The sequence below is a fragment of the Tiliqua scincoides genome, chromosome 3 (genome assembly GCF_035046505.1).
Source record: "Tiliqua scincoides isolate rTilSci1 chromosome 3, rTilSci1.hap2, whole genome shotgun sequence".
Classification (NCBI taxonomy): Eukaryota; Metazoa; Chordata; class Lepidosauria; order Squamata; family Scincidae; genus Tiliqua; species Tiliqua scincoides.
This window is the reverse complement of record NC_089823.1, coordinates 211919319-211990504: the sequence shown is the minus strand read 5'-3', so window position 1 is coordinate 211990504 and position 71186 is coordinate 211919319. Positions and strand designations below refer to the sequence as shown.

Here is a 71186-nt window from a genome sequence, read left to right as displayed (position 1 = left end):
TCTGCTATCAAACAAATCACTTTCACTTTCTCTTTCAATTATCTATACATCACATCGCATCACATCAACAATCAATCCTCTAGTCACTCATCAACAATAACAGAAAAAAAATTATAAAGTCAAATAAAACCTTATGCTTGCAATATTATTTAAGGCCACTAGATGGCCTCAGCGTATTATCTTCCTTGCTTCAATTACAGACACAAATTCAATTCTTGCAATGTCTTTTTAAATCCAGTAGATGTCACTAGATGTCACTGGTGCTCTGTTCTTGTTTTGTTTATATTTCTCTTATCTTGTTTATAATTGTAGCCTTGGCAACGCCATTCCTCAATCAGCAGAAATGTCAGCTCTTTCACTCGGCTCTTTCAGGCAATCCAGCCGCTCTTTCAGGCAATTCCAAACAGCAGCATCAAACCAAGGCAATAAACGCTCCAATGCACAAACTTTCCAAAGACAGTTAATTTGTAATTCACCAAAATTCAAAGTTGTAAAGTTGTAGTTATATTTTCATATATCCATAACAAGCTTGGTATATCTCTTCTATGATTTCTCCTCACACCAATATATAGTTGGGGGGGAAACCTTCCCCCCTCCTCCTCTTCTCATGGCAAAAAAACAAATCAAGCAATCAGTTACTCAGTCCCCGCCAGGCATACACAAACGGAATAACACTTACTTAAGTCTTTCAACGTCTTTCCCTGCTGGGGCCTTCGGCTTGAGTTCAGCATGAATTCTTCATCATTGCTGCCAAGACAGCAGAATCTCCTGGGAAAGCCCCCTGGTCAGGCCTTATCTCCTCAGGAATCGTGCCATCACATGGAGGAGTTTGACTCTCCTGACAAACAATCCTTGGGTCTCCTCAGATCTGCAGTTTTTGGGGAAAAAACAGAGTGCCTTTCAAGAACTCTAGAAAGTCGTGTCTGCTAGGATGCTGGCTGGTCCCTCCCTCCCCCTTCTGTGGTTCCTGAACTAGAACCAATGGGTTGAGACTACAGGAACTCAGGTTTAGGTTAGACATGAGGACAAGTTTTCTAATGGTAAAAGCCATCCAACACTGGAGCAGTCTGCCTTGTGCAGTTGTGAGCTCTCCCTCATTGGAGGTTGTCAGGCAGAGGCTGGTTGGTACCTGCCAGGAATGCAGTAGCTGTTGCCTGCACTGAGCAGGGGATCAGGCTAGATTACCTCCCAGTTCCCTTCCAATTCTATTTATGATCTGGATTTATAAGCTACTTCACACGGAAGTAGAAGTTCTTCTGATACCCTGGTCCAAGACTTTGAAATGTTAAAAGTTTAACCAACACCCTGTCTTATGGCTGGTAACAAATCTTAAACCAGTGAAGAACTTTCACTATTGGAAGAATGGATCTCTTTAGAAATGGTTCTCTTGTTGTCTCCATCTGCAGAATACTAAGCTTTGAATCTGAATAATTTGTGGATAGGAATTTAAAGGAGTAAATAATACAAGTTTCATCCTATGTTCTGGAGGCATGCCATTAAAATCAGTGGAAGCTTTTTGAGCCATTAGTTTGAGGGTCACAGCCCAATGTTATAAATAAGTGGAATTCCAGACAAACAATCATGGGAAGTTAGAAGCTAAGGGAGAAGAAAATTTCATCATTCATCATAATTTTTGCTAACTGGGTAAGAGGCACTTTTTCAAGTGGGTACTCTTGTTTAGCAGGGGGAGAGTAACTGGTCCTCTTCATCCCAGCAATGTCTTTTCTAGTGGCTGTCTGCCGGTGTTCTTTTGGATCTTTCTAGATTGTGAGCCCTTTTGGGGCAGGGAGCCATTAGTTATTTGATTTTCTCTGTAAAATACTTTGTAAACTTTTCATTGAAAGCAGTAAATAATAATAATAATAATAATAATAATAATAATAATAATAATAATAATAATAATAATAATAATAATAATAAGGGAGACAGGGCAATTAATTTTGGCTGCCCAAGACCAGGCACTAAGGACAAATGTATACAGAGCAAAAATTGAGAAAACATCTATGGACAGCAGATGTCGCTTGTGTAAAGATACTGATGAAACTGTGGACCACCTGGTCAGCTGTTGCAAGAAGATCGTGCAGACTGACTACAAAGAAAGACATGACGAAGTTGCGACAAGAATTCACTGGAACTTGTGTAAAGTTCCTGCATATATATATAAACTGCATGCAAGTAACAACTGCTGAAACCACAAAACTGAAAAAGTGATAGAGAATGAAGAAGTCAAAGTGCTCTGGGATTTTAGAATATAAACCGACAAACATCTGCCACAAAACACACCAGACATAACCATCACTGACAAGAAGGATAAGAAAGTCTGGATAGTAGACATTGCCGTATCTGGTAACAATAGAAGATAAAGAAATGGAGAAAATAACCAAGTATAAAGATCTACAAATATACCCCAGATACTCGCCTATAAGTTGACCCCACAGATAAGTCGAGGGCAGGTCTTGAGCCGGCGATCATGGAATTTTCTATGACCCTCAGATAAGTAGGGAGTTAAATTTAGAGGGGTGTCTGACTATAGTTTTGTCTGATTTTACCTCAGGCCAGATCCTGAAAAATAACCTACCACTAATTGTTACCTAAGAACTGTAGCCTCTAATTTATTTAAAACATAGTAAAAGATCATAAGATACATTTTTATTCTTTTTAAATTCTGGTCTTCACCACCTTTTTGTAAACACTATCAGAGTAAGTGCACTGTAAACAACATACCAGTAATCAGTGGTTCCCAACCTGGTATTCATGTACTCCCAGGGACACTCAAAAGGACCTTTAGGGGTACTTGAAAAAGAATGGAATAATGGTAGAAAAAGGCAGGTCATGCTCCAGAATACCTTGCAAGGACCAGCAAGGCAGGAAGGGAGGTAGCTAGTTGGCTTTGAAAGCCCCACCAACAGCTAGTTTTTGGTCATCAATTCATGTATGAACCAGTGATTGAAAACCAGCACAGTAAAAAAAGCTGAAACATCATATAGAAAGTGATCAATCACCCAGAATTTCTCAGCACACTTCTGGTGCAAAACAGTGCAAAGGCAGAGTCTTCTGTTCCTCAAACAGATAAAAAGAGAAAACACTGTGATGAATACATGAAGTCTGGGTTTTAATAGAGAGGAGATGAGGGCTTGTATTATTACAAACATTTTGCTAATATGAAGGGTACAATTCATTATTGCCAAGGGATATGCAAGTGAAAAAGGTTGGGAACCACTGCAGGAGAACCATGAATCAAATCCACCTTTAAAGTGTCTGGTGTGTTAAGCCAGAAGCTCTGCATACAACATACAACCCATAACACATAACAGAGAGTGTGCAATTCAGTTCACAGCAGAGAGATGCAGCTGCATATATTTACAACCCTTTTTACTCAGAAGTAGACCCACTGCTTTCCATGGGTGTTATTCTTAAGTAATGCTGCATTGAATTGTAGCCTGGGAATTGTTGCTTCAAATGGAAAGGGGATCCCATCCTGGTGTTGAGAAGAAAAAAAAAGACCTCTGCCAAATGCAAAGCCTTTGCAAAAGGAAATCACGTTGCAGCAGCAAAAGGGAACGGAGGGGAATAAAAGGTTAACTTTGGCTGGAACATCCCAGGAAACTGTTCAGAGTTGAAAGACTCTGCCTTCTGATTGACCCTCTGATTGAGATAAGGCGAAGTGAGAATTGGAGCTTGATTACTTGGCAAAAATTTCAGGTACTATACCTGAGTATCTACGGTAACTTGAAAGACTGTGGCACAAAGTAAGAGTAATCCCAATAGTCATGGGGCCTTGGGTGCTATCCTGAAATACCTGGAAAAGCATTTGCACATCATCAGGATGAGCACAAGCACTAGTAGTCAATTACAAAAGCTGCCTTACTAGAAATAGCCTATATAGTACGGCAATATTTGTAATGTAACAACATAAAAACAAAAAATAGCTGCCTATTCCAGGCCCTTAGGAGGGATTCAATAGGTGGATCTCTATAAAATCAAGTCAAAAACAATATGACTGTGCTAAATTGAATAATAATAAATGTTAGTTCCATTTGAACAGCATGGGGTAAGAAATGTTCCCTACTCAGATCTCTACAGCCATGGAAAAGACAATGTTGTTAAATATTTTTACTAGCCTGGGGAAGCATTCGCTTCTAAAAATATGAGAGTTTAAATAGTCTGTAGCCACCGTAAATGGGAATGAGGTGGGGTCAGATGTATTTTGTGATGTCTTTTCATTCTTTCAGTCAGAGCACCTACACCTATACCACATGCTCCTGGATATGGTGGACCTGTATTTCCAACACCGTATGCTGGAAGATCAGTTTTTCCAGGTTAGAAGGGTTACTATTTGACAAAATGAATGCATAAATATTGCAGGGGTGCCTATATTCTGCTCATGCAACAGCATCAGCAGTTGTATTTTTGTGGGTCACCTTGCACCTTTGGGACTTGAGGGCACAGTACTGCCATGACTCTGGTTCCACCTGGAGGATCATATCCAGAAGGTGGTATTGGAGACTACTGCTTTTACTTATGGCTTTAAGCCTATGCAATACCTCAAAGCACTGTCTTGTCACCTGTGCTCTTCAAAATCGAAATAAAGTTTGAGAATGTGGGTCATTGATCCAGAGATGAGACCCAGCTCTATGCCTCTTGTTTACATCAATTATTCCCAGGGTGGCAATTAAATCCTAACGAAGGACCTGGAGGATTTCTGGTCTGGATGTTGGGGTACAAGCAAACTAATCCAGTCAAACTGGAAATGCTTTGGATTGGAAAGCTTTCTGGTTTAGGTGATGATGTGCAAAGAGTTCTAGGGCTGGAGTGCCACTTCAGAAAAACCTCGTTCTCTAATGGGCATCCACCTAACTTCCAACTCTGTGTGTGTGTGTGTGTGTCAGAGAGAGAGAGAGAGAGAGAGAGAGAGAGAGAGAGAGAGAGAGAGTGCATTTGCATGCACCCAGAAAATGGGAGCAGAAACTCATGTCCTTCTGATGATCCATTCTCATACATTTATATACAATGTCAACCCTTTAAAACTTACTTGAAATCAGTGAAGATCTCTAAGTACTAGAGCAATGAGACCACCATATAAATTTTCTCTTATATTCTCTCTATTTTTCCATATGAAACTTTTATATTGCAGTAAGGGAAAATTGGCTTAAATATAGCATAAGGTTTGCAGTATAGTGTCTTCCTCGCCACCACAATTCTATGAATGCACTGGGTTAGAATCTAGTACAGAATTCTGCTTCCTAGCATGAGACTCTTGGCAGCGGAGGGGGAGAATATGAAAAAAGAAGCGACCACATACACTTCAGATTGTAGCACAGCGTACATGCTTTCTCTTATTTCTTACTCTGTCCAAGAGATAATGCACACAGTGACCCAGAAAGCAATTGTCAGTGGTTTGAAACTGGTTCTGTTGTTTTTGATTACAATCTGTCCTCAATAAATCAAAGCAGGCTTTGTCATTTGAATTTGTTTTCTCAAGGTGCTTCAAGACAAGCTGCCTTTCATCATGGAGGCTATCCCACTCGTTATGGTGTTCCACCAACTCGAGGTCATCCTCCACCCCATGGTGTAATGTGGATGCCAGCACCACCTGCAATTCCTAACTGTCCTCCTGGATTAGAATATTTAACTCAGGTATCTATATTTATTTTCTCAAATTTTTATCAGTTTTTCTCATATATGATAAATAGGATAATATAAAAACGACACCGTTAAGCCAGCAGTTCCCAAACTCATCAGAACCATGGCACCCTTCTCACTCATGGGGCACCATACGTCCTCTTCTTCCCAGCTTCCTGGACTGAGATTGAGTGAGATTTCATCTATTCTAGTGTTATCTCGGCCCTGCAAGCCAAGAAGGAGAGGATATGGCTACCCTGCGAGTGTGCCATCACGCCCCTGGGCACGATGGGACGCATTTTGGAAAACACTGTCTTAGTGAGTTTGTGAAATCCTATCCTTCCTTGTGTTGTCCTATCCTTCCTGTGAGGACATAGATTCAAGTGTATACAGGAGTAGAGGATGATGATGATGATAAAGAATATTTATCCATTTTCAGCAAAAAGTTTACCCTCAGCGCAATCGCAATCCTAATTTGCACTGGAACAGGCAGGCTAGCCGGCATGTGCTGTATCCAGTGCAAGTTTGGGGCCAACTGTGCCACCTGAAGAGTTAGGACCCACTCCACACTGCCTGGGAAAGGGACTAAGATCCAGCCAAACTGCTGGGTCCTGGCCCCACCTCCTGCTCCCTGCCCACTCACAGGCCCGCCCACTGCTCACCCTCTCCTCACCCTGAAATGCCTCCTCCCCACCCTCCGCCCACGCCCCAGACCTCTGCGCCAGCCGAGTTGAGGCAGCGCAGATTCACCTTCTGCCGCTGCCGTGGAGGTTGGATCTGATCTCTGTGGGCTGGCGCTCCTCCATGCGCTGCCATGGCTTTCTCCTGAAGAGGCACAAAAATGCTTTAGAGCATGTTTGCCACCCTCCCAGGCCAGTGTAAGTCCAACGAACGCTTAGGATTGCACTCCAAGTGTGGTTTACATAGCAGAACAATAAAAAGTGTACCCTCTCCCAAAGGGACTCACAAACTAAAACACAAAGACACAAGAGAGTCACCTGCAAAGCAACCACCAGAAAAGACACTATGTTGGAATAAATAGAGGCAACTGTTGTTTCTTAATGTTTAAATTTATTATCATGGGTTCTCTAGGGACACGGGTACAAGCCGATCCACATGCACATGGTGGATTCACTCTGCCGGATTGGTGTCATAGAAAAGGAGAGGGGACAGAAAGGAGCTGAAGTCCAAACTAGAGCATAAAAATGAGGACAAGTTTATTGAGTAAACACTTAGCACTGAGGCTGAGTTCTCCAAAAGGTTTGATAGACAACTGAGAGTGGATCCAAATGAGTGTTTGGACTCCCAACCAAGCAGGCATTCTGGGAAAAAAGCAAAGTGAAAGTTACAACACCTGAAGTCAATTCTGGCTACAGTGGGTACATAGAGGTCCTTTTACACTTTGACCCATGGGGTTAGATTTACTGCCACCAGGGATGCATTTAAGGCCCTACTGCAAGACTTTTCTCAAGCATGTCGGTCATCCTTTAATCTAGGCACTGCAGCCTGTCAGTGAAGAGGATGCCAATTTATCTGGCTGCTTCCTGCTCCTCTGATGTACACACAACACATTCCAAACACTGGTAACATTTGACCCAAGCCATCTATTGGAGAGGAAGGAGACAAATGGATCTTATTTCATGTCTTTGATTGAGTTAACTAATTTTATTAGAAAGAGGGGGATTTTTTACAAAATATAAATAGAAAAGGCTATTGGAAAAAAGAACAAAGCATATAGTAGGGAAAATACAGAGATGTGATCAGAAGCAGCAAAAAATAAATCCAAAGCAGTTTTGACTGCATGGTTCCTTCAAACTGAGGGAAGATGGAATCTCTCATCTCCAATTACTGGAGGGGCAAAATAGTTTATGAAAGATCACTTTGTCCCAAGGAAACCCTCATTCACCCTTCCTGCTGGGGGAATCTCAGTAGATAGTCCATTCTCACTGGCTAGCCTTGTGGTCAGAAAGCCAAGCTCATTTCCTGGCCTTACCTGAGTCCAGGCCACGTAAGGCAGATGTGAACAGATCCCAGTGTCTTTCTGGCCCATTGTTCATGATGTCTTTCTGGCCCATTGTTCCAAATGAACTGCAACTAAGGCCCAAATCCTAACCCAATTTCCAGAACTGGCATAGCTGTTCCAATGGGGCGTGTGCTGCATCCTGCAATTGGGTGACACTCACGGAAGCCTCCTCAAAATAATGGAATGTTTGTTTCCTTACCCTGGAGCTGCATTGCCCTTATGTCAGTGCTGGAAAGTGGGTTAGAATTATGCCTTAAGGTCCCAATCCTATCCAAATTTCCAGCACTGGGGCAGCCGCAATGCAGCCTCAAGGTAAGGGAACAAATGTTCCCGTATCTTGAGGAGGCCTCCAAGACTGCCTCCCCAAAACAGGAAGCAGTGCATACCCTACAGCAGCATCGGCATTGGAAAATTGGATAGGTTTGGGCCCTTAGTCTTGTGAATAAGAGCAGTACAGCATTAAATTCTGTGCAATGACTTTTGATTACATACCAACTTCAATATTTTATTTTTGTTTAAATCCTATACAGATTGATCAGATAATTGTTCATCAGCAGATTGAGGTTCTGGAATGTACGTATCTTCTCAGATTATTCAGATTTTTAAAGCATTACACATGTGCATCTTCTGAAATGCAATGAGTAATATCATAAATCTGTAGTCATTTATTACTCTTCAGGATTGCATTGGTGGTTATATTGAATACCATAGTACTGACAATTGTTTTTACCACATACAGAAATAACTACTAAAGACTATTGCTTTAATGCCCACCTTAAGAAGAAAGAATACATTCACACCAATGCCTTTGTCATTGTCTTTCCAACCTGTTTCTGGAAAACATGCTCTTCTTTAAGTTGACCTTGTCTTCTGAATTATTTTTATATATATTTCTTCTCAGTGCTGTCAGTCTTTGCTTCAAACATGTTGCAGGTTTCCTTTTGCAGGGTGAAATTGAGTGCTGCCTACCCAAACTTTGATCAGTCCTGATCTGCACACTGACATTTTCACAAGATCACGCACAGCCTATGTACATCTGTACTCCACACAGTTGAATGCACTAAGATTGGAGGCAAAGTCAAAGAGTTCCTTCCTTTTCCTTCTCCCCTTTCCCCAACTTCTTGGGTGGAGAGAAGTTTTCTGAACAGCTCTTGTGTCTTTGAAATGATTTTTTTTAGCCTATTGGCCACCTCTGTGCCTAACTAGACACAACAGTAAATGTGCCTCTGTGGCCAACCAGGGCTTCCATGCATCTATTCACTCCCTCCTCTCCCCTTCCTGCATAATTTCTAGTACAGCATCCTTTATGTGATGACACAATTATGTTCTGTACTTTTCTTACCTCATAGCATTGGAATTAGGAAGGAGTCATAGCTTAGTGGTTGAACCTTTACAGCAGTGATTTTCAACCTTTTTCATTTCATGGCACACTGACAAGGTACTAAAATTGTCAAGGCACACTGTCAGGTTTTGATAATTGATAAGGCACACCATGCTGTAGGTAGGGGGCTTACATCCCCCATGACCCTACTAATAAATAACCCTCTCCCAAACTCCTGCAGCATACCTGCGGACCATTCACAGCACACCAGTGTGCCACGGCACCAGCCGCGGACCTCCGCAGCCCCACGCCCGGGGCAAAATCCATGATGATGCCCACCCATGGGCTATCACCATCCCCCCCCACAGAAATCCACCCCCCTACTCACCAGAGGCTCACGGAGCCTCGCGTGACTTCCTCTCATGTCAGGGAAATCTCTGTGAGGTTCCCCGATGCTATAAACTGTGCTTCCAGCAAACCAGAAGCACAGTTTCCGCCTCAGTCGGGAGCCTCAGAGAGGCTTCCACAGGGTCCTAGCGGCCAGCTTCTCAGACATCTGCCACAGGGAAGTCCATGGTAGGTACGCAACTGCATGGCACAGTGGTTGAAAATGGCAGCTTTAGAGCAAATAAACAGTTCTGTTTTCATATTCTGTTCCAGTAATATTCGGATTTGAAACTAACAACAAATACGAAATAAAAAATGCTATGGGGCAAAGAGTGTACTTTGCAGCAGAGGACAATGATTGCTGCACACTAAACTGTTGCGGGACACTTCGACCATTCAGGATAAAGATCTTTGACAACATGGGGCTGCAAGTCATGGAGCTCCAAAGACCTTGCAGATGTGACTGTTGCTGCTGTCCTTGCTGTTTGCAAGAGGTAAATCCCTTGTTGCTCCTTGTGTTTCAATTTATTGCTTTGCCTGCTCTCAACTGCCTTTTCTAATCATCAAGACATGGATATCTGAGATGTAATTTGATTGGCATTTGGTTCATTAACCAGCAAGACCTAGTTGATCTTTGCTGAGTGTTCTTGCGCAGACACGTTTTTGCACTCTGCCTTTTTTTTTTTAATCCTTCTTATTGTTCTCTTTGCCAAAGTAGCTGATCATGCACCATTTCCTGCCACCAGGATGCCAAACACAACTACTTATACACAGGGCTGGTGTCAGAAGTCAACTGAATGAGAATCCGTATTTCCCTGGAAGCTCAACCAGCCAATCCCTTGACTGGCAACAGACAGAAAAGGCACAGGTTGCTCAACCAAATTGTGCCATGAGTGCCTTCTAACACCCTCCCCTTCTGCAGATGGGGTTCCATAGAGGCCCCTTAGAAAATTCAGAGGCCACTGGGAAAGCCCATTCATGAATACAGAAAGAGGAGGCTGCTGGGTGGACCTCCCTCAGTGGTGGCACAGGGGAACAACATCCTGTATTTGCCCTGCTCTCCTTTTTTTCACCAGTCCTTTGGGGTATTGAGGTAGAATTTTCTGCTCACATTGCTGAATTCCTCACAGCAAACTATATGTGCAGCTAAGTGCTTCAGTGTGTAGCTGCAAGCTTAAACGTCCCATCCTATGGGCCCTTTACAACAGTGGGATGAGCTTCCTGCTGTCATAAAAGGCTCACTGATGGCACAAAGATCACACCATTTCTGGGCCAAGAAGAGCCAGCACTGTGGAATTTGGGCTGCGCTGCCCAGGTAAGTTGACAAAGGCGTGTGTTCTGGGTGGGGAGGTGAAGGAGAGGTGAGTTTTAGGGTGGGGAGGTGGAGGGTAGGGGAGGTTTGAAGGAGGGAGGAGTGGACCCCATTGGCAGTGACTTGTGCCATCTTTCCCATTCCCTGAATGAACCTTCCTCTGCTTGTACTTAAGCCAGCAAAATGGTCCTGATGCTGGGGCAGGGGATAGGACTCAGCTGTAACTCCATTTAGATGTGGCTATTTGGGTAAAGGCCTCAATGCAGAGGTGCAGGATATTTACCATTGCATTGATTCCCCATTGCAAATTGCATCTCCATTTGATTAGCTCTAAATGTGTCATTTGCTACAACAGCACTGTTAAGATTAAATGGCATCTTCAGAGAGGCAAGTTTTAAGAGAAAACAGCATAGAGATAAAGCAGTAAATATCCTTGCCCTCTGCACTGTGATCCTAATCCAAATTGTGGTGGTTTCTTGGCTGCTACACACAAATACATGTTGGGCCCACTCCTAATATTGGCAGAACATGTGTTCTGCCAGCACAAATGCTGGCAGCGTAAGTCATGTGCCACCTGGCGCGTACAGCAAGGCCGCTAACACATGCTTATGTGCCCGGGCCGGCAGAGAGGGCTCCCACAGCCAGCGCTGGTAAATTGGCAGCAGGGGCAGGTGGTGGGAGGAATGGGGTGGGAATGGGTGGAGCAAGGGAATGGGTGGAGCAAGGAAGGGGTGAATGGGGGGCAGAATGGAAGAGGGGGGATTCAGGAGGCAGGATCCTATTGCCATTTCTGTTCCCTTTATCTTACTGTCCTCAGTTCTGTGCCAGAAAAATGGGTAATGCAGACCTTTCCACAAGGAGGCTTCCTGGAGCACCCCCCCCCTCCACTGCAGGACGCAGTGCTTGCTCTGTTGGTGCAGCTGTATCAGCAGGGGGTGCTTTAGTTAGGATTGGGCTGTTTGTCTGCATGCATATGTTAATGTGTAACTCATGCGTAAGTTCATCCTCAATCATTCAGTTCCTTGACTTAAAAAAAGCCTGTGTCCAAAATAAACATTTGATGCCTTGCATATCGGCATCTTTTGCTTATTTGCAACTTTGCTTAAAAGACCAAAGGACAACCTTTGGTTCCGCTTCTCCTGTGTGAGAAAGCTTTTCTCTTTCAGCTGGAAGTTCATGCCCCCCCAGGAAATCCAATTGGATATGTTCAACAGCTGTGGGACCCCTGCTTGCCTGAATTTGTTGTTCAAAATGAAGCTAGGCAAGATGTACTGAAAATTATTGGGCCGTGTATAGTATGCAGCTGTTTTGGGGATGTTAATTTTGAGGTGAGTTAACACTTAGTACATATATTCCACTCTATATCACATAGGTCATAGTTAGAGGTACAGGTGTAAACCACTTAACGACACGGGTATGTTCTCCAATCACAGTTGTTATGCAATTAGGTCATTAAGTAAACATTCGGTCCAATCTATTGCCTTTGTTGTGTAAACAGACACACCCTGCCAGACACTAGCTGGCTGCACAGGCAACTGGAGATAGATTGCCTCTTCTAAGAGCCTCTCTGTTGTGTAAACAGACACTCTGATGCAGGCTATGGGAGATGTGATTGCCTCATTAAGAGCATCTCTATTGTGCTTTGACCACCGTCATACATGTAGTCCGTTGTTAAGCGAATGGTTAAGTGGTGCACGCCTGTATTTGAAAATGGTAAATGTGAAATAATGCAATATAATACAAAATGTGCAACCAAAAAAAAAGAGATTTTTACGAATAAAATAAAATAACCCCAGTGTTACCTCTCTCAGGGCTGCTTCAGCATCTCATGGTCCTACTTTTTTCACAAATATTGCAGTGCAGAGGCCTCTCCTGAGCCTCTGAAGGTTGGCAATACCCAGCAAGACATCACAGTTCATTTATCATATTGGTGCAGTGCCCATTTTCACAACTAGATAGCTTCAGCTTGCATTTTTTCTCAAGGATTTTTCTCAAGAATTGCACCAATATCCACCTCAGGCAAGGAAATCATGGCTTTCAAAAGGCACTGTTCCTTCTGGGCATTGCAAGCAAGCACATAAGTTGAGGTTGTGTGATGAAAAGTTGCTCCTACCACTTTGTGCTAAAAGAATTATGGGCTGGCCAGGTAAAAACATCTATTGATCAATGCTGTGGATCCCTCTATGAGATAGAGGGTATTTCATACCCCTATGAAATCTATAACCCACATGCTCCCTGAGAAGACTTGACCTGAGACAACTATTGGTAGTGCCAGTGTGACCAGCACCTGTCCTGAGTCAAACAATGGACCAGAAAGGATCCACCAGCACCCCACTGGGTTTTATTAGCACCTGTCCATTGCTCAAGTCCATCCACCTGACCAGACTGGAGGAGGGGTGCTCCCAGGACTGAACTATGGTTTCAAATTCATTTGACTGCCCAAAAGTAAAAGAAGAGTCTCAATCCTCCAGCCATAAAAGGGGGGGGGGATTTGTGGGGTATGAGCATGTTTTGTTCTAGCAGTTACAGGGTTAACTATGAAGTTGATCCCTTCCCCTAGTAGTCCCCAAACTTACCAGGGTCATGGTGCCCCTGCAAACTCTTCTTCCTAGTGCAGCCATGGGTCACCATCTTGGATCTGAAGAAATCACACAAGATCCAAGATGGTACTGCCCAAATCTCACATAATCACATGAGATCCAAGATAGTGACACCCAAATCTCATGAGATTTTGTGAGATCAAAGGTGGTGGTACCTGGGAGAACAAGTAGGGCATTAGGGACATCCTGTAGTGCCTTTGTGAGCATGCTTCTTTGAAGACCAATATGGTGCAAAGATGGATATAAATGGTGCAACTAAATATCAGATCCCATCCAGATTATATAAAATTATATATATATTAGCTTATTGGCAATTGCTAGTGTGAATTATTGAATTTTTTAAAATAACATTCCCAGTTATAAGAATTTCATTTTAAAACTAGGTGCTGTCACTAGACGAGCGGCAAGTAGTTGGAAGAATTGGAAAACACTGGACAGGCTTGCTGAAGGAGTTCTTTACAGATGTTGACAACTTCGGAATCCAGTTCCCAATGGATCTTGATGTGAAAATGAAAGCCGTCATGCTAGGGGCCTGCTTCCTTATTGTAAGTTTAATGGTCCCATGGCGCTATCTCATGCATGATACCTGAACAGAAGCAATTGATCATTAAATTAAAGGTATCGATCTTCATATAAACATAAAACACAGTGTGCTTGCTCCTCAGCCCCAGAGCATCAGTGAGGCGGTGCAATGTGAAGCCATCCAAGATGGTGGCCACTATCTTGCAAGAAGCATGAAGCACAGTGCGCTTGCCCCTCAGCTCCTTGTGGGATGCACTGGAGCAGAAGCATAGCAAGCGTGTGGTGGTGGGGCAGGGTGCCCCGGGTTCCACCCTTGAGCATCACGTGAGATGGTGCCATGTGAGGCCATCCAAGATGGAACAAACATCTCGGAAGAAGCCACTTGGCACAGCTTGGAGCAGCACTTCTTTACTTCTCCACGCACTCCTTTCTGGCCCCTCTTGGCACCCTCCTCTGGCCACACCATGCCAGAATTGGGCAGAAAGGGGTACATGAAGAAGCAGCGGTCTCACTGGGCCAAACAGATTTTTCCTCCCCCTTTGTCTTCCCAAGAGCAGCTGCAAATCTCTGAGCACAGCACTGAAACAGGAGCAATGGCGTCACAAGGGTTCATGTCACCTGGTGCGGGATGCCAGTGCGTCACCCCCGTGCAGTGGGCGGGGCAACACCCCAGGTGGTGGGCAAGGTGATGTACCATCACTCCGACCCCACTGGTTTTTTGGCTGTACGATTAGATAGAACAAAGATAGAACACATTCTGCATGAAATTACACATTGATTGATATATAACATGATGGTATTATTCTTCCAAATTATGATTTTAGTGATTTTGGTCACTAGTGGTGTCACCCCCCCCCCCAAGGGTGTCACTAACATCTTATTACAGCAGTTCTCAAATTTTTAGCACTGGGACCCACTTTTTAGAATGACAATCTGTTCAAGACCTACCAGAAGTGATGTCATGGTGGAAGTGACATCATCAGGCAAATTAAAATAAGTATAAATAATTAAAGTAAAACAAATAATTAAATAAGCAGAAGCCAGCCCTGGTCCACCAAGTGAATTTCCTCTGTAGCCTGCCTGCAATAACACCCCCCCCCCCTCCAAAACCAGTAAGGTTTTCAGCCCTACCCAGTGCGCAGTTCAGTTTTAAGAACTACTGTCTAAACCAGATCACTGTCAGGATCCACCTGGCTTTGCAAGTCTCAAAAATGTTCACCTTTTCAGCTGAAGCCTCTATTTTGATCCTTTTTAGTGAGGGGGAAGGCTGCATTCTGGAGCACTTGTTTAGCTCCAGGTGCATAGGATCAGGACCATTCTGGTAGCCTTGTACTCTTCTTCACCTGATCTTCCACACCAGCCAAGGCATGTTTGCTTACTTGTGAGTAAAAGCAACTACAGTATGAGGCTTGGTTTTGCTTTCCATAGGGCTCGATACATTCATCTGCTTGGAGGGAGGGACTTTCTTCTCAGGTGTTTTTGGGGGCTGCATTCATTGGATCAGACCATTCTGGAGTTGTTGGATTCCTCTCAGCCTGCCCTTTCCGATGGACTAAGGCAAGTTTGCCTACTCATGAGTAAACGTGCAATACAGCTCACTTTCACTTTCCATAGGGATCCATGCATTTTTTGTTCTCCAGTGTTTTGGCCATAACTTTTTATAGAAAGGTGATATTTTACTCTGGTTTCTTGCATTGCATTCCACCCGAAATTCTGCATCCAACGGTATATAATATGATGCAGTTACCCCTAACCACCGTGATTTTAGCGTGTCACCCCCAAGTGCACGTCACCTGGTGTGGTCCGCACCCCCCACAGCCTTCTAGTGACGCCACTGAACAGGAGGCAGCAGTGGGGGGGGGGGAAGGACTGTGGGATTTCACTACCACGCCTTTCTGTCTTCTCCTTTAGGAGCCTGGCCTCCATAGGAGAAACAGGAATGGAACAGCTATGAAATCTCAAAGACCCACCACCCCATCTGCTTCAGCAGTTTTTTGCTGTGCTCACAGCTCACAACCTGGAAATAATTGGCAGTGACATCATCAAGTCACTGCCAATTAATTCTGGATTTGCGCACTCATGATGTGACACAAGAAGTCACCGCCCCAGGTCGGGATTGGTACGTTGCTGATGGGGCAGATGCTGCTGCACTGGAGTCCAGGGACAACCCATCCACCATTAGGCAAGGCGATGCAAGGTGGCAGGGTAGCAGATTGCCATTCAAGTCTGCCATTGCCACCACCTCCCTCCAGCCTTCTGCAGATGCAACCTAAACTGATCTGCTCTGCCAAATAAATCCAAAGGAAACTGGTTGAGGCACTTCTATACCTTGCTCCAGGTGCAATTGCTTCAAACATGGAAGTGTAGGACTTCTTGTTCTATTTATAGGGGTCATACAAATAAAGCCATTTCATTAGTATGGTTCCTTTTCATCAAATCAGAAGACCTGCATTTCTGCAACTGAAGAAATCAGGCAAGGAGTGCAGGAAGAGGCTAGTTTTCTAACTGTGCATAGGTGTCGGTCCTAAGATGGCATTGGGTGAAATTCAGGGCTGCACCACTGTTGGCCCTGCCTGACTTTTGCACTCTTTCCGAGCAAAGGGATCTTTTCCTCCTTAACCCATGTGGAGCCCAAGCCTGCCCTACTTGGATCTGTGCCAGCTATTTAGTTGATTGTTTTGGATGGTAGAAAAAATGAGGCAGTTATGCAAAATCCCCAGCTGATAGCTCTGAAGCACAGGAGAGGATTGCTGGCACGTCTTAGAATTAAGAAGTGGAAACTTTGGCATGAGTCATTGTTTTCACTGATGCAGATTAAACTCATCTGTTGTATGGCAGTGTTGGGCCACAGCTAACTCTGCCACATTCCCATTTGGCAATGGCAATGGTACATTTGCATTGAGCCCATGAGAACTGTTGAGGGAATTCATTTGATTAATTACACTGAATTAAATGAAACTCTTAAGATGATGGAATGTTTATAGATGCTGGACTATACTATTTGCAATGCTGCAATTTAAGGGTGCAGTGCAAGTAGGAGATTTGTGGTATGTTTGGCATTTCCTAGAACCAAAACATATTTGCCTACTTGCCAGTAGATGTATATAGTGGCTCAGTTTCCCTTTCCATAATGCTCAGTATGTTTTCCTTGTTAGCTGTCAGCATGTCAGCTTCATGACCCATCACCTATCAAGTTGTGACACACTGGTGGGTCCTGAACCACAGTTTGGAAAACACTTATTTTATAGACCTAATGGTGAACTTTCCATACAGGCACAAATGTGCCCGGCAAGCATTCTGCCATGGTAATGAATAAAATAACTTTCTCCATTCTTGTCTTCTACTTGGATTTCTCCAAATCAAATGTTTTTCCCCCTTTCAAGTAGAAATAGCAAGTGTATGCAAAAATGCTCTTTGTTTGTCAGGGTGTCTTCAAATGCACACCTGTTAGTCAGAACTAGGCTGTTGTCTCTTCAACTTTTATTGTCCTGAATAACAATAACAAAATGCAGACTGTCATTCTTAAATCTGTTTAGTCTGACATAAGGCAATTTAAAATATCCCTAATGTATTTCAGGCCAGACTTCATTTTTCTTCTCCCAGAGTAGTCATAAAGTGTAAAATACATTAAAATCAGAATTTTATATTGCAAAACAAACTCAGTAATTCTGAATGTGTATTAAATACTTATAGAGACATGACTTATACAGTTGTTTGAACTACAGCAACCATATAGCTATACTGTATTTAAGAATATCCCTTTCCCGTAATCTGTAATCTGAATCTCTTCTTTGAGTAGCCAATAATATTGGGAAGCCAATAACAGTATAAAACATGTAGCTGAATACTGGCATTTCCACATGAATGTTTTGGGCTTGGTTACAGCAAAAGCAAGCTAACTTTATTCCATACAAATTTTATGAAATTTGGAGGTCTGTGTGTGATATCTTAAGGCGGGGGTCTCCAAATTCTGGTCCAGATGCGGCCCGCAGCAAGCCTCTGTCCAGCCTGCAGCCAGCCTCTTGTCCCCTCTGGCCCACTCAACTGAACACAACTGGAGCTGTGCTCTGGTTGTGTCTGGAGGGTGTTCTGAGAGCCAGAGAGGTTGAATGAATGAGCCCATTTGTTCATTTATTCACTCATCTAAGTTCCATCTCTAATTTATTTATTTAAATTTTATATTTACATTTTTTTCCAGCCCTCAACACTGCACCAGATATTTGATGCAGCCCTCTGGCCAAAAAGTTGGGAGACCCCTGCTTTAAGGAAATAGTACTACAGACAGTATTGATTCCTTTTTTGGATATGTCATTTTCAAGTCATCCTGCTCTTTTTCTCCTGATGAAGAGCTTATTGCTCAAAATGCACTGGAATTTTCAGGGTGTTTAAGAAAGCTCTCCTGAACCTCGAGAGTTTTTGTGTTTGATTTGCAGGGCTCTCCCTATTTCCTGATCTGCTGCAGAGCAGTGAACAAGATAAACACAAGAATTTGAGAATCATTCAGATTCTGGTATAATTGAGAATTATCAGGGATATTCTCATAGTGATATCAAAAATAATGATAGCTATTTAAAAATCCAAAGTAGCATCAATATCTTAATCCTTGACCGCCTTGCCTAACTCTCTCTAGTTATTGCAATAGTATCTTAATACTGTGAGGTATTATCTGAACTGATACCCTTCTTGTTTTTGTAGGTAAGTCAAACTGTGCATTGGCTTCCCATTCATCTTGTAAACATGATGCTATTGAGGAAGGGGGATGCACTTAGAAGTAGTTAGTGAATTGCCCAACAGAAACTTTGTAATTTATTTGAAACCTTCAGATTCTGTTTGCCTCCCAACCTGGAGCTGTGCTTTTTAAAACACTCTAGGATTGGAACAGTTTTCAACAATCATCGCTTGATAACTTTGCGGTCTAAATAGCTAAAGCATTTGGGAAAACATCTGTGCTGTAGTGCACCAAAAGGAATTAATTATAGCTATTATAGCTATAGTGCCTGAGTTCAGAATTTTTCTAGCAGTGACTTATTGTATTGCTTCTTAAATAACAGGCTTGTCTTGCTTAGGGTGTGTGTTGTTCATGTATGATAATACTACTAGCAATTTGTTTCCTAGTTTTGTGTGTGTACTGCCATTTTTAAAAGGATTCTAAAGTTATTACATTGTAGACTAGACTCTCCCCTTGTCTAAAGTTATTCTATTATGATTTGGATCTTTAAAAATACATTGATTTAAAAGCATCATGTTGTCCTTGAAAACTTTTATAGGAGTTCTTCATTTAGAAACAACATGCTAATTTTCTGCTCTAAGAAAAGTTTACTGACACCTAGAAACAAACAAGAAATCCTCTTAATTTTTCTAATGTAAATAGCCAATTATACAAAAACTTGAATATGAGTTCTTGAATACAAGCAAAATAAAAATCCTTTAAATCAAGTTTAGCACAACAGAATGTTATGTTTAATGGTTTCCACATTTCACTGTAAAGTTTTCTGTATACGTTTATAGTAAAAACAAATGCAATATGTTTGATGCTAAGTTCATTGCAGTGAGATAAACGTGGTTCACTGACATTGACCAGTCATAGTTCTTGACACTTTCGGTTTGGTGGTTGCTATTAAATTGCCTTCTTTAGACTTACTTGACAGTTCTATCAATAACAATGGGAAAAAAATCTGAAATATGTTGTAGTTTGCAATTTGTCTAATTTGTCTTTTCTTTCTGTTTAGGATTACATGTTTTTTGAAAGCACAGGACAACAAACTGCGGATTTTGGGGTGTGGGACTTTTAGGAATACCAGGAAAACTCCTGTTCTTGCTTGGCTAAAACTGACTGTGACATCTGCTTGAAGGAGAGGTTTTTGTGACTTATTTTTGTAACCAATAATGTTATGGCTTGTTACCAGCCCTGCTATTTTAAATGCATGTAGCATGTGCACACAGGGATGTGTACGGATTCAGTGTATTGGCCAATGGCACGTCTATGTACTTTGGCAGTGAAAGGGTGTATTGGAATTGCAGAAGATATTACCGAGGAGATAGGGTGTGGTGTCCACAGTGCCCCTTGCTCTGAGTAAATGCAGGATTAAAGCCCAGGTGGTAGCTAGAGATGTGCTGCACAGCTGCAGCCACTAGAGCATCCTCAGGTATATAGGGAGCACCTGAGGCAGAAAGGGTTTGGTGGGTTTTGAAGGAGTGCAGGTTGGAGAGGAGACTGACTTGGCTTATGGAACTTGGCATTGGACTGTGACTTGGCTTACTGACTCTGGGCTTGACTTTTGCTTGCTGTACTGGTGAGTCAACCAAGGAAAACTAATCAGCCTTAAGCGGGCACAAGGGGGGGGGGGAGCTGTGACAAGACAAAGGGAAACAGAGCCCCAGGTGAAGGTGCACAACATGAGGTTTGACCTGGGACTACCTGATTTAGCTCATTTACTCAAATTCTATATGGGGGTGGACTTCTCTCACTAACATGCATGGACAATGGAGCCTTAAGGAAAGGTGTTAGATTGAGGGGCAGGGGAGAGGAATAGAGCAGAACTCCTTAGAAGGAAAATGAACAGAGCAAAGAGGTGAACAGGGGGGGGGGCAAAGGATGTCAGGAGGTTAGTTGGGTTTTCCAGAATAGCCTAGGAGGCAGAATTTTGGGTGCAGGTAAGGAAGAAAGAAGAGAGAAATTTATGGAGATTAGAAAGGGAAGAGACAGTTCAGATTGTGGCAAAAGGCAGCTGCTTGGAATGGATCTGTGTCGCTAGAACTGAGAGCAACAGGCAAGGGGTGAGCCTGGATCACTGAAAACATTTCACTCACATGGTTGGGAGATTCTCTCAACCAATACGCCAAGGCCACAGAAGGCTTGCTGTATGAGTCTGTTAAGTCTTTTGGGCCAAAGGGGGCCTGAGGTTGATCTTGGGCCTCCAACAAAATGATAAAAAGCTGACACAATCACAAGGCACACACAGAAACAGAGGAGGGGTAGCAAACACCAAGACAAGGCAAATAGTGGGGATTTGGTGTGCTGCAGACCAAGGTTATCTAGCCTTTCTGGTGAGGCTTAACAGCAAAGGGCCAAATGAGTGAGGGCCCAATCCTATCCAAATTTCCAGTGCCGATGCAGCCCTGAAAAAAGGGAGCACAGCATGAAAAGCCACCTTGGAAAGGCAGGGTACATACATACAAATAAATAAAGTTACCTTCACCCCAAGGGTGTAACCTGGTGTGGTCTGCACCCACCCTGCACCCTTAGTAACACCACTGAGGCAGGGACATATGGAGAGAGCTCCATGGCTCATGAAGTTTGGCTGACTAGCTCACATTGGTTTCAGTAGATTTGGTAGCAGTCCGGGAGAGAGAGGGAGGTGGCAGTGTGCAAAGGATAGAGATTATTGTCTTGGGTGCCAGCTGCCATGGTGGTTTTTGAGTGGAAACTGAAATGGAGATGAATTAATGTAAAATGAATTAATGCTATCATTTTAAAAGAAAGTTCTGCCCAATGTTGCATATACAAAACAGGGACCAAACGTGTACACCTGTGGGCTGGGCAAGAATGGGTTAATGATTGTCACACAGCAAGGAAGGGAATGGATGTGAGCATGAAGAACCAAACTTTGGAACAGGATCTCCTCCAAACCTTGGCCATGCTGACCTCTACTGCTACATAATGAAGAGCTTTCCGCAAGCCAGATGTTTGCCACCCCTGTTCTAATGCTCAGATAGGCTCCTGTGAGGTAATCTAAGCCTGTGGGTGATGAGACTCTTGAGGCAAGAATGATAACCGTGTTTTGTATGAAGGGAGTATATAAAACAGATTTCAAAGGTAACACTTTACTGTTTTGAACATGTTATTTAAAAAATACTGTATGCGTGTTTAAGAAAACAATTTCTTAAATTCATTCCTTTATCCCTTTCGGTATAAAGAATGTTAGATTATTATCTTGCAACTGGGATATGCAATGTTTTAAATCTACGTTCACTGTCTAGAAAATATTTTACATAGTATAGGTTGGGCTTCCCTTATCCAAAGTACTTGGGACCAGAAGCATTTTGGATATCAGATTTTTCCTTGCATATACATAATGAGCGATCTTGAGGATGGGGTCCAAGTCAAAACACAATTCATTTATTTCATATACACCTTATACACATAACCTGAAGATATTTTATACAATATTTTTAATTTCATGCAGGGAACAAGGTTTGTGCATGAATCACAGTTTATGATTTTATTTCTTGAGACAAAAAAAAGACTTTTAAAAAGTCATTTTGGCACTCAAAAAAGTTCTGTATTTTGGAATAAAGGTAGTGCCTCAGTATCTGCAGAGATCTGTTCTTGGCTGCCTCCCTCCCTGCTAATGCTGAATATCATGGATAATGAAACCCACAATATTTGCCCCCTTAAACCCTCCAAAGCAGACCAGAGCTGCACTCTGGTCCCTTCCGCAAGCCCAGAAGCCCATTCTGCAGGCTTAAGAATGGCCCTTAGTGAAAAAAAAGTTACCGGAGTTACCCTTGGGAAAACAGAAGTAACTTTTTTTTCACCTTTTCAGGCATTCTGATGTCTGGGGAAGCTGGGCTCCAATCCCCTTTGGAGAGCTCAGGTGGCTCAATGGATCTTCAGGAGATCCAAATTGAGCCAAATTCACAGCTACCTTTCCACAAATCAATGGTAATGACACATCTGGAGTATTGCATCCATTTCTGGTGGCCACATCTCAAAAAGGATATAGTGGAGCTAGAAAAGGTGCAGAAGAAAACAACCAAAATCATTACTGGGCTAAGTCACCTCCCTAATGAGTAAAGGCTACAGTGTTTGGGGCAGATGGGGAAAGGGAGTTGCTGCGTTTGCATCTGCTTACCACATCTGTGCATGGCACTGTGTGTCTGGCATGTGCTGCTGAATGTGTTTGTGTATGACATGTCGTTCTGCATGTTCATAGACGATGGCTGCAATCCTCTGCATACTTTTCTAGGAATAATCCCAATTGAACACAATGAGACTTACTTCTGAGTAGACATTCATAAGATTGCACTGTACATCATTTATTGCCTGTGGTATGCTGCAGGTTGCATGTGACCTTATGCTTGCATGTGATGGGCATTTAAAATGTTGCAATGCATTTGCATACACACATGTGCTTGCATGATGCATATTGCAGCGTAGGATATGCCTGTTTGTATGTGGCATGCTGCACTATACATTTGCATGTGACATATTGTGTGCATTTTGCGCGGCATGCTGTCCCGCACTGGGGGTGTATGTTTGTGTATGGTTTGTTGCAATACTTGCTCCTATGTTGCAGGATGTATTGAGAACATTTACATGCAGCACATATTTGCAGCCAAGATATTCTTGACATCCTGTTTTATATTTGTGCGCGTGCTTTTGTATGATATTCTACAGTGATACACGTATGTGAGACATAATTGTTTCTTAGATCAGTATTTCTAAAAACTGTGGGTTCTTTATTTTAAATAAATTTTTATTTACTTACTTGATTTGCTTTTCTTGTATGGAGGGATGTTAAAAATTTTCCTGCTTGATGATGTCACTTCTGGCCATGACATCACTTCCATGTTAATGACATCATTTCCAGTAGGTCCCAACAGATTGTCATTCTCAAAAGTGGGTCCCAGAGCTAAAACGTTTGAGAAACACTGGCTTGGATGGTACAGAAAGGGAGGTGAGCACCTTACCATTTCACAAAACAGAATCAAGAGGAGTGAGCTTCGGAGCACATGCAGAGTTCCTTTTCTTTGTCACAGAGCAACCACAGCAACGTCTACGACTTTCAGACAGGCTTCAATCCTGAAACCCTAATTTTAGAAATGAATCATGAGTTCCAATATATCAGTATGATGTTGGCACAGTATTGTCACAGCATCCGCAGCACTACAGGGTAAGAGTATTACTATCCATGGGCACAGGGTGTGCTTCAGCTTACATTTCCTGCTTGCTGTGGGCAGTGCTGTCCTTTGCTCTCCTTATTTTCTCATTCTTTACTTCCTCTCTCCACCACTTTGCTATTTTCTAATTTCCCAGCCTAGCCTTTTCTCCACCATTGCGGTGAAGGATGAGGGCAGGCAGGGCTGTAAGGTGGCAGCAGTGTCGCTGGGGGGGCAGGGTGTGCGGGTTGCACCAGGTGACGCACAGGGGGGTGAAGTGTCCTGGGAGGACATGCTAACATTGTGGCTTTAGGAGCTACCCTGTCATGCCATACACTGTTAGATGTGGAATGTCCAGCAGAGTGCAATGCAAAAAACAGAATTGAAATAACTCATTTCATTCAAAAGTTATGGCCAAACTGGAAAGAAAAAAATGAATGGCTCTTTATGGAAAGTGAAAGTGAGACAATCACGTGTTTACTCGCGAGTAGGCATACTTGCCATAGTCCGTTGAAAGGGCAGGCTGAGAGGAATCCAACAACACCAGAATGGTCCTGATCCAATGAATGCAGCCCCCAAAAACACCTGAGGAGGAGATCCCTCCTTAGTCTATTGAGCCAGAAATGAAGCCACGTGGCTGTGTTTACTCATGAGTAGATGAACTTGCCTTATTCCAGGGGTGTCCAAAGTTTTTGGCAGGAGGGCCACATCTGTGTTGGGGGTGGGGGGGATTAATTTACATTTAAAATTTGAATAAATTTACATAAATGAATATATTAAAGATGAACTTATATGAATGAATGAAGGTCTTCCAATAGCTCAAGGCCTATAAAAGACCTTGGACAAAGCAAGGCTGGGCTTTCCTTTGCTGCCACTACTGCATCACAGACATGAAACAGCAAGCAGTGGAGGGAGCTCTCATCCCACAGCTCACTCAAGAGGTCAAACAGTCACCCTCACGCTGAGAGCAGTTGCGTTGGGCCAGTTCGGGCTCCAACAAATCTCCAGAGGGCCAGAGGCCCATTGGAGACTGGAGGCTCCCTGAGGGCCACATTGAGAGGCCTCAAGGGCCGCATGTGGCCCCAGGGCCGGGGTTTGGGCACCCCTGCATTAGTCCATTGGAATGGGCAGGCAGAGAGGACGTCTGAGGATGTCAGAATGGTCCTCATCCAATGAGGGCAGCCCCCCAATACACCCAAGAAGGAGGTTCCTCCCTCTCAGTCTATTGAGCTCTATGGAGAGCAAAGCAGCCTCACTGTCACATTTACTCACGAGTAGGCAGATGTGCCTTGGCTGGTGGTCAGGTCAGGCAAAGGGGAATGTGAGGACTCCAGAATGGTCCCGATCCGATAGAGCTGGAGTGCAACAAATGCTCCAGAATGCAGCCTCCCCCCCCCCCCCCACACACACAAAAGGACAAAAAAGAGACTTCAGCTGGTAAGAGGAAAGTTTTCTGTTTTGCACTTGTAAAGCTAGGAGGGTCTTTATCTGGATAAAGTCTGAAGAACTTTAAAGTGGGCACTGGGGAGGGCCTCACTGATCTCACTGATTCTTTTTGGGGGGTTGTTATTGCAGGCAGACTACAGAGTAAGCTCCATTGACCACTATGGGACTTACTTCAGAGTAGATTCACTTGGTGGAACAGGACTGGCTCACCCTTATTTAATTATTTATTTTATTTTAATTTAATTATTTATAATTATTTATTTTAATTTGCTTGCTGATGTCACTTCAGGCCATGACATCACTTCCAATGGGTCCTGGACAGATTGACAATCTAAAAAGTGGGTCCCAGAGCTAAAAGTTTGAGAACTGCTGCAATAAGGTGTTAGTAAGTTGACATGGGGTATGTGTGTGTGTGTGTGTGTGTGTGTGTGTGTGTGACTCTACAAGTTTTCAAAATCACTAAAATCAGAATTTGGAGGAATAATACCAACATGTGATATATCAATCAATGATTAATGTCATGCAGAATGCAATGAAGCAAACCACATTGAAATATCTGTGTTCTAACAAAAGGTACAGCCAAAAAACCAGTGGGGGCAGGGCGATGGTACATCACCACGCCCACCACCTGGGGCATTGCCTTGCCCACTGCATGGGGTGACGCGAATCCTAGTGACACCACTGTAAGGGGGTGCCCTTGTCTCTTGGTATTCAAATCTGCGGATAAAGACCCCGAAGTAACAAACCCAGGTATTGATGATTTCTCTCTCCCTGCGGGTGGGCAGGAGGGTCAGAGGAAAGGGGAGCTGGCTCTTGCAGCACCATCAGAAACAGGCTTAATCAGGACGTCTGTGTGTTTACAGGCTCAGGATGCAATCCTATCCACACTTTCCTAGGAGTAAGCCCCATTGACTATAATGGGATTGACTTCTGAGTAGACATGCCTAGGCTTGCGCTCTTCCTCTCCTGCGCGTGATGAGTGGCAACCAAAAGGTTAAGCTTCCTATCGTGGAGAGACCGGATGTCTGTTCACTTCCCCCTTCCAAGTCCCAGGGAGGAACTCAGTGCAACAGCGAAGGAGGGAAAGGATCGCCTCCGCTGTGGCCCTCCGGAGTGCCTTTCCTTCCCCCAACCTTGGCTTGACACGGGCAGCCCCGGCGCAAGGCGTGATCGCTCCTCTCTTCGCGGGAGAACTGCCCCAAGGCGAGCTCTGCGCATCCTGAGTCTTCTGTGGGGTGATCAAAGCCAAGCGCGCTCTCACCAGTCCTCGCTTCTGTGCTCTCGTGGACCCTGTAAGTGTCAGTGGGGCTGGATCCATCGCTCTGAAGCTCAAGCTGCACATCTCTGCAGTCTGTGATGCTTTCTGTTCCCCTCCCCTGCGGCTCCTTTGGTCCTGCAAAGCAGCTCCACCTTCCAGGACCAAGAGAAGCAGGACAGGGCAGCTCCCTTACCTATCTGGGATGGATGATAAAAGAACATCTGAGAAGGAAAGGGTGAAACAGGTGTTGCATGGGGCTGTAATATCAGTCCCCCTCCCAGGGACTGCTGTCATGTTCCTTTTCTGTATGGGGAAAAAAATCTCATATAATAAAAACATGTTCAAAAAGAAATATGAGTTTTTCAGAAAAGAGTCGAACTGGACTAGAGGTGATCATGAGCTTTGGGCTACAACTGTACTTATTTGCAAAACAGAACTTTCCTCTTGCATGCTCCCCTGTTTATTAGGACCACACTAAAGTAAGCCTTTCCCACAGAGGGATTGGGATCAAAGTGCTGTATGTAGCCCCGTTGCTGTAAGCAGCAAGCCTGGACTTTAAACGGAAGTTGCACAACTTGAACTCAGTGCTGAATGTACTAAGCAGCCACACCCCATGTTGGCAGGCTCACGATCATGCCTCTGGATATTTCCAGCTTCAGCGCTTTTCGGAAGAGGTGAGTGCTGAACATGCACAGCTTCTTCTCCCCTTCCCCCCCCCCAGCTCCCTGGTTTCCCATTGAGGGGAAGGACCTTCCCCAGCATTCATCCCTTGCCTCTGCAGACAAGAACTGACTGCAGGGATATTCAGGGTGCATAGTTGGGAGGGTGAGTGATTCCCCTCTCCATGCATTGAGGCTAAACACCCAAATAAGGCTTTTTCATTCTTCCAAAGTGACATCACAAAATATCACTCATTTCATTCACTGATTCTTCCATTTTCCTGCACATTGGTTTCAGTGGGGCCACATCTTCACTTCAGCTCTTAATTTTGCAGTGTTCAGACAAACTGGGTGAAGTGTGCAGATCTTTGCCAAACCTTCCAAAGGTCACCGTCACTTATCAAATTTCAGACAGGCAGCACTAAAGAAATCCATTTTACAGGATATTAAAAAGGCTGCACCTACCGGCAACTTCCTATTGACTTCAGTAAGAAAACTAGCTCTAGTTCTCCCCCCATAACATTATGGTTTGCCAATTTCACCCTCCTGAATAAACAAGCAGGAGCCCCAAAATGGTATATATGAAGAACAAGAAATACTATAGTGGGTGTTTTACAGATAAAAGCTTTAAGGAAAGCAACATAGCCTAGAAGGTACACAAGCCCCCAGGGAACACCGAGTTGGATTTAGGTCATTGGAAAGCAAATTAGTGAACTGCTTCAGATCAGGCCACTACCTGATCTGTCAAACCACTACCCCCATAAACAAGCTCCCATTATGCTGGGACAAATAGAAAAATTTGGGAGTGATGGATAACAAGGACAAGCCCACCAGAAAATCACCCTAAATGCAATATCATAAATTCAAAATAAATGAGGGGATAAAGATGATGGGCAAATGTTCAGATCTGTAGAAATTAGTTAAATAAAAAGCTTCATTTGGACTTTAAGGAGCCCTGCTGGATCAGGCCAAGTACCCATCTGGTTCAGCTTCTTGCATCTCACAGTGGCCCACCAGATGCCTTAAAGAGCACACTAGATAACAAGAGATCTGCATCCTGTTGCCACTCCCTTGCACTTGGCCTTTCTTCTTGTAACCTGTGGTGGACTTTTCTTCTAGAAATCTATCCAGTCCCCTTTTAAAGGCATCTAAACTAACTGCCATCACCACATCCTGTGGCAAGGAGTTCCAAAGATTAATTACATGGGTAATTAATCATGGGTAAAGTAATATTTTATTTTGGCTGTTCTGACTCAGTTTCTCTGGATGTCCCCTGGTTCTGGTGTTGTGTGAGAGGGCAAAGAACATCCCTCTATCTATGCTATCCATTCCATGCATAACTTTGTACATCTCAATGATGTCCCCCCTCAGGCACCTTTTTTCTAGACTGAAGATCCCCAAACACTGCAGCCTTCCCTCATAAGCGAAGTGCCCCAACCCAACCCAGTTATCATGTTGGTTGCTCTCTTCTGCACCTTCTCCACTACATTATATCCCTTTTGAGATGTGGTGACACCTAAGTGGCTACTGCTGCATCTGGGGGGGAGGGGCAGTTGTGGAGGACTTCTCTGGATAAGGAATCAATTGTTTCCTTACCTGAGAGTAAGCTTCCACAGTGCAGAGGGGTCAACTCAGACCTTCACTAGCAAATTTGCGGATGCAAATTTTCCAAATGCCCATTCTATACTTGGCCTAGAGCAGTGGTTCTCACACATTTAGCACTGGGACCCACTTATCAGAATGAGAGTCTGTCAGGACCCACCAGAAGTAATGTCATGACCAGAAGTGACATCATCAAGTAGGAAAATTTTTTAACAATCCTAGGCTGTAATCCTACCCTTAGTTACCTAGGAGTAAGTCCCATTGACTATCATTGTTAAAAGAATATACATAGTAGCTTGTTCAAAGTACAGGTCTGTAACATTTCCCCAAATGCAGTCACATATCATGGGAGCATCAGGTCTAATATAGGAAAAATAAAATATTGGAATGAATGGGGATCCACCTGAAATTGGCTCACGACCCACCTAGTGGGTCCCGACCCACAGTTTGAGAAACACTGGCCTAGAGAACGTATGCCCACTTTAAGTTCATTAGTCCCCTTGGCTGGAGCACAGCTAGCTCTAGTAGCATATAAACCTACTGCTGAACCCCAACACCAGCGAGAAGGTAACTAGTGGTTAGCTTGCCTGGGGGGCTGCATGGTTCCTCCTCCAAGTTCTCAAAGAAGCAGCTGTTTTCAGTGCAGTAGCACCCCCTCAGCTCTCCACCATTCAGCAGTCTCTTGTTCAGCTAGTTTTCCAGACAGCCCATTAGCCAGTCTGTGAGTCAGTCCACCCATTAGCCAGTCTATGAGTCATTGTCTGCCCAGTCCATTGGTTCATCAGCTAGTCAATCAGTTAGTTTAGTTTGATCTCCTTCTACTACCCCACACTTTCATTGCGCCAGATGCTGCTTTTATCCCTGTAATTTATTTATTTGATTTGTATTCTGACTTCCCTGAAGGGCACCCAAGGCTGCCTATAATGACTTGGCTGCCTCTAGTGGCTGAAGCAGTGCAGCACACCCACTGCTCAAAGCCTAGGTTTTAACCCCGTGCTTGCCTGCCAAAGCAAGTGGCCAGTGTTGACACCACACCCTATCTCCTCGAGAGATCCTGCACATTTCCATTATGAGGTCCATGTGTGTCAAGGGATCAGACCCAGGAATGGGGCAATGATTCAGTGACTGCCACTACTGCCAAACCCACCCACTTCCCAGACCCGATCAATCCTCTCTCACTCCATCACCTCCCCTTTTTGCCCTCTTCCAATCTCCGTTGCCACCTCATTCTGTCACCCCTCACCTGTTCTGCCCTCTGCTCTGGCAGCACACACCTCTGCATGCAGTTGTTTTCAAGGACAGTTAGCACTGGTGGAAAACTTGTTTGGCCAGTGGGGTAGCCATTGGGCTGTAAAACTCAAAGTAATGACTGTAAGCCAGTGATTCCCAAACTGTGGGTCAGGATCCACTGTGGGTCATGACCTGATTTTTGGTGGGTTGCCAAAGGGTGATGGAAAGATCAGTGCCTCAACCCCTGAGGCTATTCAAAAATCAGATACTGTACCTGCTAATCACCCTGAAAAGAGCTGCCTCACAGCCCAATCCTATCCACACTTTCCTGGGAGTAAGCCCCATTGACTCTAATGGGACTTACTTCTGAGTAGACAAGCATAGGATTGGGCTGTCAGGCATCAGAAGTTCCTGGGCCAGCTTTTGTTTGTTTTAAACTATTGCAACCTGGTTCAAGAGTTTGGAAAAAAATTAGCTCTTTAAATGACGGACCATAAGTTTCAAAATAGAAAAAAAATGGAAGGAGAAGAAAATACTCTAATGAAGTCTTCGCCTATTTACTTAAAACACATCCCAGCTTTTTCAATAAGAAGGCCTAAGGTAGCTAGCAAACATAAAACATAATGCCACAGAAAGTGAGCATAAAAACACATAATAGAATATAAAAATAAAGAAGCAGTGATAAAAGCAGTTGATCAAGGGAGCATAATGTCATGATGGGGGGGGGGGAAATGTCTTCATACCACATCAGAATGCTAATGAGGAGGGTTTGATTCATAGTTCAATAGGGAGGGCGTTCCAAAGGTGATTTTGTTACCCTCATATATAGTGGGTGGGTGTGTCATGACAAGCTCCTGCACTTCAAAAATCTACTACCACACCACTGTGGATATCAGTTGTGAGAAAGTGAGTTCATTCTATATGCTGAGTCATGTTGTTTTTGTTTTTCCAGGAACAACTGTGTATGAAACCACAGAAATGCAATGTAAGTACAGTATTTTTTTAAAGATATATTTTTTGGGGGGAAAAAAATCACCTGTGTGTTTTTTGAATTGGAGTGTGCATTTTCTGCATGGATCATCATTGACACTTTCCTTGTGTGAGCTTTGCCTTTGAGTGACAAGTACAGGACACCCAGCTTTACTTGTGTTATAAAACAGGAATTGTATAGCTATAGCACAATACAGCTCTGTATTAATATCTCTTTAGCATACATACTGCATGCTTTGCACTGACTCAGTAGTTGAGCCATGCTGCAAAGAAGGGGGATTCAGACACAGATATGGTTTTTCGGATGCTTGGGTGTGCCTTGGTCTGAAGCCAAGAGTGACTCCATCTCAAAAGACAAGTATTAATGGAATCAAGTTTCCTTTGAACAAATCTGTTCTCAGTGTGGTTTTGGCAGTGGCTGAAGGTGACATTGATTGTATTTGACCACATCATCAAAAGCATACAGAATAATATCCAATAACTCTTTGCTTTTAAAGCAGGAAATGTACATTTTTGAGTTTGTCGCACAAACTATCTTGCTAGCAGAATGAAGCTGCTCACTTGGTTGATGTTCAGCTGACCTTTTTTCTATATGTTCTTATTTTGCTCTCCAATGGCTCTTTTCTGTTACTCAAAGTGGTGTACAACAATAAGAATACAATATAAAGTACAATTAATAAAAATGTTAAATAAAACTGAGTAAGAGCACAATCCCAGGCTTGTCTACTCAGAGGTACCGCTAAGTTCCATGATCTTCGATGGGGCTTATTCTCAGGAAAGTGTGCATAGGATTGCAGCCTAAAACAATTAAAATGATATTGGTGCAGTGAAAAGTTGTAAAAACTGCAGCAACATATAATTACTATAAAAAAAAAAAATCAAAGACCTATAGGTGTTAAACTAAAAAGTGGTCCCTAGCAGGTTCCTCCTGCCTCCAGTGCCAAGCAGAATGACCTGCAGAAGCCTCAGAAAGCCATTTCCGATTTTTGGAAAGCTTCTTCCAGTTTGTTTCCAAAAACCAGAGTGTCTTCTAGAGGCTTCTTCAGGCCATTCTGAGGCTCACAGAGACCCTGTGCAACATAGAAGAAGCCTCCAGGGCCTTCCATGAGGCATCCTGGCACCCATTAAGTCATTTTTCACTTAGCAACCAAGGGCGCAATCCTAACCTGCACTGGAACAGGCAAGTCAGGAGGCTTGCACTGTATCCAGTGCAGGATTGTGGCCAGAAGCAGCTCACCCAGAGGTAAGGGGAAACGTTTTCCCTTACCCCTGTGTAAGGGCTGCTGGCCACAATGGGTCTCCTCGGACTTGCGCCACCTCTGGAAGTGGCACAAATCAGAGGAGAGTGGAGCGACTTGAAGCTGTTCCGTTCTCCCCGGGAATGGGATCTGGCATAACTGCCCCACCTCCTGTCACGGGGTGGGGCAAGTCCCTTCCCCTTTAAGATGGGCTGGGTCAGGTGTAGGGTATTAACAACTAAGGAATAAAACCTGGGGTTGGGTGCCTGGAAAGGAGAGTGCAGGGGGAAGGAAGCTTATAGCTTGATAGTGGAAGCAATACTGAGATTTGTAAGTATAGTTTTAGCCTCTTTAAGATTTCTTGTTTTTAAAGCTATTGTGTTGCATATGAAAATGTTTTTATGGAGCAATTGAACTCCCTTAAGTTTAATAAAAATCTTTTATGTAAAACATTTGGTGCAGTAATTGACCAGGGCATGTATGATATTGGGACCTGGCTTGGAGTAAGCAAAAAATAAATAAGCATTGCTCTTGAGGGTGGTGGAGGGGGGTTGAGTCCTGGCTGGGTTGGTGTCTCCCCTGGTCCTTCCCTACCCCAAGGGCAATGTTTGTTACACCTCCCACTACCCACCCACCCCCAGGGCCGCCCATTGCCTGCACTGCCCGTGCCCAGGAACGCCTCCTTCCCTCCTCCTTCCCACCTCCCCCACGCCTACCTTTTCTGCTTGTGTTGGTGGAGGCAGGCCAACACAAGCAGCTGAGGGGAACTTATGTTAGCCTCTACAGGCCGGCGCTTCTTGGAGCCTGGCTTCCCCTCGAGGAGGCACAAACATACTTTAAAGGCACATTTGTGACCCTCCTAGGCTGGCCCAAGGGACTTGGGCTGGCCTAACTGCAAGCCCCAAGTCGCTTAACGAAGGGGTTGTGAAACATAACCCTGTTGTTAAGCAATGCACACCTGTATATTGGAGAAGGCGGTCCTTGAGGTATCCTGGTCCTGTTCCATGCAGAGTTTTAAAGGTCATCACCTTCACTTGAACTTGAAATGGATGGGCAGCCAGTGAAACCATCAGAACAACAGCATGGCAGAATCATCCTGTTGAGCCCATTGATTAGGCGGGCCGCTACATTCTGCACAAACTACAGCTTCCAAACCATCTTCAAGGGTAGCCCCATGCAGAGTGCATTACAGTAATCTAGATGAGATGTCACTAAGGCATGGACCACCATACTTAGATCCAATTGACTCAGATACAGTTTCATCTCGCCCACCAGCTGAAGCTCTGCAAAAGCCCACCTGACCACAGATGTCACCCAACTATCCAGGGAGGACTGATCTGTAATTCTGCTAACTTGGAATTTTCTGAATTTCAGAATTGGAAATGTCATGTATAAATATCATTCCTTCCATTTCAAGCTTTATTAATAGCTTGAAACTTCCAAAATCAAAGCAGTGGTTTGCTAAACGGAATGCTTGAAAAACTTACAAACAAACTTACAGCCCAATCCTGAGCTGCCTGGTGCACACGGCTGCAGTGGCACCGAGAACAGCTGCTGCCGCATCCTGCACACCTCAGCCTGCCATGGACAGTACCTTGGGAGAAGGGGACTTTTGTCACCTTCTCCCGGGTAAGGGAAGCAGCCCCACAATGGGGCTACTCACTTTATCGTAAGGTAAAGCCGTTCGTGTAGGGTGCCGAGTAGAGCTCCAACAGACCCTCCTCTCTGCCTCCCTGCTCCCTCCCCCTGGCACGCCTCCCGCCCACCCTCTCTCTGCCCCCCGCTTCCCTGTCACACCTTCTCCCCACCCTCCCTCCGCCTGTCTCCCCCCTCCCCGGAATGCCTCCTCCCCGCCCCTCCTCCCCGCCCTCGCTTACCTTCTTGAGACCGCCAAGCAGCGGAGGCTGGGCACCCGCCTGGCGCTAGCCCAGTGCTGGGTTAGCATGGGTGGTAGCCCAGCGGTAGGCCTTGCAGACGTGCCTTACTGTTTGCAACAGTGTGCGGCGACATAAAGCCGCTGCACCAAGTTCAGGATTGGGCTCTTAATTAGCGGTAATAAAAATGTTACGGTAAATTAGCATTTTGAATAGATGTAAATTTAGATGTCAAAGCGCTCATAGGTAGTTGACGAGGAGTTAATTTTAATACCTCTGAATTGATCCATGTTCTCTGCGTGAAGTTTTCACCTCTGTATGTAAATGAATGTATAGATTTCTTTAAATTTCATTATTAGCAAGCACATCAATCTGTAACTATCTCCCATGGGGGCATGAAACATATGTGGCAATAGAAAATGGAGTTGTGAGGCACCAGAATAATACAACATAAGCCTAAGTATCTTTCCATTATTTCAGCAAAGCAATCTGCACCCGATTCACCACCTCCAGAATATCCAGGCCCAGGTTACCCAGTTCCACAAGTCTCATATGTAGTTCCTCAGTATTTATCTGGATCTGCTATTCCAGCTACAGGTAGGGTGTATTGACTTTTGAACTGGACCAAAGCATGCAGTTGTATATGGACTGGTATCATACAACTTTAAATTGTTTTGATGTTCATTGTTCAGGATGTTTATAGGTCTATTATGTGATGATCCAACATTAAGGTACAATGACAGCATATAAACATCGAGAGACTCCACTGGCAGAGAATGTCATGTGGGTGAACAGAAAGTTCAGAAATTTCAGTTCTGTTTTTACAGAAAGTCCCACCGATACAAACAATCTTAAGATAAAATTAAATGAACTTGTGATCTGAAATACTTTTGAACTGCTACTAGCTGTGTCCAACATTTTCCTCTTTTGGTCATTTTCATTATGTCAGTTGTTGGCTTCTTCACCTCTCTCTGGTGGAGTAATAGCAGCATATGAACGCACATGCCTGTGTCTAAGCAATCAAAAGGTCTCTATACATACACACATCCCTTCCGTCTGTACGAGTAAAAGACCTCCAGACAGCATTTCATCCCCCCCCCCATGGCGCTTGGGCACCATCCCAGGGTGTTGGAGAAAGGCACAATAAAAAAGTTATCACTATCCCAAATCCAAGCACAGTGTTCTAGCTACTATATCACGTTGATTAGGATAACATCTCAGAAAATTAACAGTCAGCATGTCAAAATGTTGACTCCTCAAAAGATTCCAGGAAACTGTGCAAGGCACATCTAGAACTGGAGAGAGTCAAGGCAAGCTAAAAACATCCATTGAGCTGGGCTTGCTGGGAAACCATTTGAAAGAGTGACCTTGAATGATCTGTCCCCATGCATCTCAGATGTTCTCCCGCTGTAAAACATGGAGGACCATTCTATGAATCGCATCTTTCTCCATGCATGAAAACATATGTTTATTTCTAATCATGTACCTGCAGTTTGGGGTGAAAGTTGTACAGAAGATGCTATACTGCATGTTCTTACCTTCAGACTATGTTACAGTGGAACAGGGGTAGATATACACAACACAGCGGTGAATTACAGATGTACAAGATATTTTATGAGCCGCCTGGTTAATGTTCAGTCTCTTGCAGAGGCGTCACTAGGATTCGAGTCACCCGGTGCGGGAGGCCTGCACGTCACCCCATGTAGTGGGCAGGACAGCACCCCAGGTGGGCGTGGTGATGTACCATTGCCCCGCCCCACCTGTTTTTTGGCTGAACCTTTTGTTATAACACAGATACTTCAATGTGGTTTGTTTCATTGCATTCTGCATGAAATTACACATTGATTGATATATAACATGATTGTTTTATTCCTCCAAACTCTGATTTTAGTGATTTTGAAAACTTATATAGTCTCAGACACACACACACCCCGTGTCAACTTACTAACACCTTATTGCAGCAGTTCTCAAACTTTTAGCACTGGGACCCACTTTTTAGAATGACAATCTGTCCAGGACCCATTGGAAGTGATGTCATGGCCAGAAGTGACATCATCAAGCAAATTAAAATAAATAATTATAAATAATTAAATTAAAATAAAATAATTAAATAAGGGTGAACTAGTCCTGTTCCACCAAGTGAATCTACTCTGAAGTAAGTCCTATTGTGGTCAATGGGGCTTACTAAAGTGTGGGTAGGATTGCAGCCTATGAGTCCAATCCTATGCATATCTACTCTGAAGTAAGTTCCATAGTGGTCAATGGGGCTTACTCTCAGGAACTGTGAGCCTGTGAGCCCAATCCTATGCATGTCTACTCTGAAGTAAGTCCCATAGTGGTAAATGGAGCTTACTCTGTAGTCTGCCTGCAATAATACCCCCCCCCCAAAAAAAAAAAAGAATCAGGGAGATTTTCAGCCCTCCCCAGTGCCCAGCTTAAAATTCTTCTATTTCAAACATATCAAGATAAAGACCCACCAGGCTTTGCAAGTGCAAAATAGAAAACTTTCCCCTTACCAGTTCAAGCCATTTTTTTGTCCTTTTTAGTGGGGGGGGGGGGCTGCCTCTGGACATTTGTTGCACTCCAGCTCCATTGAATCCGGACCATTCTGGTGTCCTCACATTCCCCTTTGCCTGACCTGTCCTCACCACCATCTGCTTACTCGCGAGTAAACGCGACATGAGGCTGCTTCACTTTCTATAGGGCTCCATAGACTTGCAGTTGGGAGGGGGGACCTCTTTCTCCGTGTTTTTGGGTGCTGCATTCATTGGATCAGACCATTCTGACCTCTTTGGAGTCCTCTCAGCCCGCCTCTCAGCCTGCCTTGACTAAGGCAAGTCCACCTACTTGCGAGTAAATGCGACCATGTGGCTTTGTTTCTGGCTCAGACTCGCAACTGGGAGGGGAGAGCTTCTCGGGTGTTTTGGGGGGCTGCATTCATTGGATTGGGTCTATTCGGGTGTCGTTGGATTCCTCTCAGCCTGCCCTTTCCGACAAACTATGGCAAGTATGCCTACTTGTGAGTAAACGCGCGATATGGCTCACTTTCACTTTCCATAGGGCTCCATGTATTTTTTTCTTCCGGTTTTTTGGCCATAACCTTTGATCGAAAGGAGCTATTTCAATTCTGTTTTTTGCATTGCACTCCTCTGGCCATTCCACATCCAACAGTGTATGACATGACAGGGTAGCTCCTAACATCACAAAGTTAGCACTTCCTCCCCAGGGCACGTCACCCCCTCAGCGCACCAACCTCCCCCAGGGCCCGCACCCCCTTAGCGATGCCAGTGGTCTCTTGTGCCTTCATAAATCTAGAGACTATAATTTTTTTTCTCATGTTTGTGGGTGTTGGTTTGTTTTGTTCTTTCAAAACCCTCCAGGACAACCTGTTTTAGCTACTCCACGTCAGCAGGCCGTTTTTGGAGTTCTTCAGGCTCCTTCTGCACCCATTCCTTTATCTTGGATGCCAACACCACCTGCACTACCCAACTGTCCTCCTGGATTAGAATACTTAAGCCAGGTAACGTCCTTTATTTTAATTCTCCCTTGTACATGAGTAAAAGTATGCAAGTGCCTGTAATTATCATGTTAGTTCAACAACCCAAGACACTTTCATATAGTCTTGTCATTATATTTCTGTTTTCTTTGTGCTTTTAAAGTCAGAGATTTCTTACAGAATTTTCTATGATAGGTTGAACTGTCAACCCATCTGATTTACATTTTGTTTCATCAGCAAAGTGGCTGCACTGGAAAATTTAGAGAAATTCCCATGCATTTGCCTGCTTCCTGCTTCTCACCCATGCGTACACATAGCTTTGTTGAACTGCAGTTTTAACTGGAGAATTTTAGGTACAACATAGAAATGATCTGAATGGAAACATTTGACTACAGGGATTTTTAATGAATATGGGTAACATTTTCAAAAGAAAAAACATAATGACAAAATTCAGAGTAGCACTTCTTTTCTTATAATTATACTTTGAATTATATTGCATGTTATACATAGACACACATAAAAATTCATATTGTTCGAGACTAATCTATTTCATGGGACTCATGGAAATAGAATGAGCCATGGAACATTAAATAGTTGCATTTATGTCATTATTTTGTAATTCATTTCAATTTTAACATCTGTGGTTTTTTATTATTGTAACAGATTGATCAGCTAGTAATTCAACAGCAGATTGAGCTTATGGAAAGTATGTATCTTGCTATATTACTTGAAGCATTGTTGGGTTTTCAAAGGATGGTAAACATCTGCGGCTGTTTTGTAAATTACAGATATCATACATATATTTAGAAATATACTGTATACCTAGAGATATATCTATATTTAAATATACGTACATTATAGACAAAGCTGCACAGGAAATATTCTTGTTTGTTTTTGTTTTCTGAAGCTCATTAGAGAAAATGTACTTTTTTAACATATTGGGTCTCATTTAATCCATACTGTGTTGCAATTTATTGTATTGCTCACCCTTCTTAAAGGTAACCTTTTTTTCTAAGAAAAACATTTTTTTTAGCATCTTTACACTGCATCTTCTGTTGCTGAAGCAGCCGGTGAAGAAATATACATTAAAAATAATAATTAAAATCATAACAATAAATTAAGCTTTAAAAATAATCCCTTAACAGCCCAATCACAATGGCTTCCACTGCATCCTACAGCAGATAGTCATGGAGGTCTCCTCTGAATATGACTTCTCAGCATCAAGGAGTCTGCTCAGACCTGCACTAACAAAATTGCTGATGCAAGTCTGCATGGACCCAAGCCACAGATCTGGCAGTGGTGGCTGTCACCAAAGCCGCTGCCCCCTTGCCTTCTCATTCTGCCCTCCCCGCCTCCATCGCTGTCTCCTTCCACCCTCCCCCCTTTCTAGTTTATCTTCATTCTTTCTTTTTGTTTTTGAGAAAAGGTATATTTTCCTTCTCAGTGTGATACCTGGTTAGCTAGCTGGGCTAGTGCGCGGCGGTCACCCGGGTTCCGCGGCTCAGCAGTCTCCCGGACCAATGGGCTGCAAAACAGGAGGCAGGGGCGTGGACAGGGGCGGGGAGAAGGTGTTCCGGGGAGGGGGGAGGCCGGCAGGGGTGTGGACAGGGGCATAGGGAAGCATGCCACGGGACAGGCGTCAGGCGTGTCGGGGGCAGGGAGAGAGGCGGAGCCATGGAGCTGTGCTCCACAGGATTCAGGGCGCTCGTGCAGGTTGGTTGGTGCTAAAGAAGTAGCCCCATTGTGGGGCTGCTTACCTTACTCGGGGGAAGGGGATGAACGTCCCCTTCTCCCAAGGAGCCTCCTGTGGTAGCGCGGGAGGCGCAGGATTCGGCGGCAGCCCTCCTCGGAGCCGCCAAGCCTGGGCACTGTGGACAGCTCAGGATTGGGCTGTTTGAGTTCTAAAGTTTTAGCACTACATTTTTTCAGGTTGACGTTTGCTCTTATTGCATTTGTTGTCATTTGTAACAAGAATGTGGATGAACGAAACAGCTGTACGGCTGTTGCTTCCTTTTCAGTGATAAGCGGCTATGAAACCTGCAACAGGTACGAAGTCAAAAACAACCTGGGCCAGTTGGTGTACTTCGCAGCGGAGGAAAACGATGACTACACCCTGAACAGATACAGGCAATATCGGTCCTTCACCATCAAGCTCTTTGACAGTAGAGGCCAAGCAGCCATGCAAGTGAAAAGGCCTGTACAAATATGTGGTTGCTGCTGTCCTTGTATTTGCTGCTTGGATCAGGTAAATAGCCTGTCACTTCTTGAACCTTTTTGTTTTAGTTGAATGAATATTTCTGGTCGTCAGGAAGATGGTGGACATTTGGGGTTCCTTCTTATGCAACTTTGTAGAAGTTTAGTTGGTCTTTGGAATTTCTTGCAGCCAAGTTGGCTTATATGACTTCCACTATTTGAATGTTTTCATTGTGAAGACTCTCCTGACTTTTTGGAATGATTAAATACGCCATTATAGGAGGGGCAGGAAACCTCTTTTGTTCAGAGGCCTCATTGCCACTTTTAAGTGGTACTCTAGCAATGGCAAGCCAACGTGTTTCGTTTTAAGACATTTCACAGGCACATGTTCCTGCATACTCTCCCTTATTCTCTTGGAATGAAACATTTTTAATTAATGCGTGACTTTATCACATTTTTAAATTGTCTTCTGCTGATCTTTTTCTGCTTTTTATTGCTCTTGGCTCTTAATGAGATTTTTTAATTGCTCATTGGATTGTAGGAGTTTTAAAATACATATTTATATATATATTTTTAAATTTATAAAGCATATTTTTATCATACTTGGAAGCCACGCTGAATACTGTGAGGGAGATAAGGTGGGATATAAATAAATAAATAAATAAATAAATAAATAAATAAAAGATCATAGTGGATCAGATCACATTTCAGATGAATTAGTCTAGAACAGCGGTTCCCACACTAGTGGGTTGTGACCCACCAGTTCGCGTAACGCTTCCCCCATCCCTTTAAGGGGTAGGGGAAGGGGAGAGGCAGTGAATCAATCCCCAGGATCGTGTCACTAAGGGGGAGAAAGGGGAGTGCTTTCCACTTACTTGTAACTAGGTAGGGCTGCTGGAGGCTGCAGGAGGTGCAGGTAGCCCTGGGCGGTGCTCTGCAGGGCTCAGGGCACCTCCTATAGCCTCCAGCAGCCCTACCTAGTTACAAGTAAGTGGAAAGATCCCCAAGATCCCCTAGCCCCTTCCCCCACAAACACTGATAGAATAAAGCTCCCTCAAAGTTTGAGAAACGTTGGTCTAGAAGAAGCCATCCTATGGTTCCATATGCACCATAAATATATCATAATATATTTATTTAATATATAAATCAACTGCAAAATGTAGAAATGTGCCCTTCATTCTATTTAGTTGTTCATAGGTGATGTGTGTGTGTGTGTGTATGAAAGTTTGTTTCAATAACTGTTGAACTGCACTTAAATTTTGGATAGTATTACTCCTTCTCTAGCCTATCATGTCCTGTGATGATCCAGGTTGGAAATAAAGGCAACAAAATGAACAAGGTTCATACTGAAGATACAAGTACAAAGAGGCAGAGGAGATTGCCACTCCACTCACATCTTTTGAAATCTCCGTTAATAACCAAGAATAATTTATCAACTTCTAGTCCCTTGAATAATGCACATTATAATCAATTCATAAGCATGTTGCCAGAAGTCACAAGGAAGCAGAACAGTAGTTCTGTTAAACATGAGAATTCCAGAATTCTAGCAACTTATGTGAGGTGATCCACACCTCTGCCATCACACTGTGAGTACCTAGTCACCATCACATAGCCCCAAGGAATGAGGCTCATTAGTCCTGGAGACACAGCACAATGTTCCCAAAGTGCCAGCACCTTCATTTTCATGCTGCCCATCCTATGCAAGGTTATTTGGAAATGAGTACCACTGAGTTCTATCTGACTTATTCCCAAGAAAGTGTTCATAGTGCTGTAGTTTTACAGCCCGATCCTAACTAAATTCCCATGTGGCAGTGCTGGCACAGCTTCATTCCACAGGGGATTTTTGACTGCTGGAGGTCTCTTTTGGGTAAAGGGGACACTTGTCCCCTTGCCCCAAGGTAAGTCCCAGCTGGTGAATCGGGTCAACTTGGACCTCTGTCAGCAATATTAGTGGCACAAGACTCTGTTGATCCATTTTTTTAAGACTTGCTTTTAAAATCCATTTTCTAAAGACTATGCCATAGCAGCTCCTTTATTACTGCCAACAATTCACTCCCATTATCAGATCCTTATATTCCACTCATTTTATTATCCTTCATCCATAGCACACTCCAACTTGAATTACTATAAAGTCTCTAATTCTTATTTGTGAATTTTGTGCATTAGAAAAATTAAGATATTGCTATTCGTTCTATTTGTGCTACTTTATTTTTTTTAAGCTTGAAGTTCAGGCCCCACCAGACACCATCATTGGCTATGTGAAACAGACGTGGCACCCCTGCCTGCCTAGATTTGCTATCCAAAATGAGGCCAAAATGGACATGCTTAAGATAGATTTTTCTTGTGGGGCTTGCTGCCCTAATCAGGATCTTCCGTTTGAGGTAAGTTAATCATAAAAACTTATATTCATATTTCCTGTGTTTCTCAGCCAGACCTCAGTATTGGAATATACTGTATGGTATTTGAACATTGGCTGCATTATAACTACTGTAGTAACTCAAAGGGACAGAAGTAAGGGTCCCAGGGCACATGTCTCCCCTTTGTAACTGCCTTTTCACAAGTCTTATGGAAAAAATGTACTTCCTTTTGTCATAAAAAACATTTTCTTTTTGCTTTAAGCTTGCAGGCAGATACTGTTTGCTTTTTTTCATGCTTAAGTCCACATGACTACATTTTGTTTGCATGATTTATTTTCATTTTGCAATGGTTTCCTTCTTTTCAGTTTTCCTCTTTGTGACCTATTCTTATAACATACACAATATACTGAGTCAGTTGCATGCTTGTATTTTTGATCTTACAGCACCTAGAAAAACAGATCCTCTTTACCTACAGGTTTTTGCATGTTTGTGTTTAATCCGTAATAATACACCTTCTTTTCCGTCTGCTACGTGCATCTGATAAACTTGGCTCTTGCATACAAACTTTTGCTACTCCGGTATATTGTGACTCTCTTTTTGCTTGAGAACAATGAGAATAAAAGAATATCCAAAGCCTCCCAGAGTATACTGTATCCATGGCATACGTCACTACCATGCTTTGGCAACACTGCAGACCATATACAAGTAGCATGTATCAGACCTTAGCATAGGCTGTAGAGTTAGGACAGTGTTTCCCAAACTGTGTGTTTCCCATGAAAAGTTTCTGAATCATTGCTCTTGCTCTCCAGTTCAACCTTCTGGGTACCCTGGAATGACTGTAAAAGTTTGGGGGAGCACTCCTTGAAACTCCATTTCTAGGGAGAGTGTAGGAAGTGACTACACACACATACAATATGTAAGGTCTCTAGCAACCTTGGGAACACAGGACACCAATTGTTATTAATTAATAATATATTAATTATTATTAATAATCAATAAAATATTTCTTTCTAGATCTCTTTTTTTGTCTAGTAAAGCTATGTGGGTTGCGATTGTCATTTTACAAAGTGGGTCCCAGTACTAAAAAATTTGGGAACAACTGATTTAGAAGTTTCTCTTACCACACCATATTATATTTGAAACTAATACTGTGACTTTGCAACTTGTACAACTATGGGCGCAATCCTAACTGCACCTTGGGCCAGTGTAAGTCCCTTGCGCCAGCCCAGGAGGGTTGCAAATATGCCATAAGGCATGTTTGCACCTCCTCAAGTTGGCTGGGTTGGGCCAGCAGAGACATACGCTGGCCCACAGAGGCTACATCCAGCCTCTGTGCCAACCTAGGAAGGGAGGGTTGCATTGGTGGAGGTTGGCTGACATAGAGGTCTGGGGAGGACGGGGAGGAGGCAGGAGGGCGGGCAGAGGGTGGTCCTGGGGGCAGATGGGCAGGGAGCGGGAGATGGTGCTGAGACCCAGCTCTTATGCCAAGCAGGCTTTTATGCCAAGAGCTTATGCTACCTCCGGAGGTGGCACAAGTCCAAGGAGACCCATTGGGGCTGCAGTAGCTTACTCTGCAGTAAGGGGAAGAATTTCCCCTTGTGTCCGGTTGAGCCACTTCAGGCCCCAATCTTGCGCTGGATACAGCACAGGCCTCCTGGCCTGCCTGTTCCAGAGCAAGATAGGATTGTGCTGCATGAACATTGAGCTAGATAAATGTGTCCAATATTTGCAGTAAAGTAATTCTAGTAATTATTTGAAAATCAGGTGATGTCACTAGATGGGAGTTGTGCAGTTGGAAGAATTACTAAGCAGTGGACTGGCAGGGCAAGGGAGGCTGCCACAAAAGCCACCAACTTTGAGATCCAGTTCCCGCTAGATCTTGATATTAAGATGAAAGCAATCTTGCTTGGGACTTGTTTCCTCTTGGTAAGTCTCAATTCAGAACAGCCTTATGACTCACTGAACCCAATGTGGGGGGGAGGCAAGTTGTGGAGTGCTTGGTCTGCATGCAGAATGTCCTAGTTTCAATCCATGGCATCTCCAGGTGTTGTTGCAGATAGGCCAAGTATCTACATGCTAATTAAACAATGAAAAAGGGTTGCTGACACTTGTTAGAACAACAGTTTACAATTTAGATTTAATGGTCCCAAACGCTGTGGCCTCAACTGATCTGCCCAACAGTTAGCTCTGGCAGGCATTAAGATAGGTAGCCCTCCCTTCCCACAGAGGGAACTTCAGCCAGAACATCTTATTTTATAAGAGATGAGAAATGCAGCCCCAGACTACAGGTCAGAGTCATAGCATGACCACCAGAGCGTCATCAGTACGAGCAGAAACCTGGAATCCATGTTTCTTGCATAGGAAATATTCAAGGAAATGATAATTTCCAAATTTCCACTGATCAAGGAATGCAGAATATCTGTGGAATGACAGGAGGAATGCTTGCTGAATAAAAAAATGAAATTCTAAAGATGACATGTATTTAGGAACTATCGTATCATTTACTCAGCTGTAGTGATGGTTATTGATAGCATGAGATTTCTTAGCAAAAATTCCAACAAGCTACAGGAGAGCCTCTGAACTGACCTGAGCTCAGCTACAGTTGGTTTGGGGGGGGGGGCAGAACCACGAGTTTCACATACCCATGATTTTACTTATCCGCAGGGGTTCCATGCTGTTCCATTACAGCACGCTAGATTGTGCCTATGGATTCCACCCCAAGGTTTTAGCCATTTAAAAAGTTAAAATTTCAAATATGTTCGAAATAAACCTGGCAGTGTCTCTGGATTTTGGTTTTAACTTTGTATAATTATTGCTTTTTACCCCTTTATAGGATTTCATGTATTTTGAGCAGCGCCCAGAATCGCAGAGATCTCGGTTCTCTGAATCGAGCTGACACTTGCAGTTTGATGACCAGCAAAAATCCTTGCCTGCTCTTGCTTGGCTAAAGCTAATCGTGACACCTGGCTACAGACTGCCATTAAAACCTCTTGTTTTCCAGTAATGGGAGAGCCTGTGGACCAAAAGATTAAAATTTACATTAAATGTAAACCTCAATGAAAATTTGTATGAAGTGATGTGTAGACGGTATATGACATCAGTTAAATTAGCAAAAATGTATGAAAATGTACTGAATAGATGTTGAAAGTAAAAACAATAAGAAAGAATGTTCTATCTATCATATGTGATGGATTTGTACCAAAGCGAAGAAATATTGGACTTTGATTCACCAGCAAATGTGATTGATACTTAAGGTAAATTTACAAATGAAACCAGAAGATTTTTTGGATGGGAATACTCAATGATCCGATTTTGAAACTATACTGCTGCAAAAATATTGTATGCTAAGTACTGGAAACAACACTTTGAAATATATTCTGGTTTCATTTTATTTATTTATTTATTGATACAGCAAGTTTTTAATGTGGGGTGACACACTTTCTGCGTATGCCAGGGGACCTCACTGTGATCATTGTAAATATACAAGGAAGGATATTGGGTTGTAGTGAGAAATGGGGGGTTTGTGCATATAAAACTGTCCTAAGTCAAGGAACAGGGCTGGATGGGTTCATAGAGGTTCCTACAAACAGACAGCTCTAAGTTTGAAGGGCACTCAATAAAATGCCTTCCAGTGGTTTCCCTCTCTTTTCCTTTGGAGGTCGGTATTTTGATAGATGTGGGTTTATTTTTCACCTGGCACTGCGGTAAAAACAGTATTCTAGCTAGTAGTCTGCCAATATAGATATCCCACTCCTTCCGTGTACTTTGCAGCATTTTGTGATATTGCAAATGGCAATGTTGGGGGGAGAGTCATGGTGGTTTATGTTGAGAATACTATTCTTACTACTGTTGGCTCACAAATAAAACTGTTTCCGCTGCAATAATTACCACCAAGGGAAAGGTCCCACCAGGCTGACCACTACCAGTTGCTGGCTGGGCCTGATCTTCCCTGGATCCCAGGGGCAAGGCAGACATCAGTAGCAGCTCCATGAAGTGCTGGTGCCCTGGGAACTGATCAAAGCTGCCCTCTCACCCTAGGTTTGCATCACAGGCCGCTCATTCTTTGGCGCTTTAAAAAAAAAAGTCCTAACTGGCCAAAGTATCTTAAGAAACAACTCCAACTAAGAATTTGCCCACTCCTGAAAAATGTTAGAGACCCTGTGCTCCATTTCTCCCCCTCTGTGTAGGCAGTATTGCTTCTCCCACTGGAAGATGAAAATAATGTGGTCGTGGGCATCTGAACATTCTGCAGGTTCTTTTATTAACAGTATTTATATACCGCTTTTCAACTCAAAGTTCACAAAGCGGTTTACAGAGAAAAATCAAATAACTAAATGGCTCCCTGTCCCAAAAGGGCTCACAATCTAAAAGATGCAAATGAATACCAGCAGACAGCCACTAGAACAGACAGTGCTGGGGTGAGGTGGGCCAGTTACTCTCCCCCTGCTAAAAAAAGGAGCACCCACTTGAAAAAGTGCCTCTTACCCAATTAGCAGGGGTGTATTTTCTTGATATGATTTGGGGAAGGAGGAAAGAAAACAATGGACAATTGATCAAGGGGACCACTGTGACACCAAGGGGTGGAATATATTGGAATTGCAGAAGATCTGGCAAGGAGGTAGATGTGGTATCAGCAGTGGCCCCTTTAAGGGTAAGGCCCGGGCTTCCAGGGAGTGTGCTGCACAGCTGCAGCCACTTGAAGGCAATAAGGCCCTCAGGCATAAAAGCACCTGATGAAAGGAGAGTTTGGTGTGGGTAGCAGAAGGAAGACTGGATTAATGGACTGAGGGTTTGATGGCTAATGGGCTGCTGATGGACTGATGTGTGAATGGGCTTTGGAAGCTGCTGGAGCAGAAACAACTGGAGACACTAAGACTGGTGTTTGGCTGCTGTGACCAAGACCTGCTGAGGACCAAGGGGCTGCTGTAGTGGTGGGAGGCTGCTAGCAGGAAGGAGGACCTCTGTAGGTTAAACAGGCAAGCTGCCCTGGTGGTGGGGTCCAGCAGTACTGCAGGGCAGAACCAGGGTCCTTCTTGGGTAAAAAAGGGTGCTAATTAGCTAAATGTGGGCATAATTCTCCAGGTGGAGCTTGTATTGGGAATTTGGCAGAACAGCCTTGCAACTGCATTGCAGCAGTAGAGTTTCTGGTCAGTTATCTATATTTGGGGTTCTGTGGCAGAATACAGGTAAAAGAATAATTTTTAAAAGTATATGTTTTTTTATCTGTATATGTGACAAATTGAATAAAGAAGATTAAAAAGTGGCTGACAACATTTAGTTCATTTTGCCTTAGAAAGGCAGGCTTCACAAGTGCTCATCTCAGCAGAAATTATCTTTTAATTTAGGGAGGACAAGTCAAAAAAGCAATTTTGAGCATTTTTACATGCTATAGAGTATTCAGAGTATAAGATTATACCAGCTGGATGAAATCAAAGAACCATGTAGTCTGACATCTTGTTTCCCACAGAGGATGCAGGAAAGGACTTTTACAGATGATAAACAGGCTGAAATCCTATACTCACTTATCTGGCAGTAAGTCCCATTGAATACAATAAAATGTACTTCTGAGTAGATACACATAGGATTGCAGCTTGAGGCTAAGAGAGTGACTTGCTCATAGCCACTCAGCAAGCTTATACATTTTTATCTTATTCTTCCCCAAAGGAGCTCAGGAGGACAGCATGCAAAAATTAAGTCCTTTCTCCAATTTTATAGTCATACAATGTATCTCTGGTTGTGGGCTGGGCTGAGAAACTGCAGCTCATCCAAGATCATCTAGTTTGCTTGTAGATATGAATGCCTTTCTCTTCAGTCTCTGATACTCTAGTTGCTTTTCCACACCACCCTGGGAAGCATATGTGCCAAGCATCCTGGGGGGGAGGGGAACCTGATATTTCATCACCAACTGGAAAAACACTTAGCATTGTCAAAACACCCATTTTGAAATTTGTATGTCAAAGTCTGAAGGAAATACATCTTAAGGAAATAACTTGGTCTGACTTGCATTCCAGAAATCTTAAAAGAAGAACACCTATTTTTCCTCAGATTGTTACTAATTTGTGAAAAAGGTTTGCAGCAGGTGCTGGGTTCTGGAACCGTGGCCCTTCCTAAATTCAGTTGTGGTGCATGGAACATATGACAATGACAGCTGTACCTCTGAGCATGTTCAGATTGCCTTTCATCAGCTGCAATCACATCTAGAACTTTCGAGGAGGCTTAGGCTCCACCACTTCATTTTTATAAACCAGTGGTTCCCAAACTGTAGGTCAGGACCCACTAGTGGGTCGTGACCTGATTTTTGGTGGGTCCCCAAAGGGTGCTGGAAAGATCAGATAACTAATTGCCTCAAGCCCTGTTCAAAAATCAGATACTGCAGCTGCTAATTACCCGGCAAAGAGCTCAGCTCCTGCAGTTTGCAAGCAGGTGTAAATATAGGGACACAAATGTTTGAGGGACGTTTTTCTGTTTATTATAAATAAATAAAATATTTCTTTCTAGATCTTTTTCTTGAAGTCTGATAAATCTAGCTGGTCCGGATACAGTGTCATTTTAAAAAGTGGATCCTGATGCTAAGACATTTGGGAACCACTGTTATAAACAAAGCACAAGGATACTGTAGATCAGTGTTTCTCAAACTGTGGGTCGCAAGCCGTTTTCAGTTGGGTTCCCATTCATGTCAATATTTTATTTTTAATATGATACTACCATGGGATGTGATCGCATTTGGGGAACTGTACTTTTAACAGGCTTCTCTGTATATGCTTTTAACAATGATAGTAAATGGGATTTACTCCTGGGTAAGTGTGGGTAGGATTGCAGCCTCGGATTGTGAAAAGTTGTCCTGCTTGATGATGTCACTTCTGGTGGGTCTTGACAGATTCTCACTCTAAAAAGTGGGTCCCGGTGCTAAAAGTGTGAGAACCACTGCTCTAGATCAACATGTTGCCAGCGATGTTAAACAGGGATGGGCTGCAGAGTGGATTTCTTCCATTTCCTGGCAGTAGCTCCCTGGCTCGCTCGCTCGCTCTCCCCCCGCCCCCATTTGGCTCCCTCCCTCCGCCCGCAGCCTGGCTCGCTCGGCTGTTTGCTCTCTTGCCAGCCCCTCCCTTTCCCATTCACTGCAGCCCAAGGGTGGGTTCCCCGGGCGCTCAGCGATCTTAACCTGTAGCGGGGAGAGAAGAGGAGAAAAGAGAGCGCCAAGTTACTGCAAGGTACGGACTTTTCCTCCGGGGTAGAGAATACGGTCAGAGGGTGAGCCTAGTGATGGTTCTCCCCCACCCAAACAGAAGTGCATGTCAGTGGCGTAGCTAGAGGGGGCAAAGCACTAAGTTTGGCAGGGAGCCTCAGCGCGGCGTGCAAGCGGCCCCTCCCCTTCGGAGCCGCTGCAGGAGGTGGGAGCAAAAGGGAGGCGTTCGCTTGCAGGCCGCGCTGAGGCTCGCTGCAAAACTTAATGCTTTGGGGGGCAAAGCTATGCCACTGGTACAGGTAGAGCTGTAGCCAGCATCTCCAACGAGATCTGCCCCCACAGTTACTAGCAGGCACATGTTGCGCCTTCCTCCCAAGTCCTTGGAAGTTAGAAAGAAGCTGAACGGTGGTAAAGAGGGAGTAGCGGGGTTCCACTTTCTCCCCCCCCCCTTTAACCCTCGTTTGAAGGGCAGGCTCAAAAAAAGGGCAACGCTTTCCGCCCCATTCCTCTCCGTGCTGTGGAAGGCGCCGCCCAGTGGCGTAGCAAGAGGGGGCAAAGCTGTAAGTCTTTCAGGGAACCTCGCCGCAGCGTGCAAGGGGCCCCTGTAAGACTTACTGCTTTGCCCTCCCTTTAGCTACGCCACTGGCGCCACCTGTTCCTTTCTGTCTGCTGTCCGTTGGCTGCAAGCCCAGATCTGGTTCCTTTAAAACAAAGTGCCAGCTAGAATTCCCAGAGATCGTCACAGCTGCTTTTTATGAACCCTTAATGTTGACGCACTGTCTCATATGTGCACGAATGAACTAGAATTATAGACGCTCCAGAGGACTTTCTGTTCTCCTGTAAAGCACGTTCAGGTACCAGGAGGTTAGGGTAGAAGTCCTATACACACTTACCTGGGAGTAAGCTGCACTGGACATAGTGGGACTCACTTCTGAATAGACACGTATGGCAGTGGTTCTCACACATTTAGCACAGAGACCCACTTTTTAGAATAAGAATCTGTTAAGACCCACCGGAAATGATGTCATGACCAGATGTGACCTTATCAAGCAGGAAATTTTTTTAACAATTCTAGGCTGTAATCCTACCCACACTTACCCAGGAGTAAGTCCCATTTACTATCATTAAAAGATGATGCATAATAGCTTGTTCAAAGTACAGGTCTGTAACACTTCTCCAAATGCAGTCACATATTATGGTAGCATCAAGTCTAACAGATTAAAAATAAAATATTGAAATTAATAGGAACCCACCTGAAATTGGCTCACGACCCACCTAGTGCGTCCTGACCCATGGTTTGCAAAACAGTGGCACACGTGATAATAATTAATAATAAATAATATTAATATAGCCAGTATTTAGAATCATACAACGGTGAATTGGAAGCAGTGGCATAGCCATATTGCCAGTCAGGGTGACCAGATACAATGGAGGACAGAAAGGCTATACCTTTAACTATTGTCTAGAAGGGGGAATCTTGGCAGGTGCAGCTTTTTAAACCTTTCCCTGTTGAGCTGCACCTGCCAAAATTCCCTCTTCAATACAGTGGTTAAAGGCATAGGCACTCAGTTCTCCATTGTATCTGATCATGGTGGGAGGGGGTGCAAAGCGCTAAGTTTTGCAGGGAGCCACACCACAGTGGGCAAGCAACACTCTCCCCCCCCCCCCGTTTTTGCTCCCACCAAAGGGAATGGCTCCTGTGGTGAGGCTCCATGCAAAACGTAGCACTTTGTACCCCCCTCTAGCTACGCCACTGATTGGAAGGTTGTCTTTGTCTCTTTCAGGGAGAAAAGAGGGGGAGTGAGGGTGTGAGAGTAAACGACTGGGGAGGAAAGGGTTAAACAGCAGGGTGAGGTTTTGTGGCTGAGGTCACTGTTTCCTTCTGATGGTGGTGGTGATATTCCTTTTCTGGAGAAAAAAAATAACTCTTGATCTTGTCAAAAAAGGTTTCCCAGAAATCAGGATTTGTACTCCAGGACCTTTTGTTGCCAGAGGGCTGAACGCCAGCTCTGTGCACAGTGAGCAGACGTTGCGTAGCATGAGTGCTGCCCACATCAGTGCAGGGGGCGAGAGGATGTAGACGCGCTCCCGAAGCTCCTCCCGACAGCGACCAGGCCTTTGGGGTGCAGCTTCCAGGCGGATTCTCAAGCGTCGCCAGCCACGAAAGCGCCCCGCCCCGCCATCCTCACTTCTTGAGCAGAGCTCTCTACTGTGCCCATTCTAACATTAGAGAGTCAGAGCACAATCCTGGGCATGCCTGCTCAGTAAGCCCCATTGTGCCAAATGGGGCTTACCCCCAGGACGGTGTGTATAGGATTGCAGCCTCAGAGCCCAATCTTATGCAGGTCTACTCAGAAGTAAGTCAGTGGAGCTTACTCCCAGGAAAGTGTGGATAGGATTGCAGTCTCGGTTGCTTAGTGATTTCTCTGGGATCAGGAAAAATCTGGGGTTTTCCTGCTTTGCCTCAGTTTGCTCCCCTTTCTAGAATGGCTCCAAAGTGGAGGGCCCTCTTGCAAATGTCTCAGTTTTGCTCCCCCTGCCAGGAATGAATCAGAAGGGGAGGGCCGCTTGCACAGGATGGTGAGGCTCCCTGCAAAACTCAGCGCTTTGCAACCCCTCTAGCTACACCACTGATGGCTCTCAGCTTAATGTTCCTGTGAGCACTGAAGGGGCAGGTGGGTATCTAATATAGAGAGGTGTTTGTTTCAGGTCTATAAGATAAGTCTTACTGAACACAATGGGCTTACTTCAGAGTAAAATAAAGAACACCTTTTCCAGGCACCTCTATCTATCCTTGTTGGCATCCTTCAGTCTTGGAAGACTATGGTGTCACGCTCTGAATGGTGGTTCTGGAACAGAGTGTCCTCTCCAGTGCGCAAAGCCTGGGTAAAGTAGATATGGAGGATAGACTGTTACCCATGCAGCAAATCCCCCCTCTCTACGTCGCTGAAATGGCCCAATGGAAAGGCAGAGGCCAATACAGTTGGTTCCAGCGGCCTTGCAGGAGTTGCCAGAACGTGACTGTGTTCAGCCATGAACCGCCTCAGGGACTCCGGCTCCGGATTTTGCCTCGAGGTTGACTCCTGAAGCCTTTTCCATAACTGGATGTAGCCACAAGGCAGTGGAGGTTTGGGATCAGAGTTTTCCTTCTCTCAGATGAGCTGCCTTCCCAGGCTGACGAGTCCCATCTACCCGGTGGCTGTTTAGTCGCCTCTTACGACAAGTACAGCCAAACTGAGGGCCTATTCTTATCCCCAGCCCCCAGGGGAGTATACTCTATCTCCTCTATCTATACACCAAGAGCAATATCAAACATCCTTTTCAAAAAAGAAGGAAGATCAGGTCTGTGGTCTAATCTAACCTATTCCCTTCTACACCTGACCCAATTACCAGGCACGCCCAAAGTTTTTGTTACCTGCCAAGGAGAAAGCTTACCCAACAGTTTCTGTTTGTTCAGGAGCTTAGTGAAAGGATGAAAGACATTCAGGATGCCATGTAGTGCAACTGGCACCACCCCTCAGCTCCCTTCTCACCCTGAGAACTCATTGCCAGCAGGAATGAATAATTGGTCAAAGCTCCTGAAATGGGGGGAGGGGAGGAGAGGAACTACAAGGATGTACAGGAGGAGATTTTAGCTGGTGCAGCAGCTTATGCAATGGGGAGAAAAGCTGCATTTGGTGAAGCTTGAGATAGGATGAGAACTCCACTGATGTGGGGCAGTCAATCTTTTATAGGTTGGGAAATGGATGTACTAACTCTGTGGTTTGCCTATACCTCTACTGTGAACGTATACTGTAGTTTAACAGGGATAGAGATTCGGTTTCCTAGTTGAAAAATCTGATAGATGATACTTAGAAGATACTTTTAGTTGCCCCATCCTCCTCCAACATAATTCCTTCCCTCCATTAACGCTACTCCTGAACTTTTAAACCAGTGGTTCCCATGTGCATGTACTTCCAGGGGTGATTGCCAGAACCTTTAGGGGTACTCGAAAAAGAACTGAATGATGGTAGAAAAAAGCAGACCTGTATTAGAATGTCTTGTGGGACTGGAAAGGCAGGACAGAAGGCAGCTAGCTGGCTACAAAAGCTCCATCAACTGCTAACATCAAATTGTGAATTATCAGATATGGATCACTAGTTGAAAAAATAAAATTTGAAATAATAACAACTATATTAATTACAAACATTTTACTAATATGAGGGGGCACAATTTATGGAAATGGGCTGCCAAGAGGTATGCCAGTGGAAAAAAACTTTGGGAGCCACTATTTTAAATCATGAAGAGAACACATCTTGAAGGACACTACGCAGAAGAAGTTGAACTCTGAGAAGATGGGTCTAATGGCCCAATCCTATTGACGCCCCTCTCCACTGATGCACCTTGCCCAACTTGTACTCACTGCATCTTATGGTGAGGGAGCAGTCACTGATTTCTGTTCAGGGTAAGGGAACTTTTATTGTCTTTCTCTGGGGAAAGCCTCTACTTCCCCAATAGGTCTTCTCAGTTCTATGTCAGTCATTTTGCTGGCAAAGAACTGAGGTGAGTAAGGGAGCAGGAAGGAGCATAGGATAGTGGTGCACATGAGTGCCACTGGTAACAATTCCTTGCTGCCCCATTCCCTTACAGACTCTGCCATAAGCTTATGGAGTCATGAAATAAACCATTGAGACACACACTGATCAATATTAAAAAATGCAGGCAAAATGAAAGCAAACTGGCCTCCATTGACTGTGTTATCTTGAAATAAGGGCTGACCAAATGTAACATTTTTGTTTTTATAGATGACTTCCAAAGAGCAAGATGAAACATCTAATATCAATACTGGAAAAGGTGTGTTCATTTTATTAAATGTAGTTGTTTACCTTGACTTTTTCAGAAACTGTTGTATACACTCTCATGGAAAGGTAATGTGAGTAAAATATTTTGTGTGTCTTTTTAAATAATTGAACTTGAAACATTCTTTTTCTGCATGGATCATCAGTGAAGCTCAGCTTCTGTTAATGTCTTGTACTCTCAGATTGGCTCAGGCAGTGCAAGGCCTGCTGGAACATGACTCTGTAGGTGGGTGCAGGCCACATGGCCAGCTTACAGCCTCAGCCTAAACAATAGCCTTCCTTATTCTGCTGCTGTGCCACACCAGCAAGAATGGGCCCAGAAGGTCACAGAGGTATGACTTCCAGTTCAGGCTAGAAGCACATGTAAGCATGACTCAGCTGGTGCTGCAGGGGCAACATCCTACCTTGGCAAGAATGACCCAGGGCCAATAAGCTTAGACCTGACTCTGCAGATACCATGCAGGCAAATTTAGGCATGGTTTAGGCACAACTCTACTGGTGCAACCAGTGTACCTCATTCTAGACCAGGGGTGCCCAAACCCCGGCCCTGGGGCCACTTGCAGCCCTTGAGGCCTCTCAATGCAGCCCTCAGGGAACCCCCAGTCTCCAATGAGCCTCTGGCCCTCCGGAGATTTGTTGGAGCCCACACTGGCCTGATGCAACTGCTCTCAGTGTGAGGGCAACTGTTTCCTCTCACATGAGTTGTGGGATGAGGGCTCCCTCCATTGCTTGTTTCATGTCTGTGATGCAGCAGCGACAGCAAAGGAAAGGCCAGCCTTGCTTTGTGCAAGGCCTTTTATTAGCCTTGAGCTATTGCAAGACCTTCATTCATTCATCTAAGTTCATCTTTAATACTGTATATTCATTTATGTGAACTTCTGTAAATTTATTCAAATTTTAAATGTAAATTAATTCTTTTTTTTCCCCCTGCCCCCAACACAGTGTCAGAGAGATGATGTGGCCCTCCTGCTAAAAACTTTGGACACCCCTGTTCTAGACTAAACCAAAGTATCAACATCCCTCATTCCAGACCAAATTAGAATGGACTGATTTAGAGAACTTTTGCTTTTTGTCTCCTTCTGGAGCGGTGATCTGAGGGCATGATAAACCTCTAATTGTGAAGTCTTGAGTTTGAATAAAGTTTGAATACAGTCTGCGGTTGAAGAAAAAGAACATTTATTTGTTGAACATGTTCTTGGATGTGAGTGAGAGTAGCCATCCTGCCAAAGCATCAGGTTACTTGTGCTGACAGAGCTGCAGAGTTTGAATAAGAAGGATTCATTCTTTCAGCTGGTGTATTGCTATGTAAACACTTCAACAGTTACTTAGATGGGGTAAGACAGTAACTGGTATTTTTTTTAAATTAAAATTTAAATGCAAGTTGTATTTGAATAAAAACACAAAACACTACATTTTGTATTTTTATTCAACAAATTTTCCAAAAAAGAAATCCACGTTCAAACACCGCTAATTATAGGTCTCTATAATTATAATTCTAAGAATTATAGAAAAAATTCTTGCCTATGTTTGTTTGAGACATCAGAAAAGTGGACAAGGTTCTTTCTGCTTCAGGTTGTGTCTCTGTTCTCATGATATGAAAAATCACTTGCTCATTGATAAAGAGCAACTTACCCAAGTGACTCTGGGGAGTTAAAAAAACTACATCTGTAAGGATATCACAGAAAGTGGTCAATGAGGAATCAAGCAAACCAATTATATGCAAGAAAAAAAACCAGGGATGTGCTCCAGGCATGGAGCCCGAGTCAGCACCCCTTTGACACATGCTTGGGCATCGCAACTGAACTTACGAGAAATTTCGAGTCTTTTGAGTCAAGTCATGAGTCATTTTGAGAAAGGAGTCATGAGTTACAAGTCCTTCAGCAAAAATGCATAGGAAAAAGGAAAGTGGTGGTGGGGTGTGTAAGTAAGCCAGAACACACACATACTAAAGAGAGTTGGGACCCAAGTCATTTCAAGTCCTGACTCTTTTTCGAGTCACTGGCCCTGAGTTGCAAGTCAGGATCCATAATGTCCATGACTCAAGTCAACTTGAGTCACCAAAACCAGCACTTTTTCACTACTCGAGTCAACATGAGGCAAGTGCCCATCCCTGGTAAAAACAAAAGTAGATGGATAACCCCATCAGATGATATTTTTGAATGGGTGAGTTTCAGAATTAGACATGTCATACTAAAAGAACTATCTCATCTGAAAATAATGTACTAGTGCAGGGTTTTTCAACCTTTGTCCCCCACTGTATCACTTTGCATGGTCCACCTATTGGAAGTACCACTGGAAGTAACTGGTAATTATGTTATCACCAGTAATTTCCAAATTGGGAGGCCAGATGCAATGCAAAAACACTGGTAAGAGGCTCGAGACAGATACCCAAGCCAAGTCTCCTATTGCTGTTTGTCACATTGCATTACTGGTCTTGCTGCCAGGTGACAGGGTTCTGTGGGTCCTGCGTATAACACCAGACACCACTTCAAGTACCACTTGTGGTAGGAATACCACTGGTTGAGAAACACTGTAGTGGTTTGAATTTTCAAATCAAAGTGATTAATAAAGTTACCATTTTAGATAAAACAAAAGTAGGAAACTAATCTTCTGCAATACCAAATGTTAAAATAAAGTAAGTTTTTGAATGGAATGAGATTCAGATGTCAATCTTCTCAGAACTAGTTAACAATTGAGTTATTGATGTCATTCGCAAGCACACCAATCTGTACATCTCATATATGGTAATAGAAATGGAGGTGCAGGGTAGTGAATGTCTTTGCATTCTTCCAGCAAATCAATCTGCCCCTGAACCCCCAAATCAGTCTGCACCTGAACCTCCACCCCCAGCGTACCCAAGTCCAGGTTACCCAGCTCCACAAGCCCAATATGGATTTCCTCAGTATGCACCTGGACCTCCTATCCTGGCTACAGGTAGGCATTTGGATGTATACAGAATTTGACCAAAGAATAGAAGCACTATATAGTGGGATTTTCAACTGTATACCTACAGCTACAAATAGTTGTGCTGTAGTTGAGCACTAGTTGAGTCAGTGTTATAACTGTTATAGCAGTGGTTCTCAAACTATATACCATCATCATGTAATGATGCCCTGTTCCCTTTAAGGGGTGGGGGCAGGGGGAAAGCAGCAAAGCGAACCCCAGGATCGTGCCCCTGCGGGGGAAGGGGAGCTATTCTTAAATTAACCATACATGCTCTCAGGGCTGGGGGGGGATCTGGAGAGCTCCGCGGAACGCTTGCAGGGCTCTTCACGGCTTTTAAATAGCAAAAGTTGCAAGTGCAGTTTAACCACCTTTCTCCCAAAGGACCCAAGGTAAGTTAAATGAAGAAAATCAGTCTGGCCCCCATACGCCCATCCAGCATCCATGGTTTCACTTTTCCCTGCTTACATGGATCCAGGGTGATCTCCTGCCCCTCACTCCCATTATAAGTACCTTTATTTTACTGTCGTGGTGTGTGCAGTGTGGGTGCTTCTTAACTTTATTTTTCCACTGAAGAACTGAATGTGCAGACAACCAGCTTGCATGCTAGAGGGCGACTAACAGGGATCAGAGCTTATTTCTGAGTTAACATGGATAGGTTTGTACTGCTACTGTACTTTCAATTAAGTTGTGTCTTTAAAAACATTCAGAGACTACAATTGTTTTCTCATATATGTTTTGTGCCTTTTGTTTTCTGCAACCATCTAGGACAACCTTATTCAGCTTTTCAGGCAGGTTATGGAGCTATCCCTGTTCAGGCTGCCCCTGCCCCTGCTCCTGTAATTTGGATGCCAACACCACCTGCACCGCCCAAATGTCCTCCTGGATTAGAATATTTAGGCCAAGTATGTTCCTTTCTTTTAATTTTCCTTCTTACATCAGCAAAAGTGGACAAATCATCTTCATATTGATTCATAACCCAAGACATTTTAATGTAATCTCTTCAGCATGTTTCTGTTTTGTTCTCATTGTGATTTCAGAGCCAGAGACTTCTTTTGGTTTTCTATCAAAAGCTGCAGGAATGTCTTGCTCAGAGTTTAAATGTTGCCAGTTCAGCAGTTTAAATGGCTGCGCCGGTAACTTCAGAGTGGTTACACTGGCTCTTCAGAGACCCACGCCATGCACATCTGTTATCATACATCATTATGCATACATATAGCTTGGTAACCCAGTTTAGGGTTGAAAAATTTAGGCATAACATAGTAATGAGCTGAATGGAAAAGTTTACTGACTACAGAGATATTTAATGAGTGCAGATAGTAGTACACTGAGCTAGTCAATATCTCTCTTCATTCAATTTTGGCTCAATCCAATCCACAGACTTATAGCAGCCAAACCAAGTTCTGCTGCTGTGAAGGGTTATACAGCAGCATGCTGTCGGTGGCCATTTCGGCACCACCACCAGAAACAGCTGGTGGCCCACTGCTGGCAATCTGCTCCAGAGCAGGTAAATTGGTATGGAGCAGATCATGGATAGGAAGGGGGTGGAACCAGGCTTTCTGGAGGACAAACCCTTGAGCTAAGGTGGGGGGCAAGAAGGGGCAGATCTGGTGGCACAGGTGCACATGCTGTATCTTATCCCCTCTTTTGAAAGCCACTCTGCCCCTTTTCCCTCCACCAAAATAGGTGTAGTCTGTCCACGAAGACCATAGGTGGCCCCAGGGCTTATGCAGAGGTAAGTAAGTTTTGCTTACCTCCTGTTTGCCTACAGGCCACACCCCGTCATAGGATGCAGCATGTTTTTGGCACTACTATATCAGCCCTGGTGGTGAAGAATAGGATTAGGCTGTCAGAGACATAAAAGCTTAGCGTAAAAACTCAAAGTAACATTTCAATGTTAAAGATTATTACATTTTCAGTTATATGACATGTTACAGCACATCTGTGTGAAATCCAGATAATTACATAAATGGAATTTCTTAAGGTCCTAAGACTTCCATGACTCACATGAAATGGATTACTCTATAATTGCTTTAATTATTTTGTATTCTCTTTAACACTCTTTGTTGTTGTTTTTTTACCATTGTAACAGATTGATCAGCTACTAATTCAACAGCAGATTGAGCTTATGGAAAGTATGTATGTTGCTGTGTTACTTGAAACCATTTTGGGTATTCTGATGATTGTGAATTCCTCTGGCTCTGCTTTTCAAATTATGGGTGTCCTTATGAGTAGATATACTTAGAGCGCAATTCTAAGATCACGCTGAGCCACCAGGCTCCCTGCGTCAGCTCCCAAGTGTCACAAATGTGCCATAAAGCATGTTTGCACCAACTCAGGAGCAGGCCACACCAGCAAAAGGATGTATGCTGGCTTGTCAGCACCAGAACCCCTCCCTGCTCTGACTGAGGCAGATAGCTTTGTTCCAAGTGGCGCTGGGGATAGGAGAGGGTGGCAGGAGGCATTCTAGGGATGGGGAATAGGTGTTTCTGGGAGGGGGGATGGTAGAATGGGAGGCAGATCAGGGCTGGGAAGGGGTGGGATCGTGATGGCAGCACACACCATATTATAACCCCATTCCTGGGCTGGGCACCCCTACATGGGCTGCTCAGAATTACGCCAACTAAATAACTGGCACAGATATGAGTGGCCACATAGAGCAGGCCGGGGTGTTACATGGAGTAAGGGGAAATTATCCCTTTACCACAAAGTGACCTCCAGCCTGCTCCTCACCTGAATAGGATACAGCACAGACCATGAGACTTGACTGTTCCAGCACAGGGATGCCCATTATATATAGCTATTAACTCAGAGCCCAATCCTGTGGTCCGTGGCATGGCTCCGTGCCGTGGCCCACAGTTGCAAACATGCTGTAAGGCATGTTTGCGGGGCTCACTGCTGGGCTGCCGCTGGAGCTAGCCCAGCTCCAGCCAGAGCTGGGCTAGCATGCAGCCGTCACCCGGGTTCCGCGGCTCAGCAGTCTTCCGGACCACCGGGCTGCAGAACGGGAGGCGGGGGTGTGGCCGGGGGCGGGCGGGAGGCATGTTGGGGGGAGAGGGAGAGGCGGATTCACAGAGCCGAGCTCCGCAGGATCCAAGGCGTTCATGAGGGGCTGCTCGCCCTACACAAGCGCCTTTACTTTAGCACCGACCTTTTGGTCGGCGATAAAGAGAGTAGCCCCATTGTGGGGCTGCTTCCCATACTTGGGGAAGGGCATGAACGTCCCCGTCTCCTGAGGTGCCTCCTGCGGTAGCGCGGGAGGCACTGGATCCAGCAGCAGCCCTCCACGGAACCGCCGAGCCTGGGCGCTACGGGCAGCTCAGGATTGGGCTGCCCCTTACACAGAGAATTCTGCTTTTTCTCATAAGTCATTGCTCATTTTCTTAAAAATAATATTGTACAGCAGTGGTTCTCAAACTCTCTGGGAGTCTGAGAACTGCTGGTAAGTTTTAACAGGGGTGGGGACTGGGATGAGGGGGTTGCCCCGATGGCTCCACAGCGATTGCGGCACCGAGGGGATATAGGAACATTTTAATGCATCTGGAGAGATGCTGTGGTTCCCAAACATTTTCAGGTCAGTGCCCCCCTGGTTCCAGGAACCCATCCCCAGTGACACCCTATAAAAAACATTCTTCAGAATAGCGGTTTACATGATTGACTAAGGAAGAACATTAGTAAAATTCAGAATGGTAACAAGCACTTGCACACTTACCGCAGATACTCGCCTGTAAGTCGATCCCACAGATAAGCCGAGGGCAGGTTTTGAGCCAAAAAAATCGTGGAATTTTCTATGATCCTTGGATAAGTCAGGGGTTAAACTTAGGGGGGTGTCTGACTATAGTTTTGTCTGATTTTACCCAAGGCCAGATCCTGAAAAATAACCTACCACTAATTGTTACCTAAGAACTGTAGCCTCTAATTTATTTAAAACATAGTAAAAGATCATAAGATACATTTTTATTCTTTTTAAATTCTGGTCTTCACCACCTTTTTGTAAACACTATCAGAGTAAGTGCACTGTAAACAACATACCAGTAAAACAATGGTTCCCAACCTAGTATTCACGTATTCCCAGGGACACTCAACAGGACCTTTAGGGGTACTTGAAAAAGAATGGAATAATGGCAGAAAAAGGCAGGCCATGCTCCAGAATGCCTTGCAAGGCAGGAATGCCTTGCAAGAACCAGCAAGGGAGGAAGGGAAGTAGCTAGCTGGCTGTGAAAGCCCCACCAATAGCTAGTTTTTGGTCATCAATTCATCTATGAACCAGTGATTGAAAACCAGCACAGTAAAAAAGCTGAAACATAATATAGAAAGTGATCAATCACCCAGAATTTCTCAGCACATTTCTGGTGCAAAACTGTGATAAATACATGAAGTCTGGGCTTTCATATAGAGGAGATGAGGGCTTGTATTATTAATTACAAACATTTTGCTACTATGAAGGGTACAATTTATGGAAATGGGCAGCCAAGGGATATGCAAGTGAAAAAGGTTGGGAACCACTGCAGGAGAACCATGAATCAAATCCACCTTTAAGGTGTCTGGTGTGTTAAGCCAGAAGCTCTACATACAACCCATAACACTCCCATAACTGAGAGTGTGCAATTCCATGCACAGCAGACAGATGCAGCTGCATATATTTGCAACCCTTTTTACTCAGAAGTAGACCCACTGCTTTCCATGGGTGTTATTCTTAAGTAATGGTGCACTGAATTGTAGCCTGGGACTTTGCTTCAAATGAAAGGAGAATTCCCATCCTGGTGTTTAAAAAAACAGACCTGCTTTGCAAGCATTTGCAAAGCAGAACCAGGCTGCAGCAGAAGGAAGGAGAATAAAAGGTTAACTTTGGCTGGAATTTCCCAGTGAAGTTGCTGCAGAAACAAATTGCTTCTAATGAGTCGTGCCTGCCTGCTGCTTGAGGAAGAAATGAAACTTTTCAGAGTGAAAGCCTCTGCCCCCTGATTGACTCTGATTGAGATAAGGCAAAGTGATAACTGGAGCTTGATTACTTGGCAAACATTTTATGTACTATAGGCGAGTATCTATGGTATTCAAAATCCAGTTAAAATTTTAGTGTAATTTATTCAACAAAATTGATGACTGAACCAAAGTGACCAAAGGGAAATAACTTGGAAAGCAAAAAGAGCAGTAACGCTTGAAAGATGAAAAGAGAAAGAAATTGTTGCTCTCTAGGCTGTAGCCTGGTCAATCATAAATAAGCAAACAGTGCACTTGGAGGGGCCCAACTCCAGCACTGCTTTACTGCCTCTGCTTCTTAGTGCCTCCCTAGGTAATCCCACCACTTCCTAGAGAATCTATTTTCAGACTTTTCATCTCACGGCACACTGACAAGGGGCTAAAATGGTTAAAACACACCATCAGTTTTTTTACCATTGACAAGGCACTCCATGCTGCTGGTAGGGGCTCAGATCCCTTAATTGTCCAAATAAATGACCCTCCCCAAACTCCTGCATCACACCTGCAGACCATCCACAGCACACCAGTACAGCACAGCACAGTAGTTGATAACACAGGCCAACAAAATTGGGGGTCAGAAAAGTTTTTCCCAAACTTTATGGTGGTTTGATATGAATTTGGGGTGCCGATCCCAAAAATGGCAACCATTTTGCCCTATCACATCTAGTTTTGGAGATATAGTATAGCCTCTTTAGTGAATGGTTCAATCAGCTTCCTCATGAGGAAGCCATGGTGTAGGCTTCCTCATGAGGAAGCTGCTTGAACCATTCACTAAAGAGGCTGTACTATATCTTCAAAACTGGACATGATAGGGCAAAACGGATGCCATTTTTTGAATCAGCACCACAAATATACCCAGGAATTGGTGTAACGTTTGAGGAAGCAAAATGTGTGTTGGCCTGTGTAATTAGACTTCTTGTTTGAGAAGCTGGACAGATAAGGGTCTGAGTGTTCTAAAGTTTCAGTGTTTCAGATTTGAGATTAAGTTAGTGGTTCATGTTATATTTTTACCACATTATTGATGAGCATTTGGATCAACTCCATGCTGTACGGATGTTGCTTCCTTTTCAGTGATAAGTGGCTTTGAATCCTGCAACAGATACGAAGTCAAAAACTCCGTTGGCCAAATGGTGTATTTTGCAGCTGAGGAAAATGATGATTTCACCTTGAACTGTTATGGGACATTACGCCCCTTCACCATCAAGCTCTTTGACAGTATGAACCAAGTAGTCATGCAGTTGTCAAGGACTTTCCAGTGTTCCATTTGCTGCTGTCCTTGTATTTGCTGCTTGCAAGAGGTAAGCCATTTGCCACTCCTTGAGCCCACCGTTTGTTAATGTTTCTGGCTGTCAAGATGATGGAGTTTTGGAATTTTTCTTATACAGCTTCATAGAAGTTTGGCTCATCCTCAAGATATCTACATTTTAACTGATATGGACTTCATTCTCACCATTTCAGTCTTGACACTCTGAGAACTCTCCTGCATTATTTGAATTGTTTAACACCCCAGTATGGTAGTGGCAGAGAATGCCTCTTCAGCCTAGAAAAGAGACGCTTGAGGGGGGACATGATTGAGACATACAAAATTATGCAGGGGATGGACAGAGTGGATAGGGAGATGCTCTTTACACTCTCACATAATACCAGAACCAGGGGACATCCACTAAAATTGAGTGTTGGGCGGGTTAGGACAGACAAAAGAAAATATTTCTTTACTCAGCGCGTGGTCGGTCTGTGGAACTCCTTGCCACAGGATGTGGTGCTGGCGTCTAGCCTAGACGCCTTTAAAAGGGGATTGGACGAGTTTCTGGAGGAAAAATCCATTATGGGGTACAAGCCATGATGAGTATGCGCAACCTCCTGATTTTAGGAATGGGTTAAGTCAGAATGCCAGATGTAGGGGAGGGCACCAGGATGAGGTCTCTTGTTATCTGGTGTGCTCCCTGGGGCATTTGGTGGGCCGCTGTGAGATACAGGAAGCTGGACTAGATGGGCCTATGGCCTGATCCAGTGGGGCTCTTCTTATGTTCTTATGTCTTTTTCTGATTTGCTTATCCATGATGCTGCCTCTCTCTCCTCCTTAGTTTTCTTTGACTGTGAACCCTCCATTTCTTATCTGGGCCAGTTCAGATGATACTTTAATCAACCAACCAGCTTCATGTGGTTAAGGATGCATGCACTTGCTTTGAAAACTGGCCCAGGAGTGAGGGGAAGGGTCAGAATGTGAGCAGGTAGGGGCAGGTACATCAATTACAGTATTGCCCAAACCAGCTCACTTTCTCTGCAGTAGAAAACTGTAAAATTTTTACCCTTCATTTTAAGGGTAAGACTTTGATTGTAATTCATGAAATATCCAGTAGTACGTCTGCACTGGAAACATTCTAATGTTGCCCTTTGTTTTAATTTGCAGCTTGAAGTTCAGGCCCCACCAGGCACAATTATTGGCTATGTTAAACAGAAGTGGCACCCTTGCCTACCTAAATTTGCTATCCGAAATGACACCAGAGAGGACATACTTAAAATTGAGGGGCCTTGTGTGCCATGCCTCTGTTTTCAGGATATTCATTTTGAGGTAAGTTCACACTACTGTTTTCACCTTTTCTGTATACTGTGCACCTGAACATCAGATGTGTTATAGCCATTGCACTGACTCATGGAAGCAGTCTTGGGGTATTGGGGCACAACTCTGGTCTACTCTGCAGCTTGGAAAATGCAACTGTGTAGCGTTGGCGCTCTGCCATTGCAACTGTTGTACAAAAATGTCTTCTTCGGTTTCAGTAGGGTCTTGAAGGTCATTTTCTACAGAATATTGTACAACCAGAGCAGCTTCCAAACCCTGACACCATAATCAAATGAAGCTAAAATTATGTGGCTCTGTTTTTACTGATTATAGATAATTAGATCAGGAACCAAAGGAACATAAATAAATTCCTTATTCTGCGAAGAGGCAAAATAAAACAGATTGTATGTGCATCAGTACCAGCAATCCTGGAATTTCAGGCTATGGCTACCAAGCTGCTTGAATCCCCAAAACTAGAACCAATAAAGCAAAACTGATGCCATTTTTCAATTCACTACCCCAAATATATCCCAAAATAGTTCTAAGACAGCAGCATTTGTGTAGGCCTGCAGAATACATCTAAGGGCCCAATCCTATCCAACTTTTCAGCACTGGTGCAACCACAGTCCAGCCCCAGGGTAAGGGAACAAATGTTCCCATACCTTGAGGAGGCCTCTGTGACTGCCTCCCCACTACAGGATGCAATGCACACCCCATTGGCACACAGCTGCACCGGCACTGGAAAATTGGATAGAATTTGTCCCTAAGGGCCTATCCAACTTTCCAGTGCCGATACAGCTGCAATAAAGCCCCTAGGCAAGGGAACAAATGCTCTTACCTTAGGGGGGACTCCATGCCTGTCTCCCCTCCCCCACAGAATGCAGTGCATTGTCCAGTGGCACAGGTACATCAGCACTGGAAAGTTAGATAGGATTGGGCCCTTAAATATGTGCTTTGTTTTTTAATCCTGCCTGAACATACTCCTCAAAGAACACGCCACGATAAACTTGGTAATCTTTTAAGGAGTTCCAAAAACAATTTTTGCTTCAGAGCAAGGAACACACTTCTCTGAACCAAAACATGTCTAAACCTTTTCACATTATAGTGCAATGCATTGACTATTACTCGTATTACTGCATTCAACAGTTTGACTACATCAAGGAACACAGGCCATGCATTAAGGAACACAGGCCATGTCTCAGAGTAGAAAGTGTACTTACAATGTTTCCAAACTATCTTGTGACTTTGTAGCTCACGTAATTTTGTAGCTCATGTAATAGTCACTTAATGACTATTGCAGATCTCTTTGGATGACTGTCTAAGGCTTTCTTTTTGGTTTTTTGCACTCAAATTTTTATTTCCTTAAAAATCAGGTGAAGTCACTAGATGGAAAATCTACAATTGGAGGAATAACTAAGCAGTGGACTGGTTTGGCAAGGGAGGCTGCGACAGATGCTAGCAACTTTGGAATCCAGTTTCCATTAGATCTTGATATTAAGATGAAAGCACTCTTGCTTGGGTCTAGCTTCCTCTTGGTAAGTCTAACAACACAGTCCTATGCATGTCTACTCAGAAATAAGTCTCAGTTAATTCAATGGAACTTGCTCCCAGGAAAGACTGTATAGGATTGCACCCAGGCAGCCAAATCCTAAGCTTCCTTAGCACCCAGGGCTACAGCGGTGCCAAAATGGTTATCACTATATCCTGTGGGGGAGGAAGACAGCACCAGTTCTCCTCAAGGTAAGGGAACAAACATTCCCTTAACCCATGTAGCAGTCAGGCAGCCCCAATGGGTCTCCTCAGATTTGTGTCTGCTATTGCGCTGGCGCAGAATCAAGGAGACCATGTCAAGCCCCAGCCACCCCTATGGGGCTATTTGAATCTGCACCAGTGAATTCAGCCTGTGGAAGGCTGCTCAGGCCAGGGACAAGGGTTAGGATTGCTGTGGGCTGCCATGGCTGATCCCACTCCCTTCCAGGGTCTGATCCACCTCCTGAACTGCTCTCCCCCTGCCCAAAAACACTCTCTCCATGCCTCTGTTATGCCCTCTGGCCATCTTCTCCCCACTCCCACACCAGCCTGTGGCCTGCATCAGCTTGCCTGCTCCGGAGTCACTACAAATGTGCTTTATGGCACACTTGCCACACTTGGGAGCCAGTGCAGCAGGCCTGCATCAGCACAAGGTAAGTTTAGGATTGTGCCCTAAATGAAATTCTAAAGACAATGGTATGTATTTAGAAACTAGTATAATATTATTCACTCAGCTGCAATCCATAGTTGCAGTGATGTTTATTGCTAGCATTGGATTTCTTAGTAAGAATTCAAACAAAACACACTACACCTGGAATCCTATTTTTCTGCCTTCATCATGCTTGACTTTGTCTATGGATTCCACCCCAGGGCTCTTCTCATTTAAGCAGTTCTGATTTCAAAAATTTAAAAATTGTTCTGATTTAGAAAATGAAAAATGGAAATTTACTTGAATTTTAGTTTGGAGTTTGTCTATTTATTGTTGTTTTCCCCCCGTACAGGATTTCATGTATTTTGAAGGACAGCAAAACCGACGGGGTAGATCCTAACAGAGCTGACTCTTGTATTCTGCTGACTTCAGATAAAAACCGTGTGTGTGCATGTGTGTGTGTGTTTTTGTTCTGCTCTTACCTTGGCTAATGCTGATTATCAAGCTTCCTTACAGGGAAAGAGCTTCAGTTATTAACAGCACAACCCTATGCACATTTACTCAGAAGTAAGGCCTGTTGTGTTCAGTGAAGCTTATTCCGAGGAAAGTGTATAATGGATTGAGGCATAAGACTACTTCTGTAACCTAAGACTATGGCTTGCAGCTGTCATAACTATTATGCCAGAATGTACATATTTACGAGGAATGCTCTTGATCTAAACACTGGATAAAGGTGCCATTTTATTATTGTTGATATAACACATTTATACATATAGAGTATCATGATCTTTCCCAGCATGGATGCTGCTGTTCCCCATGGAATGCGCAGGCAGTGCAACAAGCCATTGCAAGGAATAGAAGGTTAATGGGAGTAATGGAGAGGAAGTGAACAAGTGGAATGAGAAAATGGAAGGTTTGGCCAAATGTCCCATTCCTCAGTTCCATGAGGGGGTGGACAAACAGGGCTTTATAGCGCCATCTAGAAATTCTTCCATAGGCAGGCAAGGAACATTTGGGGACAGGGAGCCATTTATTGACTTATTTTACTATCTATGTAAACTGCTTTGTGGACTACTCCTGTTGAAAAGCGGTATGTTCCTTAATAATAATAATATAAATACTTTGTATGTGCAGAGATAATTCAGATTTCAAAGATAATTGCTTTTGAGCATCTAATTGAAATAAATAGCACTTTAAATGTTAAATCTGATTATATTGTGTATAATTTACTAACTCTGGTCTCCCCCTTGATCTGCATACACAAATAAAAACAAACTGAGGAAAATATCAGTGACATTCTGTAGTGATGGAGGGGGTGTCCGTGCCTCCTTTTCCCCATATCTGCCCCAATATCTGGGCTAAAATCAGTAAACTCCATTGTCACCTCAAGGACAAAGTCATTTTTTTTTAGTTACACAAAAGCCTCCCTCTCAGTTAGGATTGGGTCACAAGCCACTGATTTGCTGGTAGAATGCATTTTCTGCTGGTGGAAATGTGAGCATATTAGTGGAAGTGACATTCCATTGGCAGCAAAATGAGACTTGAAGCACAATGGCTGGTGGTCGCACACAGGTCAGTGAAGAGACCATTATCCACCAGTGAGTGGGGGGTGGGCAGTGAGTAGCATGGGGCAGGAAGGGGGGGAAGGATCAGGGAAATTTTGGGTCAAGGAGGGTGGTTGGTACAGAACCAAAGACACCCATTGGGAAAGCAGAGGCTTTCCTCCAGGGTAAAAGAACAAATGACTGCCTTCCCACCATAAGATGCAGTACATGTTCTGTTGGTGCGACTGCATCAATGGGGGGCAGGGTTTTAATAGGATTGGGCTGTAATTCCCACAAGTCTAATACTGTAGCATGTATGGCAGGGAAGGCCTTAGGGATGGACCTCAACAAGTGGGAAACCCTGACCTCTGAGCGGCCTGCTTGGAGGCAGGCTGTGCAGCATGGCCTTTCCCAGTTTGAAGAGACACTTGGCCAACAGTCTGAGGCAAAGAGGCAAAGAAGGAAGGCCCATAGCCAGGGACACAGACCAGGGACAGACTGCACTTGCTCCTGGTGTGGAAGGGATTGTCACTCCCGGATTGGCCTTTTCAGCCACACTAGACGCTGTGCCAGAACCACCTTTCAGAGCGCGATACCATAGTCTTTCGAGACTGAAGGTTGCCAATACCAGTGTTGCCCAAAGTTTTATTGCCACCCTAGAGTAGGCTTTTTCTCAGTCTGGGACCCATGGAGTTGGTACCACAGCCTTAAATGTATTTTTTCTCTCAATCTGGCAACTCATGAATTTGGTGCATAATAAAAATGTTCTGGAAAGGTCCATAATGACATTGCATAAGAAAATAAGAAGAGCTCCACTGGATCAGGCCATAGGCCCATCTAGTCCAGCTATCTGTATCTCACAGCGGCCCACCAAATGCCCCAGGGAGCACAACAGATAACAAGAGACCTGCATCCTGGTGCCCCCCCTTGCATCTGGCGTTCTGACATAGCCCATTTCTAAAATCAGGAGGTTGCACATTCACATCATGGCTTGTAACCCATAATGGATTTTTCCTCCAGGAACTTGTCCAATCCTCTTTTAAAGGCATCCAGGCCAGATGCCATCACCACATCCTGTGGCAAGGAGTTCCACAGACCAACCACTCGCTGAGTAATATTTTCTTTTTTCTGTCCTAACTCTCCCAACACTCGATTTTAGCAGATGTCCTCTGGTTCTGGTGTTATGTGAGAGTGTAAAGAGCATCTCTCTATCTACTCTGACCACCCCCTGCATAATTTTGTATGTCTCAATCGTGTCCCCCCTCAGGCGTCTCTTTTCTAGGCTGAAGAGGCCCAAACACCGTAGCCTTTCCTCATAAGGAAGGTGCCCCAGCCCCGTAATCATCTTAGTCGCTCTCTTTTGCACTTTTTCCATTTCCACTGTGTCCTTTTTGAGATGCGGCGACCAGAACTGGACACAATACTCCAGGTGTGGCCTTGCCATCGATTTGTACAACGGCATTATAATATTACAATGAACCGAGGCCGAGAGTGAATTTGCCTCTATTTATGTTGTTCTTCCTTCAAAGGGTTCAGGAGGATACCATGCAAGGTGCTTCCCTTCCCCTATTTTATACTTGCACCACAACAACCCTGTGAAGGTAAGCTAGGCAGAGAAATAGGGCAAAGTCCAAGGCCACCTTGTAAACTTCACTACAGAATGGGAGCCTCTGAGTCCTTGCCTGGTGTGCTCCAGCTACTAGCCCTAGAAAGCATCCTGGGGCAAACCCAGCAATGCAGGTCGCTGCAAGACCTGGAAACATTGTGTAATCACAGTGCATTGAAGACTATTGTGAAATGTGCCTTCCCAAGATTACTTGAAGCCTGTCATGCTGCAGCTTGAGGAAATCCCTGGATGGATGGCTTCCTCACCACCCTGCCAGAAATGCCTCGTTAACCTAAAAGCACAACCTTTTGCCTCTGGCTACTGCTGAGTGTAATCCTTTGTGAGATTTGCAGGTGCTGGTGCAGTGCTCAGTTCTGAGACTGGGTTCAAGCCTGGTGCGTGGAACACACGACAGAATAATAGACCGGATGATGTGCCCCTGAGCACGTACAGAGTGCCTTTGCCTCATCACCGAGAAGCCGCAGTCATGTCTCAGGCGACCCCTGGCCCCGACACTGTCATTTGAAAACGCTGTGGCTGCAGCAAGGTTCTCGCTTGCCAGCAGTGGGCGCAGCGGCGCCTTCCCTTTCCTGCTGCTCTTGGCAAATGCGCCCAGAGCCTTTGCCTTTCTGCCCCCCGGCCCCGCTCCCTTTCCAGTCAGTCCCCGCCCCGGGCACCTCCCTTTTCCTGTTAAGTCCAGGACGGCTCTCCAGAGAGCATCCCAGCTCGGCCGAAGCGAGTGGCCGGCAGCGGGGGAGAGAAGAGCACGCGAGATACTCCCGCCTTCGGGATTCCTTGCCAGGACGCAGCAGAGAATGGGACCTGCGGAGCTGAGGTTGCAGTCCTGTTCACGCTTTCCCGGGAGTAAGCTCCACTGACTCTAATGGGACTTACTTCTGAGCAGACATGCATAGGACGGGGCTTTCAGGTTGCACTCCTATCCACACTTACTTGGGAGTAAGCCCCATTGACTCTAATGGGACTTACTTCTGAGTAGACATGCATAGGCTGGGGCTTTCAGGATGCAATCCTATTCACACTTTCCTGGGACTAAGCCCCATTGACTCTAATGGGACTTATTCCTGACCCTATGCAGCGACCAATCATGGTGCCGAAGGTCAGGAAAGGAGGGTTCCTGCCCCTCCAGTCGCCCTCAGCAGTCACTGTCTCTTTCTTAGCCTCAGGAAATGTTAGAGGAGCAGGCAGGCAGGCTGCCCCTTCTTTCCTCGCTGGTGCATCTGTTGTATAAACGGTGCATGACCCACCCCAGGCAGGTTGAAGTCGAATAGAAGAAGAGTCCCGCTGGATCACACCAAGAGCCCATGGAGTCCAGTTTCC

At 44.2% G+C, this 71186-nt stretch overlaps 3 protein-coding genes across 6 annotated transcripts; all 3 read left to right on the top strand.

The window, feature by feature from the left end:
- Nucleotides 1–5574: 5574 nt before the first annotated feature.
- On the top strand, nt 5575–19579 carry LOC136645281 (phospholipid scramblase 1-like). Its single transcript, XM_066621518.1, has 6 exons — nt 5575–5637; nt 8176–8218; nt 9627–9847; nt 11832–11993; nt 13649–13810; nt 19517–19579. The coding sequence occupies exons 1-6, from the start codon at nt 5575–5577 to the stop codon at nt 19577–19579; spliced, it is 714 nt and encodes a 237-aa protein (XP_066477615.1).
- A 6621-nt stretch (nt 19580–26200) lies between these two features.
- Nucleotides 26201–45096, top strand: LOC136644117 (phospholipid scramblase 1-like). The gene is made up of 9 exons (XM_066619663.1): nt 26201–26407; nt 30817–30849; nt 34447–34563; nt 37347–37486; nt 38126–38168; nt 39481–39707; nt 41875–42036; nt 43777–43938; nt 44846–45096. Exons 2-9 carry the CDS (start codon nt 30843–30845, stop codon nt 44906–44908), a joined length of 921 nt encoding a protein of 306 aa, XP_066475760.1. The 5' UTR covers nt 26201–26407; nt 30817–30842; the 3' UTR covers nt 44909–45096.
- A 4002-nt stretch (nt 45097–49098) lies between these two features.
- On the top strand, nt 49099–67903 carry LOC136644674 (phospholipid scramblase 2-like). Of its 4 annotated transcripts, none has more exons than XM_066620728.1 (9): nt 49099–49223; nt 53983–54031; nt 56830–56970; nt 57748–57884; nt 59072–59114; nt 63031–63257; nt 64370–64531; nt 65893–66054; nt 67051–67903. In XM_066620728.1, the coding sequence occupies exons 2-9, from the start codon at nt 53983–53985 to the stop codon at nt 67096–67098; spliced, it is 969 nt and encodes a 322-aa protein (XP_066476825.1). In that variant the 5' UTR covers nt 49099–49223; the 3' UTR covers nt 67099–67903. The 4 variants fall into 4 exon arrangements, with proteins under 4 accessions (XP_066476825.1, XP_066476824.1, XP_066476823.1 ...); XM_066620727.1 differs by lacking the exon at nt 49099–49223 and adding an exon at nt 49443–49497; XM_066620726.1 differs by lacking the exon at nt 49099–49223 and adding an exon at nt 51293–51555.
- Nucleotides 67904–71186: the final 3283 nt, after the last annotated feature.

Coding starts and splice junctions, on each gene's coding strand:
- LOC136645281 (XM_066621518.1), top strand. CDS start 5,575: ATGTGGATGCCAGCACCACCTGCAATTCCTAACTGTCCTCCTGGATTA. Junction 11,994..13,648: donor TTGGGGATGTTAATTTTGAG/GTGAGTTAACAC, acceptor TTTTAAAACTAG/GTGCTGTCACTAGACGAGCG. Junction 13,811..19,516: donor TAGGGGCCTGCTTCCTTATT/GTAAGTTTAATG, acceptor CTTTCTGTTTAG/GATTACATGTTTTTTGAAAG.
- LOC136644117 (XM_066619663.1), top strand. Junction 38,169..39,480: donor GCAGATTGAGCTTATGGAAA/GTATGTATCTTG, acceptor CTTCCTTTTCAG/TGATAAGCGGCTATGAAACC. Junction 43,939..44,845: donor TTGGGACTTGTTTCCTCTTG/GTAAGTCTCAAT, acceptor ACCCCTTTATAG/GATTTCATGTATTTTGAGCA.
- LOC136644674 (XM_066620726.1), top strand. Junction 64,532..65,892: donor TTCAGGATATTCATTTTGAG/GTAAGTTCACAC, acceptor CTTAAAAATCAG/GTGAAGTCACTAGATGGAAA. Junction 66,055..67,050: donor TTGGGTCTAGCTTCCTCTTG/GTAAGTCTAACA, acceptor CCCCCCGTACAG/GATTTCATGTATTTTGAAGG.